This window comes from Rosa rugosa, chromosome 4, assembly GCF_958449725.1.
Source record: "Rosa rugosa chromosome 4, drRosRugo1.1, whole genome shotgun sequence".
NCBI classification, from domain to species: Eukaryota; Viridiplantae; Streptophyta; class Magnoliopsida; order Rosales; family Rosaceae; genus Rosa; species Rosa rugosa.
The window spans coordinates 42,964,954-43,035,591 of NC_084823.1; the positions used below are offsets into that span (position 1 = coordinate 42,964,954).

Genomic DNA, 70,638 nt, shown 5'->3' on the forward strand with positions numbered 1-70,638 from the left:
GTCTCCACCAGTTTGGGGTTAAATATTTTTCAGTCAATTTTGTAATGGTTTTTAATTAGTCGTATTTGTTAACTGAGGGTCATTGCATACGACATACTTGCGCCACAGATTGATTATCACAGTGAAAAGGGTCATTGCATACGACATACTTGCGCCACAGATTGATCAACACACCGAAACAGAAAAGTTATAAATACCAAGAAACCCATAGTAGATGCACATCAATAATCAATTTAAGTTAGCTTTGATATATACCTCGTACCACTTAAAGTTAATTTGCAACATATGGCCGAAACAACCATCAATTCTCAGTCAAAGAGGTAAGTATACACACACACATATATATATATATATGTTCATATATAAGCCGTATAGGGTAGTAATTTCATTGACAAAGATTGCTTTAAACCGTAAACATGCAGTTTCTTCACTCTAAGGCTGTATCATATGTGTCTTGTTGATCAAATTAATATCTGAAATGTTATATGGTTTCGTCCACGGTATATCACATTAATAAATTAAGTAAACTAATTAAATTCAGAGATAGACTAGTTTCATGCATTAATTAGTAGATTAATTTAGAACTACTCTATTACCCGACTATAAATTAGGACCGGAAATTCAGACATGCATGTCTGATTCTATGTGATGTTACAACGGTTCTGGTTCACAGCAACCTGACACATCTACAAACTTAAGCAGAGACAATTTCCTTAATTACTAAGTTAATTGTCTTGATTCTCACCGGCAACAAATACTTGTTCTCTTTTCGGTTTCAGAGTTTCTGTTGTCACGGGGGCCAACAAAGGGATTGGATTTGAGATATGCAGGCAATTAGCTTCTAATGGGGTCCAGGTAGTATTAACTGCACGGGATGTGAAGAGGGGGCAAGAAGCTGTCGAAAAGCTCAAGCTTTCTGGCTTGACTGATGTAATTTTTCATCAGCTAGATGTAACCGATGCAACTAGCATTGCTTCTTTAGCAGATTTCATCGAAATCCAGTTCGGGAAGCTTGACATATTGGTACTTTAATTCCTCTCCAAGTCTCTAGCTATCAGTATTGCTTGACTTTCGATCATTTCCTATGATATAATGTCAAAGGATCAAAAATATCCTCCACAAAGACAAGAAGTTATAAATTGACTTACTGGTTTTTATAGAGTTATACAGTCTAATACACTGTTCTAGAGTACATGCAGGTCAACAATGCAGGAGTTGGCGGATTCACAGTGATTGGAGAGAATGTAAAGAACTTAACTTTCGATTATGAACATGTAAGTTTATGTAATATAGAGAGAGACATTGAATATCCCGGAGAATTTAAATATATAAATAATATACCGGCGCATATATATATGTAACATCAATAACTAGTGGAGATTATATGATGAACAGATGTTTGGTTCAAAAGTTAGAGACCTGAATAAGTTTCTAGAGCAAACATACGAAAGTGCAGAGAAATGTCTGAAAACGAACTACTATGGAATCAAGCAAATGAGCAAAGCACTTATTCGACTTCTGCAAAAGTCTGATTCACCGAAAATGGTCAATGTCTCTTCCAACATAGGACGGTTAAAGGTACAAAACTGGATTCAGCTCCTTAATTAAGGCAATTATATTTGGGAAAATTCCTTTGATTGGAGAACAATTTTCTTTGGAATAATGCTACATGGACCACATTCTTGTATTGTATACACTATGTATCACATCACTAATACGTACAGATAATATTAAGCCATATTGGACGTGTATTGCATTAGTACTAATGTCGTCTACATGGTTTTCAAAAGTTCCAAACCCAAGGCGGCCTACGTACTTTTTATGTATTTAATTACTATAAGACAAGTATTAACTTGGTACACATTATTGTCTAGATGTTTACTGTTGGCTCTGTCCTTAGTGATGTAACACCGGAAGCGGTGCATGAATGTGATCAAAATTGACATATAATTTATAATTTTTTTTGTAACATTCACATGTTCGTATATGTTCCAGCTTCTTACGCATCAGAAAGCAAGGGATGAGCTAGGAGATGTCGAAGGCCTCACCGAAGAGAAAGTGGACAAGGTTGTCGAGGAATTTCTGACGGATGCGAAAGAGAATTTGGTCGAAACTAATGGCTGGCCTATAAACTTCTCTGCTTACAATGTGTCCAAGGCAGCCTTGAATGCTTACACCAGAGTTCTGGCAAAGAATCACCCCAATATTGCAATCAATGCAGTTGGTCCCGGCTACACTAGCACTGACTTGAACTTCAATCTTGGTGGCCACTCTGCTGAAGAAGGTGCAAAGGGTCCTGTTAAGCTGGCCTTGAGCCCTGAAGGTGGACCTTCTGGCCTCTATTTTGACCAGCTTGAAGTCTCATCCTTCTGAATGAAAACGTATATCCAAGTATCTATATGTTATATATAATAAAGATTAAAGAAGACACAGATAGTCTCTTTAAAATTGGGAAATTATATTGTTCTAAATACCAACATATGTCACTAGAATTATGCATTACTTCATATGCAGGAGTTTCTGGAGCACAGTCACTGCAGAATAAATCCATAGAACTTGTGTTGTAACATTTTAATATTTTATTTATTATTGAAATTAAATTTGGGTGAATTTATTTTGTGTTTAAATTCTGAATTTATTTGTGTGTTTAAATTCTGAATTTATTTTGAATTTTATTTTGTAACTCATGGTGTTTTATTTTGATTTATTTTGGGTTTTAATTTTTGTAACCTATGGCATTTGGTTACTACCCTATTAATTGTAGTAATTGTAGGGAGTGTCCTAAGAGCCTATAAATAGCACCATTTGTTGCATGCTAAAACACATAAAACTTTTACTCAACTATTCACCCATCAACCTTCTTTCCAAAATCCCCCAAAAGAGTATTCTTTGAATTTTTTGGCCAGAGAAAGGTGTTCTTTTGGTGGAGCTTTGGGTTCCTCCAATTTGTGCAGATTGGTGTGAGCCATACAACTTGTTGTTGGGCTGTTGTATTCTGGAGGGGACAAGTCAAGAGATTTCTGGTGCACCGGCATTGTTCCGCAGAGGGCTTGAATCTCCTTAAAGAGAGCGAGATACCCGCGCCTCAGCCTATTGTCAACGAGTTTCTCATATAGAAATTATAATTTTATTGTAATTTCACCAACAATTTTAAGGAGATTCAACGAAGATGGAGCGCACTCAAGAGAAACCGTTTGACAATATGGGAGATCTCAATTTGAGAAAGATGAGTATAACTATTCTTTTTTATCTCTTGACTTATTTCTCATATAATGTTTATGATTATAACGAACTACTCACTGTTATTCAAAGAAATATTGAGAAGTTTTGTAGATTAATATGGAGAGAGTTCCAAAAGTTCATGCATCACAAACAAAAGGAGATTTCCTTGGAGACGTTGACGACTCGCATCCGAGTTGAGGAGGAAGCAAGAGGTTAAGATGTTCTTATGTAAGATACAAACAATGACACCTCCAAGGTAAATTTAGTATCTTCCAATAATAATATGCCCAATGGTCATTTTCATAAAAATTCTCTTATGCAGCCAAAGAAGAAAAATATGAAAAAAGTTGGTAAGCCTCACCAACAGAATAAAGGCAAACCAAGCTATGTGAATAAGAACCAATATCCTCCTTCAGAAAATAAGCAACAATATACTTGTTGTTATGTTTGTGGCAAAAGTGGGCATATTGCTCGAAATTGCAATTATTGAAAACGTGACGCTGTTCCTCAAGCTCACGTCACTGAAGAACCATATGTGGCAATGATAACTGATGTAAATATGGTTCAAAGTGTTGAAGGATGGTGGGCAGATTGTGGTGCTAATAGGCACATCTGCTATGATAAAGATTGGTACAAAACATACACTCCTTTTAAGGAGCCCAAAACAGTTATGCTTGGAGATTCACATACTACTCATGTGCTTGGAACTGGTGAGGTGGAACTCAAATTTACTTCTGGTAGGGTGCTAACTTTGAAAGATGTGTTGCATACACCCTCCATGAGGAAAAATTTGATGTCTAGTTATCTTCTTAATAAGGCTGGTTTTAAACAAACTATGGAATCTGACCAATATGTGATCACCAAAAAAGGTGTATTTGTGGGCAAAGGTTATGCTTGTGATGGCATGTTCAAATTGAATGTTGAGAATAATAATAAAGCATCTACTTCAGTTTATATGCTCTCTTCTTTGAATTTTTGGCATGCACGTTTATGTCATATAAATAGTAGATATGTGGGAATCATGAGTAGCTTGGGTTTAATTCCTTCAGTGCAAAAAGATTTTGAAAAATGTGAGACTTGCAGTAAAGCAAAAATTACTAGAAGGCCTCACAAAAATGTTGAAAGGCATACTGAGCTAATGGAATTAATTCATACAGACTTGTGTGAATTTGAGGGAATTTTAACTCGTGGAGGTAACATGTATTTTATCACTTTTATTGATGATTGTTCTAAATATGCTTATGTATATTTGTTGAAAAATAAAAGTGATGCTTTTGCTAAATTTAAAGAGTTCCTCCTTGAGGTTGAAAATCAATTTGGTAGAAAAATTAAAAGGCTCCGAAGTGATAGAGGAAGAGAATATGATTCTTTTGAATTCAATTCTTTTGTTCAGTCTTTAGGAGTGATTCATGAAGTTACTCCACCTTATTCACCTGCATCTAATGGTGTGGCAGAAAGAAAAAATAGAACTTTGATTGAGTTAACAAATGCCATGTTGATTGATTCAGGTGCTCCCTCTAATCTTTGGGGAGAAGCAGTTTTAACTGCTTGTTATGTGTTGAATAGAGTGCCACATAAAAATATAAAAATTACACCTTTTGAGGTGTGGAAGGGGCACAAACCAAATTTGGGTTATCTTAGAGTTTGGGGTTGTCTAGCCTTTGTGAGGTTAACTGACCCTAAAAGACCAAAATTGGGTGCTAGAGCTACTACTTGTGTTTTTGTTGGATATGCTTTAAATAGTACAGCCTATAGATTTCTTGATGTTGAAAATCATGTTGTGATTGAATCTGGTGATGCAATTTTTCATGAAGAAAAATTTCATTTTAAATCAAAAAATAGTGGGGGTCAAGAATCTAGAGAAAATGTTTTTATCCAACCTAGTTCTTCTTCGATCTTCTAATTTACATATACAAGAAACTTATGACAATGAACCTAGAAGAAGTAAGAGAGCTAGAGTTGAAAAAGATTTTGGCCCTGACTATTATGTTTATAATATTGAGGAAAATCCTATTTCTTTACATGAAGCTTTATCATCACCAGATGCAATTTTCTGGAAAGAGGTTGTGAATGATGAAATGGAGTCTCTAATTTCTAATAATACTTGGAAATTAGTAGATTTACCAACAGGGTTTAAAACCATTGGGTGTAAATGGGTCATTAGGAAAAAGCTCAAACCGGATGGAAGTATAGATAAATATAAAGCTAGACTTGTTGCTAAAGGTTTTAAGCAAAAAGCTGATCTAGACTTTTTTGATACTTTTTCTCCGGTTACAAGGATTACATCCATTAGATTATTGATTGCTATTGCTGCAATTCATGATTTGATTATTCATCAAATGGATGTGAAAACAGTTTTTCTAAATGGTGATTTAGATGAAGAGATCTATATGGACCAACCAGAAGGTTTTATAGAACCTGGTCAAGAGCACAAGGTATGTAAGTTATCTAAATCCCTTTATGGTTTAAAGCAGGCTCCTAAACAGTGGCATGAAAAATTTGATTCCTGCATGATTGAAAATGGTTATAAATCAAATGAATGTGACAAGTGCATATATTATAAATCTTGGAAAAATTCACATGTTATTATTAGCCTCTATGTGGATGATCTGTTAATTTTTGGCTCAAATTTGCATGTAATTGATGAGACAAAAACTATGCTTAAGAGCAATTTTGATATGAAAGATCTTGGTGAGGCTAATGTTATTTTGGGCATGAAAATAACAAAAACATGTGATGATATTTTTCTTGATCAGTCACATTATATTGAGAAAATTTTGAAGAAATATGATTATGTTGGCCACAAGCATGTGTCTACTCCTTTTGATTCAAGTGTTCACTTATTTCCTGTTGAAAGTGAAAATGATGTGATTAATCAAAAGGAATATGCTAGCATAATTGGCAGTTTGCGCTATGCAACTGACTGCACTAGACCTGACATTGCATATGCAGTTGAAGTACTTAGTAGGTTCACAAGTAAACCAGGTAAAGAACATTGGCATGCAATTGAGCGTGTTATGAAATATTTGCTTGGTACTAAAAAATATGGATTATTTTATAAAAAATATCCTGCTGTACTTGAAGGCTTTTGTGATGCCGATTGGAACACTCTGTCAGGTGATTCTCTCTCTACCACTGGTTATATTTTTACATTAGGTGGATGTGTTATTTGTTGGAAATCAAAGAAGCAAACAATAATCTCTAATTCAACCATGGAAGCTGAACTTATTGCTCTAGCTTCAGCAAGTGAAGAAGCAAATTGGTTGAGAGATTTATTGCATGAAATTCCCTTGTGGGAAAAACCTATACCACCTATATTGATTCATTGTGATAGCACTGCAGCTATTGGTAGAGTAAATAACCGTTATTATAACGGTAAATCCAGACCTATAAGAAGAAAGCACAGTACTGTGAGATCATATTTAAGTGATGGAATTATTAATGTGAATTATGTTAAATCATGTGATAATCTTGCAGATCCTTTAACTAAGGGCTTGACAAGAGAAAATGTCTGGAGTACATCGAGGGGGATGGGATTGAAGCCCACATCGTCATGAGCCATATATGAGGACACCCAACCCGGTGATTAGAGATCCTAAAAACTGGGTTCAATGGGAAAAACGAATCATAAGGTGGCCGTAAGAAAAATGCACTATATTTTCTTACTCATCCCTATGATGTAAGTGCATTAATCTTGTAACGTATATGAAGGTTGAGTTTATTAAAACTCTTAATAAAATTTGTAGCTCATATGAGTGGGATGTCATAGTTACAAGAGCATCCTTGACGGATTTTACCTATATGAGTGAGAGAGTGGGGCCGCTCTCTATGAGAATTGGGCTTATTCTTGAAATACACTCATGAAAACCGGGATAAGCACAAGACTGTAACATGCTGGCTAATAAAGCTCATATTAACACCTGAATTATTATGTGTGAGCAGTAGTTCTTATTTTCCCTTAAGCAGTTGTAGTTCAAGTCTGAGACCACTATCAACTCTGGAGTAGGGATTGCTGTTTCACTAAGTGAAGGTTCAATGCAGAGCACACCTTCATGACGCATAATGGTTCGTCTTTGGCCGGTAACTTTGGTTTATATTTGTTTTTTAAATATTAAAATGAGTGGGGGAATGTTGTAACATTTTAATATTTTATTTATTATTGAAATTAAATTTGGGTGAATTTATTTTGTGTTTAAATTCTGAATTTATTTGTGTGTTTAAATTCTGAATTTATTTTGAATTTTATTTTGTAACTCATGGTGTTTTATTTTGATTTATTTTGGGTTTTAATTTTTGTAACCTATGGCATTTGGTTACTACCCTATTAATTGTAGTAATTGTAGGGAGTGTCCTAAGAGCCTATAAATAGCACCATTTGTTGCATGCTAAAACACATAAAACTTTTACTCAACTATTCACCCATCAACCTTCTTTCCAAAATCCCCCAAAAGAGTCTTCTTTGAATTTTTTGGCCAGAGAAAGGTGTTCTTTTGGTGGAGCTTTGGGTTCCTCCAATTTGTGCAGATTGGTGTGAGCCATACAACTTGTTGTTGGGCTGTTGTATTCTGGAGGGGACAAGTCAAGAGATTTCTGGTGCACCGGCATTGTTCCGCAGAGGGCTTGAATCTCCTTAAAGAGAGCGAGATACCCGCGCCTCAGCCTATTGTCAACGAGTTTCTCATATAGAAATTATAATTTTATTGTAATTTCACCAACAACTTGCACTATGATTTACATTCCTCAAGTTTTAGTGATATAAAACTGGAGCACTCAAAGACTAATGGAAGTGCAGAGAATTGTCTGAAAACGAACAGTATTGTGGAATGAAGCAAGTGTGGAAAGCACTTCTGCACCGATCTGATTCAATCTTCAAGAAGAGAGACTTTTCGAGAAACTAGACTTCTACATGAATCGCATTTGTTATCAAATTATTGGCGTCGGTTCTATCTTTTACCGGTCTAAAGTTTCTGGTCTTTGGTGCTGTATGTGTTCGAGCTACGTACTTTGAAATCATAAAGCAAAAGGAGCTGGGAGCTAGGATATCGATCACCTTTTGGCTTCTGAGGAAGTCTACTACCTTGTCGATCGGCTTATGTTTTCAGCCGAAGCGATAAGCGATCTTTGTTAGTTTTGTGGGGTCTTGAATATAAATAGAGAAATCCCACATTAGGAAAAAGATAAACAATTTACAATTTATAAGCTGGGCATTCCACCAAAATAGCATCGAGGCTTAATGGTAAAACCTCACACCTACAAAATCCATTGGGTTTGAGTTTGGGTGTATAAGTTGAGGATAATACTAATACTGGTGTTTGTTCCAACACGTGGTGTCTGAGTCATGTTAAGCTCGGATGCATCTTAGTCAAGGTGGTTCTAGTCTAACCTGGCTCTGATACCATGTGTTCGCAGTTCAGTACCAACATCACCGAGGGCCAAGGCTTTTTGCGTCCATGATTTTGTTAGCCTTAAAGGAATGGATGGATTTCAAAACTTTTTAATTGGTGCGGAATTAGTTTAACAATTAAACTACTAACTAAACATAAAATTCATTCCTTTAACCCATGATCTTGGCTTATTGTGATATGTATATAAACAAAGCATGCATAGTAAGGAAGAACAAAGAGGGAGTTTATGTTATCGAAAACAAGAAGAAGATCAACCTTCTCCTCACCTATAAAAGGTCCTCTCCTCTCTCCTCATTAATTACACATTTACTACTCATTTATTATTATGCTGTCTGTATACGTTGACTGACTTAGGCATCGGAGAAGTGAAGACCGCCCAACGCGGTCTCCCTCTGACGTCCCTGTCTCTCGTGTAACAGCTAGCGAAGATCATCAAGTTCTCTGAGTAGCGGTCCGCTTGCCGGACCAGCGTTAAACGAAGGTTTGGCTACCGCCGAACTTTGAGCATTAACACATATTGAGTTATCTTTCCGCTATGTCACTGCTATGTTAAAGCAAATGGAGTAGCTATTTGTGCACTCTTTGCTAGTTAGTGCTTTTTAGAATACATGTCTTATGTAGAGATTCCTGATATTATTTCAGGACATACTCTAGACGCTTATTGAAATCAAGGGTTTAGGCTTAATGTCCCCCCCCTTGTATTCGACAGTTTCATTAATCGAGGCTTGAAGGCAGCCGCACCAGCCCTTTATTCAAAAAAAAAAAAAAAGACTATCTGTGTCTTTTTTTTTTTTTTTTTGAAAGAAGGGCCTATATTTGTCTTTTTTAATCTTTATTATATGTAACATATAGATATATACTTGAACATACGTTTTCATTCATAAGGGTGAGACTTCAAGCTGGTCAAAATAGAGGCCAGAAGGTCCACCTTCAGGGCTCAAGGCCAGCTTAACAGGACCCTTTGCACCTTCTTCAACAGAGTGCCCGCCAACATTGAAGGTCATGTCAGTGCTAGTGTAGCCAGGAGTAACTGCATTGATTGTAATTTCGGGGTGATTCTTTGCCAGAACTCTTGTGTAAGCATTCATGGCTGCCTTGGACACCATGTAAGCAGAGAAGTTTATAGGCCAGGCATTAGCTTCGACCAAATTCTCTTTCGCATCCTTCAAAAACTCCTCAATAACCTTGTCCACTTTCTCTTTGGTGAGGCCTTCGACATCTCCTAGCTCATCCCTTGCTTTCTGATGCATAAGAAGCTGGAACACATACAAACATGTGAATATTACAAAAAACTTATTTAAGTTATATCTCAATTTGGATCACATTCATGTACCACTTCTTGTGTTACATCAGTACGGACAAAGCCAACTATAAAGATTGAAATGATAGTGCGTGTATATCAAACTAACACTTATTATATAGTAAATAACTGAAAAGTAGGCCGGAATAGGGTTTGGAATTTTTAAAAACCATGTAGACAACATGTTGGATCATAATTCATATACATATTTGTCCCCTAAAACATAGAAATTACTTGTTCTAAAGTCCAAATTTAATGTTGACTAATCCAATTTCATTATTTCCCTAATCTTGTACTTTTGCTTAACCTTTGTGTTTATTTATATATATTTATTATGTTTTCCTTATCATGCTAGAAAATGATGGAGAAAAATGGAAATGCACTAAAAATGTCAACTTTACACATTTTCCTACTCCGGCTAGGAGAAACCAAGCCAAGCAAGGAAGAAGGAGCGACCACCTGACCAAATGAACTTCAAATGAGCTGAAACCTTCCAGATCCATTCTAGACATCCTAAGAAACATTTCTTATGCAGAGTGCAAGAGCCAAATAGAAGTGAAAGGCCTTCAAAAAGTCAGCCCAATTTTATGCAGAAGCAAAACTGGAAAACTGGACCTGTAAGGAGTCCAGCAGCGATTTCGGCCCAATGGCATGGAAATAAATTCTGAAAATTTGACACAATGATCTACACTCATGGTGGATCATTTCATATGAAGAAGTCACGGGCAAAATCTGAAGTCTTAGTGGAGAATTAATTGAAGGAAAAATGAGTAGAATGTGACTCAAACCTAACAAATTCCATTAGTGTTTAAATATTCAAACCTAACAAATTCCATCAATGTTTAAATGCTCAAACCTAACCCATCATCATTTGTTTAAAGCCAAATAGTTTTGCTTGGTAGCCTATAAATAGAGGCTACAACAAAGAAGAAAATCACCAATTCCTTCATCCATTACATCTTCTTTCTCTCTTCATCTCCTTCACAAAACCTCCATCTCCACCTCCCAAAATCCAAACTCATACTATCCATACTACTCTATCTCCTCCATCACCACCACATTTCTTATCCTATACCTCCATTAACACCATCACTACTACATCATTTCTCCACTCTCTTTTCTATCATCATTTTCTCCATCTAGTCCACCTATTCACACAATACATAATACAAGCTTCACTATCTTTTATCATCAAATCTTCAAGAGCAAGAAGGAGAGGGAATCACCACCACCACCACCACCAACACCACCAAGACGTGAGCTTGGGGACCATCCGACACACCACTAAGCCAACTCTATCCCTTTTACTCTAGATTATATTTTGGTGTTTAATTTGATTATGAAGTTAGTATATGTAATTATGAGTGAGTAGTACTTTGTTGGGGCTAGGGTTGAAAGCCCTAGCCAATCTTGTATGAATTGATGTTTTAATTGACATTTGATGTTATTTATGATTTTCATCTTCATATGCTAATTCAAGAAGTGAATGCATTCATTCAAACTTAACTATTTTGAATGTGTTGTGTTTGTCATCTCATGAAAAAATGTTTAGGGAGTAGTTAACCTTGAACATTAATAGCATGATAGCATCCTCTATGTGCATGTGAAGGTTGTGAGTTAAAATCACCTAGATCTAGGATTGGTTTGCTTACATGATTATCTAAACTCAAAACTTTATGCATCTAGGAACAAGGAATTGAGACTTAACCGGTAATAGGATTTGTTATTAGGTAGTTAATTCTAGACTTATCCGGTTGGAATTGATACCATTAAATGAGTTTAAGCCTCCTGTATATACACTAAGGAAATTGTCACTTGTTCCCATTATATAGTACCTCCTGTACACACAGATGATGAAGCTACTGAAAATTTTCAACTCCTAAAACTCACCATGTAAAGTATACGAGTACACTTAACATTGCCTTATTACAATAGAAAAAAAAAAATCACTATTAGAAACTAAACAATTCCTGTCGTTAAAAGTGTGCACTTTATTCAACATAAAAATTAGGGGCGGGCAGAAACCGAACCGGAGGTCCAAAACTGGCCGAACCGGCACGGAAAACCGGCTCGGGGACCGAACCGGATGAAATAAGGGGGAAAAAATGACTTGACCGAACCGGATCGGATTTCTCCGGTTCGGGACCGGGTTCATTGAGTAAACCGGCCGAAAAAACCGAACCGGTCCGGATAATTAATATTATAACTTTTATTTAAATTATATTAGTTTTTATTTAAATTAATAATATTTTTAATGGTTGTCTAATTCTTATTGGCTGAAATCAGGTTACACATAGAACATGTTACACCTGATCCCTCTCCTTAGAAGAAAACCCTACACTCTCATTCTTCCTCTCGTCTCTTTCGGCCTCTCATATCTCTCTCTCTCTCTCTCTTTTTTTTTTTTTTTTTTTTTTTTTTTTTTTTTTCTGAAATGTCTCATCTCTCTCTTCTGGGCTTTGGAGTTTAAGGATCAAACACCACAACCAGTTCACCGCCACCATACCACCACCACCACACCAGCTTTCGAACCCCTCTTATCTTGTAGAAAAGCCAAAGGCCTTAACCACAAAGCTAAAGGGAAAGCCTCTCATCTCTCTCGACAACCACTCTCACACAGCCGCCGACCAACACCTTCGATATGCACAAAGCCGAGCCCGACTTTCAGCCTACCAGCGCCGCTTACCAACGCCTTCGATCCGCAGTTCTGCACAATGCCGAGCCCGACCTTCAGCCTTCGATTTGCAATTCTACACAACGCCGCCTACCAAGTACGACGACCAACGACAATGAGCGATGACGCCGACTTGAACCGAAATCGAACCGGGCCGACTTGAAATTCGGGTCACCCGAATTTTTCGGGCCAGTCCATTAACAATCAGTTTTCGGTCCTAAAAGTCTGCCCACCGAAGAATACGGGTCGGATGCGGTTTTGACCCAAAACCGATCCGACCCGACCCGACCCGCGCCCACCCCTAATAAAAATGGTACAAACTTACTAAAGGTGAGAGCCATGCAAATCAATTACAAAATAATAATAAAAAAAACCCGAATGGTGCTTGCACATTGTATCAATTATCAAAGTTCAATTAACACTGTCAAAGGAGAGAATATGTTAATCACTCAAGTGACTTGGGCTAATTTGGAGTGACCAAACCCATTAGATTAATTAACTGGCGAAGTTGTTTTCTCAAGGCAACGACATGCACTAGGAGATCAAGGCAGAGAAGTTTGATGAATATTCAAGTATTCAACACTATCAGTTGTACCAGCAGCAGATATAGCAGATTTGAGACAGACAGATTTGAGATCGAATTTTTAACTATTGCTCAATGACAAACCAGTCGGAAACAGACTAACAGAACGGCCTCAATAATAAAGATTAACATATTTTGACATGGGATTTATCGCCACTTTGTTTTAGCAGTCTGAATTAGCAGGCCTTCCTATTAAAACCTCCCACACTTCTGTTTCCATTCCCACTTAGCAACCTGTTAACCATGTCGCAACAAAACCCAATTTTCAGGACATCAAATCATCACGTCTGCAAAACAAATGCCGGCGAATGTGTGCTTTCAGAGACTTAAAGTTCACCACAATCTCTTAATATCTATATATATTATATAGGAGCTTGAAATGGTAAACTAAAACCAAGCGCTTGCACTATCCACTTCTTCTTAGTCACAAGATGGAGAACAAAATGTGTGTAGTGATGCAGATCATATACCTTCTTGGCTTTAGTTTCATGTTTTACTTGTCACTGGCAGTTGCTGATGAAAAAGTGGCAGCATTGGAGCCGCTAGCCAAGACAAAGAGCATGCAAACTTATATAGTTTGGGTGGAAAAGCCAGTCAGCGATTTGATTGCACAATCTGAACATGAAGATTTAGGGAGTTGGTACCAGACATTTTTGCCTCAAACCATTGCAAACTCAAACCAGCTCAAGAAGCCACGAATGGTTTATGCATACCACAATGTAGCAACTGGCTTCGCAGCAAAGCTGACAGCGGAGGAAGTTGAAGAGATGGAAAAGAAAGATGGGTTTATCTCCGCTCATCCAGAACGAAATCTGCAATTGCACACGACTCATAGTCCTAACTTCTTGGGGCTGCAGCAAGGAATGGGACTTGGTAAAGGGCCTAACTATGGTGAAGGTGTGATTATTGGAATTTTGGATAGTGGGATATTCCCAGACCATCCTTCATTTAGTGATGAAGGAGTACCACCTCCTCCAGCTAAATGGAAAGGCAAGTGTGATTTCGGCGGGACAGTCTGCAATAACAAGCTTATCGGTGCCAGAAGTTTTAATGGTGGAAAAACTACTGGAGGCCCTCCATTTGACAATGAAGGCCATGGAACTCACACGTCAAGCACAGCTGGAGGAAATTTTGTGAAAGGTGCCAGCGTGTTTGGAATGGCCAACGGCACAGCAACTGGCATGGCACCTCATGCTCACTTGGCGATGTACAAAGTATGCTCAGACGACCGTTGTTCTGAATCAGACATTATAGCTGCTATGGACACTGCTGTTGATGATGGCGTGGATGTGCTATCCCTTTCAATCGGTGGTGGCTCAGCTTATTTTTATGCTGATGGAATTGCAGTCGGCGCATTTGGAGCAATTCAGAAGGGAATCTTTGTCAGCTGTTCAGCTGGAAATGATGGCCCTGACTATATGACTTTATCCAATGAAGCTCCATGGATTCTCACGGTTGGAGCAAGCACCATTGACAGAAACATAAGAGCAACAGCAAAGCTTGGAAATGGGCAAGAATATGACGGGGAGTCAGTATTCCAGCCTAAAGATTTTAGTTCAAAACAGTTACCTCTTGTTTATGCAGGTGCACATAGCAATGATTCATCAGCTCTTTGCGATGTAGGGTCCCTTAAAAATGTTGAAGGGAAAGTAGTGGTGTGTGAGGTAGGTGGAGGAATTGGAAGAATTGCAAAAGGGGTAGAAGTGAAAAGAGCTGGTGGTGTTGCCATGATTCTTGTCAACCCAGACTTCGCTGGCTATACCACCATAGCAGACGCTCACGTGCTTCCGGCAACACATGTGAGTTACTCTGCAGGGGTGAGCATCAAAACCTATATAAATTCAACCTCAACTCCTACAGCGACAATCTTATTCAAAGGCACTGTCATCGGTGATCAGCTTGCTCCCAAGGTTGCTTTCTTTTCATCAAGAGGACCAAGCCTGGCAAGCCCTGCAATTTTGAAACCTGACATTATTGGTCCCGGTGTGAGCATCCTAGCTGCGTGGCCTTTTTCGGTGGATAAAGCCACAGAATCTAAGGCCACATTTGACATTATTTCAGGTACTTCAATGTCATGCCCTCACCTAAGTGGCATTGCAGCCTTGCTCAAGAGCTCACACCCTGACTGGTCACCTGCTGCCATTAAGTCTGCAATGATGACAACTGCTGAAGTAAACAACCTCGCTGGCTCGGCCATTCTTGATCAAACACTTCTTGCAGCAGACCTCTTTGCCATCGGCGCAGGCCATGTTAACCCTTCAAAAGCAAATGACCCTGGGCTCATCTACGACATACAACCAGAGGACTACATTCCTTACTTGTGTGGTTTGAATTACACAAGCAAACAGATAGCGGCAATCACCCAACAAAAAGTGTCGTGCTCTAAAGTAGGAGTCATACCAGAAGCACAGCTAAACTATCCCACATTTTGTATCTATATAGAGTCTGGTGGTGAGCCTCAGAATTACACAAGAACCTTGACCAATGTTGGCCCAGCTAATTCAACTTACAAATTGGCTCCCCTGAGACTACATAAAATGGACATCACTGTGCTACCTGAGGTGCTTACATTTACAGAGGTTAACCAGAAATTGACATACCGTGTGGTGTTTGCCGCACAAGACGGAGCTGGGAAAGATGGTATACCATTTTCTCAGGGATATTTGAGTTGGGTGTCTCATCAGCATTCTGTTAACAGCCAAATATCTGTGGTCTTTGACTATGAGTAAAACTTGGACATTGCTTGGCTTCTGAAGCACAAAGGTGAAGCGGCTCAGCCAAAAGCTAACATTGTATTTTATTCTATGTCAAGCAACTGAATCACCACAATTGGTTTCAATTTGGACTTCAATACAATAAACAGTATTAGTACTATCTTTACTTATTAAAGTGCAATTAAGACTAAAACAAGACAAATTCACCAACTATAGCAAAAGAAAGTGAGGCATTGGTAGGAAAACAACCAGGCAACTTTTCGATTGTGCATTGCATTTTTGAGTGCATCCATGAAATCAAACACAGATCACAACATAAACGAGAATCATGTGGAAAACTTACATGAATGATAATACATTACGTCACAATTTTATTTCTCAGGTGTGATGAAAAGTATTTAATCCTGTGGACACAATCTCAAAAGAAAATCTTCATATAACTACCCGCTCTGTAGCTACAAGCAGGAAAAGGCAAATAGAAAAAATTTCACACTACATAAAGCCAGAATGTAACCAATCAAATTCAAAACTATTATGGAGATTATCATCTAATAATTATTTCCCATAATATGATAGAGAGGAATGGACCAGAACTAGTTCTCTATTAAAAGTTCAGTGAAAATTTGAACTCCTAGTCCTAATAACTCTAAATAGTCAAATTACTCATGTAATTCACCACCTAAGAATAAGCCTAAACATCGACCAAAAAAAAAAAAAAGCATAAACATTCATAATACATTATTATTGAAAAGCATTAAAAGTATATTTAACCAAATTTCATTCAACATTACAAAATATACACACAACATCATCAACAACATGCCTTTAACCACAAAAGTACATAATTGATTATATGAAATACTTCTAGTATGTTTACCAATATCTTATTATTCTAACTATCGAACTGCCTGCTGGTTTTTGCTTCTCTCTGTTATCCAGGATGAAGGTTAGTTTTATCCTTTCTGGTTGGCGTAGATGAGTTTCACAGGCAAATATGCTTAAGCTTAACTTAAAGATCCTGCTCAACTAGTTTTTATATTGAGCCTAATCCTTTGCTTGGGTTGGCTCATTTCTTAGAGAACATTTTCTAGGCATTTCGCCTAGAAATAAAAATTGTATTGATACTAGGTATCAAAAACACTTGATTTTGAAAAGCATAAAAAAAGGGGAAAAAAAAGAAGAAAAAAAAAAGAAGGAAGCTGAACATGAATCAAGTCATAACTAGAATTTGGCAAACAACACATGTTGGATACTCATTTGGCATTGTCAAATTGGAATCATTAACCTCCAGGCAGAGGAAACAAGCAGCATGCAAACCTATATAGTTTGGGTAAAACAGCCCGACGGGAAATTATTTTCAAAATTTGAAGATGTAGAGAGTTGGTACCAGACATTTTCGCCAAAACCTCTTGCAGACTCAGACCGGCTGATAAAAACACAAATGATTAATGCATACCAACATGTGGCCAGTGCGTTAGCAGCAAAACTGAAACTGGAGGAAGTTAAAGAAATGGAGAAGAAAGATGGGTTCGTGTCCAGAGAGGATTCTTTCTGCCTTTGCACACAACTCATAGTCCTAACTTCTTGGGTTTGCAACAAGGATTGGGAACTTTGGAAATTGTGTAGCATTGGCGTTACCAAAGCCATTATGTTAAAAAAAAATGACAAAGATATTGTCCAAAAAAAGAAAAGAAAAGAAAAAAAACAGTTGTCCAAAAACAAATAAATGACATAGATACTTAACATGCAGAGAAGTGCAGTAAGTGCTCAAGGCAGAGAAGCTTGATGGCTAAAGGCAGAGAAGCTTGATGAATTTTCAACTTTGACATTATCAATATTCCTAGCAGCAGATAAGAGACAAACTCAAGATTCAAGAACAAATTTTCAAGTAACATTGTTTGGCATAAGGTCCATCGCTACTTTGTTATTACTGTCTGACCGGCAGGCCTTTCTTTCCAGACCTCCCACACTTCCATTCCGATTCCCTTCTAGCAACCTGTTCAACATGTTGCAACAAAAGCCAACTTTAATGACCACAAATCACCATCGTCTGCACAAGAAATGCCGGCAAATTAGAATCCACCACAATCTCTTACTATCTATATATAGGAGCTTGAAATGGTAAACTAACACCAAGCACCTTCACTTTCAACTTCTTTTTAGTCAAAAGATGGAGAACAAAAAGTGTATAGTGATGCAGATCATATACTTTCTTGGCTCTAGTTGCATGTTTTACTTGTCACTAGCAGTTGCCGTCGAAAATGTGGCAGTACTGGAACCACTAGCTGAGACAAATAGCATGCAAACTTATATAGTTTGGGTTGAAAAGCCACCCAGCAATTTCCTTGCACAATCTGATCATGAAGATTTAGAGAGTTGGTACCAGTCATTTCTGCCCCAAACAATTGCAAACTCAAACCAGCTTATGAAGCCACGAATGGTTTATGCATACCGCAATGTGGCCACTGGATTTGCAGCAAAGCTGACCGCAGAGGAAGTTGAAGAAATGGAGAAGAAAGATGGGTTTATCTCGGCTCATCCAGAACGGAATCTGCAATTGCACACAACTCATAGTCCTAACTTCTTGGGGCTGCAACAAGGATTGGGACTTTGGAAAGGGTCAAATTATGGTGAAGGAGTGATTATTGGACTTTTGGATACTGGGATATTCCCAGACCATCCTTCATTTAGTGATGAAGGAGTACCACCTCCTCCAGCTAAATGGAAAGGCAAGTGTGATTTCCGCGGGACAGTCTGCAATAACAAGCTTATCGGCGCCAGAAGTTTTGATGGTGGAAAGACTGCAGGAGGCCCTCCAATTGACGATGCAGGCCATGGAACTCACACTTCAAGCACAGCTGGAGGAAACTTTGTGAAAGGTGCTGGAGTGTTTGGAATGGCCACCGGCACAGCAACTGGCATGGCACCTCATGCTCACTTGGCAATGTACAAAGTCTGCTCTGAACAGGGTTGTTTTGACTCGGACATTCTAGCTGCTATGGACACTGCGGTTGATGATGGTGTGGATGTGCTATCGCTCTCACTTGGAGGTGGCTCAGCTTATTTTTATGCTGATGGAATTGCAGTCGGTGCATTTGGAGCAATTCAGAAGGGAATTTTTGTCAGCTGTTCGGCTGGAAATGAGGGACCTGACTACAATACTTTATCAAATGAGGCCCCATGGATTCTCACAGTTGGAGCAAGCACCATTGACAGAAGCATAAGAGCGACAGCAAAGCTTGGAAATGGGCAAGAATATGACGGGGAGTCAGTATTCCAGCCTAAAGATTTTAGTTCAAAACAGTTACCTCTTGTTTATGCAGGTGCACATAGCCATGATTCATCAGCTCTTTGCGATGTAGGGTCCCTTAAAAATGTTGAAGGGAAAGTAGTGGTGTGTGAGGTAGGTGGGGGAATTGGAAGAATTGCAAAAGGGGTAGAAGTGAAAAGAGCTGGTGGTGTTGCCATGATTCTTGTCAACCCAGACTTCGCTGGCTATACCACCATAGCAGACGCTCACGTGCTTCCTGCAACACATGTGAGTTACTCTGCAGGGGTGAGCATCAAAACCTATATAAACTCAACCTCAACTCCTACAGCAACAATCTTTTTCAAAGGCACTGTCATTGGTGATCAGCTTGCTCCGAAGGTCTCTTTCTTTTCATCGAGAGGACCAAGCCTCGCAAGTCCTGGCATTTTGAAACCTGACATTATTGGTCCCGGTGTGAGCATCCTAGCTGCATGGCCTTTTTCGGTGGACAATGCCACAGAATCTAAAGCCACATTTAACATTATTTCCGGTACTTCAATGTCATGCCCTCACCTAAGTGGCATTGTAGCCTTGCTCAAGAGCTCACACCCTGACTGGTCACCAGCTGCCATTAAGTCTGCCATCATGACAACTGCTGAAGTAAACAACCTCGCAGGCTCCGCCATAATGGATGAAACACTTTTTGCAGCAGACCTCTTTGCCATTGGTGCAGGTCATGTTAACCCTTCAAAAGCAAATGACCCTGGGCTCATCTACGACACGCAACCAGAGGAGTACATTCCTTACTTGTGTGGTTTAAACTACACAGACAAACAGATAGCTGTAATCACCCAAAAATCAGTGAAATGCTCTGAAGTAGGAGCCATACCAGAAGCACAGCTAAATTATCCCACATTTTCTCTCGTTATAGATCCTGCTGGGAAGCCTCAGAAGTACACAAGAACGGTGACGAATGTTGGCCCCGCTAAATCAACTTATGAATTAGCTGTTGTAAGTCCACATAAGATAGACATCAGTGTGCAACCTGAGGAGTTCACATTCACAGAGATTAACCAGACAATGACGTACCATGTGGTGTTTACCGCACAAAAAGGTGCTGCGAAGGATGGTATAACATTTTCTCAGGGATATCTGAGCTGGGTCTCTCGCCAGCATTCTGTTAGAAGCCAAATATCGGTGATCTTTGACACTTAGTGAAACGACAACTTGGACATTGCTTAGGTTGATGCAACAGGAGCACGAAGGTGATGCGGGTAACCCAAAAGCTAACATATATTTTTTATTCTCTTTGAAATAACTGAATCAGAATAATTGTTTTCAATTTGAAGTTCAATGCAATAAAGGTAATAATGATGTTTTATCTTTAGTTCTTTACTGGTTTTCAAAAAAGTGAAACTATTGCAAGACAAATTCACCAACTATAGCGAACGAAAGAAGGCATAGGGAAAAAAAAAACCAGACAATTTTTCGATTGTGCATTGCATATTGCATTTTTAGTGCATCCATGAAATCAAAGACTCAGCATATGATTTTTCTTGGTTGAGATCACAATATAAAAGAGAATCATGAGGACAACGTACATGAATGATTGAATTTCATCGTACTATAGTCACAACTTTAATCTCCAGTGTGATGAAAAGTATTTAATCCTGTGGACACAATCTCAAAAGAAAATCTTCATATAACTACCCGCTCTGTAGCTACAAGCAGGAAAAGGCAAATAGCAAAAATTCCACACTACATAAAGCCAGAATGTAACCAATCAAATTCAAAACTATTATGGGGATTATCATCTGATAATTATTTCTCATAATATGATTGAGGGGAATGGACCAGAACTAGTTCTCTATTAAAAGTTCAGAGAAAATTTTGAACTCCTAGTCCTAATAACTCTACGTAGTCAAGTTACTCATGTAATTCACCATCTAAGAATAAGCATAAACATGCATAATAAATTATTATAGAAAAACATTAAAAGTGCCTTTAACAACAAACGAACATAAGTGATTATATAAAATACTTCTGGTATGTTTACCAATATATATCTTAATATTCTATGTATTGAACTGCCTACTGGTTTTTGTTTCTGTCTGTTATCTAGGATGAAAGTTAATTAGTTTTATCCTTTATGGCTGGTGTAGATGAGCTTTACAGGCCAATATGCTTCAGCTTAACTTGAAGCTCCTGCTCAACTAGTTTTTATATTGAGCATAATCCTTTGCTTGGGCTGGCTCATTTCTTAGGGAACTTGAGTTTGAAAAGCCAAAAAAAGAAAAGAAAAGAAAAGAAAAGCTTAACATGAATCAAGTTCATAACCAGCAATTTGCCAAACTACAAATCCAGCTTGTCGGATATTCATTTTGGCATTGTCAATTGGTATCATTAAACTGCTGGCAGAGGAAACAAGCAGCATGCAAATCTATAGAATTTGGGTAAAACAGCCTGAACGGAAATTATTTTCAAAATCTGAAGATGTAGAGAGTTGGTACCGGACATTTTTGCCGAACCTCTTGCACACTTAAACCAGCTGAGAAAAACACAAATGATTAATGCATATCACATACCAACATGTGGCTAGTGCGTTTGCAGCAAAACTGACACCGGAGGAAGTTACAGAAATGGAGAAGAAAGATGGGTTTGTGTCCAAAAGGGATTCTTTGTTCCTTTGCACACAAAACAGTCCTAAACTTCTGGGGTTTGCAACAAGGATTGGGACCTTGGAAATTGTGTAGCATTGGAGTTACCAAAGCCATTAGATTAAAAAAAAAAGACAGAATATTGTCAAAAAAAGAAAAAAAAAACAGTTGTCCTAAAACAAATAAATGAGATAGATACTTAACATGCAGAGAAGTGCAGTAAGTGCTAAAGGCAGAGAAGCTTGATAAATATTCAACTTTGACATTATCAATATTCCCAGCAGCAGATAAGAGACAAACTCAAGATTCAAGAACAAATTTTCAAGTAACATAGTTTGGCATAGGGTCCATCGCTACTTTGTTCTTACTGTCTGATCAGCAAGCCTTTCTTTCCAAACCTCCCACATTTCCATTCCGATTCCCATTTAGCAACTTGTTCAACATGTTGCAACAAAAGCCAACTTTCATGACCTCGAATCACCATTGGCTGCACAAGAAATGCCGGTAAATGAGCTTTCAGATCCTTAAAGTCTTCCACAATCTCTTGCTATCTATATATAGGAGCTTGAATGGTAAAGTAACACCAACCAGGTTCACTTTCAACTTCTTCTTAGTCAAAAGATGGAGAACAAAAAGTGTGTAGTGATGCAGATCATATACCTTCTTGGCTTTAGTTGCATGTTTTACTTGTCACTAGCAGTTGCTGTCGAAAAAGTGGCAGTACTGGAACCACAAGCTGAGACAGATAGCATGCAAACTTTTATAGTTTTGGTTGAAAGGCCACCCAGCAATTTCAATGCACAATCTGATCATGAAGATTTGGAGAGTTGGTACCAGTCTTTTCTGCCCCAAACTATTGCAAACTCAAACCAGCTCGTGAAGCCACGAATGGTTTATGCATACCACAATGTGGCCACAGGATTTGCAGCAAAGCTGACTGGGGAGGAAGTTGAAGAAATGGAGAAGAAAGATGGGTTTATCTACGCTCATCCAGAACGGAATCTGCAATTGCACACAACTCATAGTCCTAACTTCTTGGGGCTGCAACAAGGATTAGGACTTTGGAAAGGGACTAATTATGGTGAAGGAATCATTATTGGAGTTTTGGATACTGGAATAACACCAGGTCATCCCTCATTCAGCGACGAAGGAGTGCTACCTCCTCCAGCTAAATGGAAAGGCAAGTGTGACTTCAATGGCACATTCTGCAACAACAAGCTTATTGGTGCCAGAAGTTTCCAGGGTGGGAACACTACCGGAGCTCCACCAGTTGACATTGCAGGCCATGGAACCCACACGTCGAGCACAGCTGGAGGAAATTTTGTGAAAGGCGCCAACGTGTTTGGAATGGCAAATGGAACAGCCTCTGGCATGGCACCTTATGCTCACTTGGCAATGTATCAAGTTTGTTCTGAACAGGGTTGTTCTGAAAGTGACATTCTAGCTGCTATTGACACTGCTATTGATGATGGCGTGGATGTGCTATCCCTCTCACTTGGTGGTGGCTCAGCTACTTTCTATTGGGATTTTATTGCAATCGGTGCATTTGCAGCAATTCAGAAGGGAATTTTTGTCAGCTGTTCGGCTGGAAATGCGGGGCCTGACTACTCTACTTCATCAAATGAGGCCCCATGGATTTTGACAGTTGGAGCAAGCTCCATTGACAGAAACATAAGAGCAACAGCACAGCTTGGAAATGGGCAAGAATATGACGGGGAATCAGTATTCCAGCCTAAAGATTTTAGTTCAAAACAGTTACCTCTTGTTTATGCAGGTGACCATAGCCATGATTCATCAGCTCTTTGCGATGTAGGGTCCCTTACAAATGTTGAAGGGAAAGTAGTGGTGTGTGAGCTAGGTGGTGGAATTGGAAGAATTGCAAAAGGGGTAGAAGTGAAAAGAGCTGGTGGTGTTGCCATGATTCTTGTCAACCCAGACTTCGCTGGCTATACCACCATAGCAGACGCTCACGTGCTTCCTGCAACACATGTGAGTTACTCTGCAGGGGTGAGCATCAAAACCTATATAAACTCAACCTCAACTCCTACAGCAACAATCTTTTTCAAAGGCACTGTCATTGGTGATCAGCTTGCTCCGAAGGTCTCTTTCTTTTCATCGAGAGGACCAAGCCTCGCAAGTCCTGGCATTTTGAAACCTGACATTATTGGTCCCGGTGTGAGCATCCTAGCTGCATGGCCTTTTTCGGTGGACAATGCCACAGAATCTAAAGCCACATTTAACATTATTTCCGGTACTTCAATGTCATGCCCTCACCTAAGTGGCATTGTAGCCTTGCTCAAGAGCTCACACCCTGACTGGTCACCAGCTGCCATTAAGTCTGCCATCATGACAACTGCTGAAGTAAACAACCTCGCAGGCTCCGCCATAATGGATGAAACACTTTTTGCAGCAGACCTCTTTGCCATTGGTGCAGGTCATGTTAACCCTTCAAAAGCAAATGACCCTGGGCTCATCTACGACACGCAACCAGATGACTACATTCCTTACATGTGTGGTTTGAACTACACAGACCAACAGATAGCAATAGTCACCCAAAAATCAGTGAAATGCTCTGAAGTAGGAGCCATACCAGAAGCACAGCTAAATTATCCCACATTTTCTCTCTTTATAGATCCTGCTGGGAAGCCTCAGAATTACACAAGAACAGTGACGAATGTTGGCCCCGCTAAATCAACTTATGAATTAGCTGTTGTAAGTCCACATAACATAGACGTCAGTGTGCAACCTGAGGAGCTCACATTCACAGAGGTTAACCAGACAATGACGTATCATGTGGTGTTTACCGCACAAAAAGGTGCTGCAAAGGATGGTATAAAATTTTCTCAGGGATATCTGAGCTGGGTCTCTCGCCAGCATTCTGTTAGAAGCCCAATATCTGTGATCTTTGACACTTAATCAAACGACAACTTGGACATTGCTGAGGTTGTGATGATCAGGAGCACGAAGGTGATGCGGCTCGCCCAAAAGCTAAGATCTGTTTTTTATTCTCTTTGAAGTAACTGAATCAGAATAATTGTTTTCAATTTGGAGTTCAATGCAATAAAAGGTAATGATGTTTTATCTTTAGTTCTTAACTGGTTTTCAAAAAGTGAAACTTAGAACTACAACAAGAGAAGTTCACTAAGTACAGCAAAAGAAAGAAGGCAGTGTTTCCAAGAACATGAGAATAGGTAGGAAAAGAGCAAACCAGGCAACTTATCGACTGTGTCTTGTGTGTAGCTTGTGAGTGCAGCATTAAGTTAAAGCCTCAGCATATGACTTTCTTTGTTAAGATCACAACAGAATGAGAACCGGTGGACATGGATTTGTAATCCTGTGGACAGAGTCTCACGAGAATAATCTTCAAATAATTACTGATACTGTTCGTTACTACCTGCAAAGACAGAAGCAAAAGGCAATGTTCAAGGTGAAGGGACCAGTACTGGTTCTCTATTAAAAGTTTAGTTAAACCTCTAAATCTAAGAAGCTCAAAACATTTATAATGAATTAGTATGAAGAAAGATTAGAAGTATATCCAAATAGCTTTTCTTGAATACAAAAGAACTCCTTCAAAGACATATCTATCAGCAACATAGATTTAACCTCAAAGAAGATAATTCATTGCATATGACTTCTCTATTAATCTACTATTTCTACAAATATCGATACCTGTTGATATTTCCATGTCCTCAGTATTCTATCAATTGAATGCTGCCTACTCAATACATGTTTTTTCTATCTCAGCCAAAAGTTTGTTTCTCGTTTTGGATTTTGCATTTGTTTGTTATCAAGTATAAAAATTATATTAATCTTTTGTGGCAGGTTTAGATGAGTTTTACAGGCCGATATACTAAAGCTGAAACTGAACATGCTTGACTTTAGCCAAACAATTTCTTTTGCATTTGGGTCATAAGTTAATTCAAAGGAGCAAAAAAGAGACCAAAATCAAACTCGTAGCTCTCGCCATTTAGCCAACCACAAGTCCAGATTGTTGGATGCTCATTTTGGCATTAACAGTTTGTACCAGCAAGTAGATATAGAGATAACAGCTTGAGTCAAGGATATGAGCAGCAGCCAAATTATAGCGACGGATTAATGTAGCTAGTTTTTGTCCAGAATGAAATTGAACAGGAACAATCATCAGCTCTATCTCTAACTTACTATTTGAACCGTACTTGAAATCAACAAAAGAACTAAATATAAACTAAATATCTTAGACATTGTTATTGAAAACATAGAAAGGTTTCTTTCTCTTCTATTGCTGAAAATGAGGTTGAAGTGATGAAATCAATGAATTTACGTTTTGCAAAATTCACACCCAAACATGTGAAAATCAAATTAGTAAAAACCCCAAAACAATATAATTCAAAAAGAGAGAAATAAACAAATCTCCTCCATTTTCTGAACAACAAATCCAAGGAAATGAAAAAAAGTTAAAGTGGAAAATAGAAAAATAATAGAATGACATAACTTTGGATTCATTTTGACATTATCAATATATACCAGCTGTATACACAGCACCAAATAAAAGCTGAAGTCAAGAATAAAATAAACCTTTTGAGACGATGTATATATAACAAGAAAGCCAAGAAAATCTAGGCAAATTAATGTAGCTAGTTTGACAGAAAGTGAATTGCATCTTTAATATAACTGTAAGAATCAGCCAGCATTACCAAATCATGTATGCTAATTCCAAATCTCCTGCACTAATTTTCAACTCTAATGCCAGCCACTATTTGGAAATCTTGTCATCCAAGTGACAACAAGCCAACCCTGCTAACCTTGCATCATCAACAGCAATGCAAGAAATTCTGGCCATTAATATTGTTGTTTCAAACCCCACATTAGTTCCAACTCCATCTACTGCAAATCTGCAACCCATTATGAAGTACTCAAATGGTAGACTAACACAAACAACTTTCATTTTTGAAGTTCTTAATCATCAGAAGATGGATAGCCAAAGGTTTGTAGCCCTGCAGATTATATATCTTGTTAGCTTGAGTTTTATCTTTTGTTTTATCACTAGCAGTTACTGATGAAGGCATAGGAGTGCTACAACGGCTTGAGTTCCATCTTTTGTTTTATCACTAGCTTGAGTTCCATCTTTTGTTTTATCACTAGCACCGGCTCAAGAGCTCACACCCTAACTGGTCGTCAGCTGCCATTAAGTCTGCAATCAAGACAAGCGCTGATGTACTAAACCTCGGAGGCAAGCCCATTGTTGATGAAAGACATGCTCCAGCAAACATCTTTGCCACTGGTGCAGGCCATGTCAAACCTTCAAAAGCAAATGACCCTGGGCTCATCTACGACCTAAACCCTGACGATTACATCCCCTACTTGTGCGGTTTGAATTATATAGATGACCAGATACTGATAATTACCCAAGAAACAGTGAAATGCTCTCAAGTTGTAGCCATACCAGCAACACAGCTAAACTACCCTTCATTTACTATAATAATACTCGACCCAACTCAGTCTCAAGATTACACAAGGACGGTGACGAATGTTGGTCCAGCTAATTCCACTTACAAGTTGGATCTTTTGGTACCAAAAACAATAGGCATGACTGTGAGTCCTTCAGTGCTCACATTCACAGAGGTCGGCCAGACTATCACATACCATGTCAAGTTTGTCCCACAAAATGGTATGGGGAAGGATGGACCATTCCATCAGGGATATCTGAGATGGGTTTCTGATAAGCATTCTGTTACTAGCCCCATAGATTGAATTTATCCAAATTATATTGAAACAAGTTATCGAAAGCTTGCAGAGAATTCAAGCTCACAATAAGTACTGCTCAGATTATATTTTTCAAAACTTTGAAGCCCTTTAAATCAGTAATGTCTCCATTTAGCCATTGTGACTATGAAATTTCACCATATCTCACATCCAGTTTCAATGTCATTGTAATCTGAAAAAGATACAAAATTTCATACTTGGTCTTTTTCATAAGTTCAGAGTCAAACTGAAAACGTTTCAAATGAGAAAGACAAACTAAATTCAAGACAACAATACAGCTACAGTCAGATGAATTCTGCATACTATGAGAACCACAACAGTAAAACTGGAAACAAGAGAAAGAAATTAACTTTCCTACAGTTTCAAGGCATCCAAGGAGAGTAAAAGGGAATTATCAGACTGAGAATATCGAAAAATAAAGTAAAAAAAGAAAGAACTTTAGGCATTACCCATCACTCTAATGGTTAAAGATGTAAGCTTTGGCCGCCAATCTCCTCCACTGTAGCCCTGTAGAGAAGCTTCTCTCAATTTGCTTCATATAGCAGAGCAGATAAAAAAAATAATAATAAAAAAGACACAATCTTACCGACAAGAACTCGTCGGTAAGATTTTACATAAAACAGTCGAAGCAAACTTCATCGGAAATCCGTCGCCAACAGTGTTCCCTATAAAAATAAATGACACGCTTTTAAAACTCATCAAAAGTCTCGTAAGTGTCTTCCAAAAATATAGTAAAAGGAGAGTAGGAGACCACAAACGTTCGGCGGCAACAGATAATAAATAAAAATGACATACTTGGACAAATTCATTGATAAAAGTCTCCCAAGAGAAATAAAAAGAGAAGCTAAGAAATAGAGACACCCGTTGAAGGTGTCAGTCATCGGCAAAAGCTTCTCATAAACAAAAACTAGGCACATTTCGGTGGAAGGTGTCAGTCATCGGCAAAAGCTTCTCATAAACAAAAACTAGGCACATTTCGGTGGATGTACAAATCATTCGTGGAATTAATGATTGTTTTAGTTTGTAATATTCTAACACAAGCTAATAGAAATTGGTCACTTATAATATAAATATAATTCATTTCAAAAAAAAAATATAAATATAAATTTTAATTCTAATTCTAATGGTTCGATAAGTTTCATCTCGGTATAATTTAGTTTTAACCAACGGATCAATTTTGTTTGATTCTGCTATTCCGTTTAAACTGCATTTGATTTGTTTTGATTCAGTGCGATTCGTCGATTGTTTGTTCCAAGCTGCCTACCCCTGCTAATAAAGGGGCGCGGTTCATACCAAGCTCGAATTTTTTCCTAAAGAATACGATCTCCCAAGTTTTACAAATCAAATCATTTTCCTAAAAATCTAGATATTTAATTGGAGTTTCAATTCTATCACGTTTTCGAGATCAAAGCAGCAAAACAAGAGTTGAACATAAATCAGACTGAGCTGATTTACAGTGCTAGGCTCCAGCAATATGGCTAAGAATAGAGTCACCTTGTTCACCTTGTTGAATATACATTTTGACATCATCACCATATAAAGCAAATATAGCACCAAACAAGAGCAGAAGTAATGAAGTTTACCTATTGCTCTATTAGGTTTTCTTCTCATTCTTTTCATTATTTAACAAATAATATCAGGTTTCAACAAAGAGTCAAGGACAAAAAGATAACAGTTGACCCTCTATAAACTATATAATACCAGAGGAGTAGCCTCCGATTCAAGACAAATGAATCATAGCTAGCTCTACATAAGGTGTATCGCCGCTTTGGTATAACTGTAAGGTTTAGCGAGCATTACTAAGTCTGTATATTAATTCCAAAACTAGCTCCTGCCATAATTTCAGACTCTTATGCCCAACCCTATTTGGCAACCTTGTTATCCAAGTCACAACCAGCCAACCTTCACAGCCTTGAATCACATCGGCACTACAAGAAAAGCCGGCGGTTAATCTTGTTGCTTCAAACCCTCACATTAGTTCCAGCTTCCAACAATCTTCTGCTAACTAATATAAATAGGTACTCGAAGAGGTCTTCTAACACAAACCAATTTCACTTCTGAAGTTCTTCATCATCAAAAAGATGGAGAACAAAAAGTTTGTAGCCCTGCAGATCATATATCTTCTTGGCTTGAGTCTCATATTTTGCCTATCACTAGCTATTACCGATGGAGGCATGGGAATACTAAACCCGAAAGCTGAATCCGAGGCAGAAGAGGAAAATAGTGGCATGCAAACTTACATTGTTTGGGTGAAAAAGCCGGTGAGGAGGCTATTTTCAGAATCTCATCATGAACATTTAGAGAGTTGGTACAAGTCATTTTTGCCCAAAAGTTTTGCAAACTCAAAGGAGGTGATGGACCATCGAATGGTTTACGCATACCACCATGTGGCTACTGGCTTTGCAGCAAAGCTTACAGCGGAGGAAGTAAAAGAAATGGAGACCAAGGATGGTTTTATATCAGCTCATCAAGATAGGATTCTCCCTCTGCACACTACCCACAGTCCGAACTTCTTGGGGTTGTACCAAGATTTGGGACTTTGGAAAGGGTCTAATTATGGTGAAGGAATCATTATTGGAGTTTTGGATACTGGAATAACACCAGGTCATCCCTCATTCAGCGATGAAGGAGTGGGACCTCCTCCGGCTAAATGGAAAGGCAAGTGTGATTTCAATGGCACATTCTGCAACAACAAGCTTATTGGTGCCAGAAGTTTCCAGGGTGGTAAAACTACCGGAGCTCCACCAGTTGACCTTGAAGGCCATGGAACCCACACGTCGAGCACAGCTGGAGGAAATTTTGTGAAAGGCGCCAACGTGTTTGGAATGGCAAAGGGAACAGCCTCTGGCATGGCACCTTATGCTCACTTGGCAATGTACCAAGTTTGTTCTGAACAGGGTTGTTCTGAAAGTGACATTGTAGCTGCTATGGACACTGCTGTTGCCGATGGAGTGGACGTGCTCTCCCTCTCACTTGGCGGTGGCTCAGCTCCTTTCTATGCAGACGGAATCGCAGTCGGTGCATTTGGAGCAATTCAGAAGGGAATTTTTGTTAGCTGCTCAGCTGGAAATGAGGGTCCTGTATATGGTTCTTTATCCAATGAAGCGCCATGGATTCTAACCGTCGGAGCAAGCACCATTGACAGAAGCATAAAGGCAACAGCAAAACTTGGAAATGGGCAGGAATATGATGGGGAATCGTTATTCCAGGATCAAAATTTTAGTTCAAATTTGTTACCTCTTGTTTATGCCGGTGCATATAGCAATGATTCAACAGCTCTGTGCGATGTAGGAACCCTTAATGGAGTTGAAGGGAAAGTGGTGCTGTGTGAAAGAGGTGGAGGAATTGGAAGAATTGCCAAAGGAGAAGAAGTCAAAAGAGCAGGTGGTGCTGCCATGATCCTCATGAACGAAGACATTGATGGCTATAGCACCTTAGCTGATGCTCATGTGCTTCCTGCAACACATGTGAGTTATGCTGCAGGTTTGAGCATCAAAGCCTACATAAACTCCACCTCAACACCTATGGCCACAATCTTGTTCAAAGGCACTGTCATCGGTGATCAAAATGCTCCCGCAGTCACTTCCTTTTCATCAAGAGGACCAAGCCTAGCGAGCACAGGAATTTTGAAACCTGACATCATTGGTCCCGGTGTTAGCATCATAGCTGCATGGCCTGTTTCGGTGGACAATGGCACAGAATCTACGGCAACATTTAACATGGTTTCAGGTACTTCAATGTCATGCCCTCACCTGAGTGGCATTGCAGCTTTGCTCAAGAGCTCACACCCCGACTGGTCACCGGCTGCCATCAAGTCTGCAATTGTGACAACCGCTGACATAGTAAACCTCGGAGGCAAACCTATTATTGATGAAACACTTGCTCCAGCAGACATCTTTGCCACTGGTGCAGGACATGTTAATCCTCCAAAAGCAGATGACCCCGGGCTAATCTATGACACAAAACCAGTGGATTACATTCCCTACCTGTGCGGTTTGAACTACACAGACGATCAGATACAGATAATCACCCAACAAACAGTGAAGTGCTCTGAAGTAGGAGTCATACCAGAAGCGCAGCTAAATTATCCTTCATTTTCTATTATATTCCAGGACTTGTCTCAGTCTCAAGATTACACAAGGACGGTGACAAATGTTGGACCAGCTAATTCAACTTACAACTTGGATCTTAAGTTACCAGGTAAAATCGGCATGAGTGTGAGTCCTTCACAGCTTAAGTTTACAGAAGTTGGCCAGACAATTACATACCGAGCAGAGTTTCTCCCGGAAGATGGGGCAGGGAAGGATGCACCATTTTATCAGGGATATTTGAGATGGTTCTCTGATCAGCATTCTGTTACTAGCCCCATATCTGTAATCTTCAACACCCAGCAGTGAGATCAGAGTTGAAGCCAGCAGAAGTTAATTACAAGATTTGATAGAATAATACAAAGAATGGAAGCTCAGAATAACTGCCATGCAAATGGTGTCATTGAAGTCCTGGAAGTTCATTTTTTGTGAGGTCAACCATCTCTTAGTGTTACGATCCTAATAATGTCATGTTCAACTGATATTTGCTTACGAGTTAATAGTAATTCAAATAAATTCTTCATGTCATTAAAGTAGGGTAAGGAAAGGTATGAGTTCTCTGTTTTGAAAGAAAAAAAAAAACAAAATGAAGCGTCTTTTTATATGATCTGTATTTGCGTATCTAATATGTGAATGCTTCGTGCATGAGCTCCTGTTGAGAACATATTTCAACCTACAAATTTTATTTGTTAGGAAAAGGGTTTATATCAGACTTAGAGGCTTCAACTGAACCAATTTGGTCATTCCTCAATACAAACACAGAAAACAAGACAAACAAGAGCGTTTTGCTAATAAATGTCCAAACCTGATCATCTTTGTCAGAATGACATTAACAAATTCAAGTCATTGCCATCGTCAATGAGCATTCCTGCAGTTCACTTATGCATTATCCAACTGGCCAGTCTCAAGAATGATATGTCGAAATCCCAAGCAGCTGCCGTGAACTCAATACCACAAACCTGCTTCAATACTATGCAGTATGCACCAGCATCAGCTTGGTCTGCCGTCGCCATTCACAGTAACTGTGCCAATTAAGTCTCTAATGCTTTCCCTTGTCTTCAGACCACCATCCACATTGACCTTCTGAAAGTTATAGGGGTATTTCGCAGAGCACAGTTCCAGGCCAATTTCCTCGAACAGTTGGTGGCTGCCAGCGGTGCTGCTGAAATAATACTTACTGCTTGGCTAAACACTGAACTCATCAAATGCCACACTTCCCTTGAGACAAATGTGTATATCAAGTAGAAGCATCATGCATCTTCCGATCAACTAGCATCAGTTCTGTGAAGCCAGCTCATTCAGAGACTATTGCAAATTTGAAACATATTTCGGAAGCTCACATATCTGAGCACTGTTGAATTCCCATGGGATTTACAAGTATACATCAAACGAACATATATAGGAGGAGAGTAGTTTCCTTCATCAAAAAGAAAAAGAAAAATACACTCACACACACACACACACATATTTAGGGAAACAGGGTTATTTACGAGGGATTTCAGTGAATGGGAAAGAGATTTTAGTACTAACGAGGAAATGGAAAGTTCAAGTCCATAAATTAATATGCAAAGTTCTTAACGTCTGCTATCTCATTTTCGACATCAACGGAGCAGAACAAGAGTGGAACACATATTTTGACATTATCAATTTATTCTAGCAAAGTATAAATACTGCCAAACACGAGAACATATAAGTTCAGCTATTGTCCACACATCATTTGTTATTCCTTTCATTATTGAATGATTCTTTCAGCTTTCTTCTACGAGGACAAAAATCCACCAGTTGACACCATACTACTTTCACATAAAGTGTATAGCTGCTTTGGTATAACTGTATGGTTTAGCAAGCATTACAAAGTCACTGTGTATTACTTCCAAAACTTGCTCCTGAATTATACTCCCATGCCCTACCCTATTTGGAACCTTGTTGTCCAAGTCACAACAAGGCAACCTTCACAACCTTAAATCATCATCGGCAGTACAAGAATTGCTGGCCATTAATATTGATACTTTAAACCCCACATTATTCTAACTTCATCTCCTGCTATCTAATATAAATAGATACTCAAAGGTCGACTAACACAAACCACCTTCACTTTTTGAAATTCTTCATCACCGAAAGATGGAGAACAAAAAGTTTGTAGCCCTGCAGATCATATATCTTCTTGGATGAAGTTTCATCCTTCTGTCACCAGCAGTTACTGATGAAGGCATGGGAGTGCCACATCTGAAAGCCGAAATTGAGGCACAAGAGGACACTAGTAGCATGCAAACTTACACTGTTTGGGTAAAAAAGCCTGCAAGGAAACTGTTTTCAGAATCTCATAACAATTTGGAGAATTGGTACCAGTCATTTTTGCCCAAATCTTTTGCAACCTCAAACCGGGTGATGAAGCAACGAATGGTTTATGCATACCACCATGTGGCGACTGGCTTTGCAGCAAAGCTGACAGCAGAGGAAGTAAAAGAAATGGTGACAAAAGATGGGTTTATGTCCGCTCATCTAGATAGGATTCTGCCTTTGCACACTACCCATAGTCTGAACTTCTTGGGGTTATACCAAGGATTGGGACTTTGGAAAGGGTCTAATTATGGTGAAGGTTGTTGTAGTATACATGAATCATATTGTAGTATATATGAGTCATAGTATAAATGTCTATATCATGTATAAATAGGCACTTGAGTGTATAGATAAGGTACTTGAGTGTATAATATAGGTATAGAGACTTGTGTGACAAGCTTTATGCCAAAGGGCAACAAGCATGGCAATTATCATCATCACAGCTACCATGATTGAGCTGCAGCTGTAAATCAAGTTGATACCAAGCTTGAGATTATCTTTGAGCTTTCACACTTGTAATGTATTCCTATAAATACCCTCTTGTATGAGATGAATAAACACACATGAATCTCCATTCTCTCTGCAATATTACTCTCTCTACATTCCTGTTAATTTACGTTTTTCCTCAAACACGTTATCAGCACGAAATTGCTCTAGAATTAGAATCGAAATTGACAAGAGTAGAGGAAGTTCATAATCCAATCAAAGTCATTTTTCCAAACCTACAAAAAACCTCCAAACCCTAGCAAATATCAAAGCCCCTGATTCAAGAAGCTCAGAACCGGCCTCAGAATCTTAAGAACCGGCCGGAAACTACCTGAACCGGCCACCGGAAAATTTGGAGTGCTGCCGGACCGCTGCCGAGACCTGCCGAGCAGCTGCGCAGAAGCTGCCGAGAAGCCCTGCCGAGTCCTGCCGAGATCTGCCGAGAAGCTGCCGAGCGAGTCCTGCCGAGAAGCTGCCGAGCGCATCTGCCGAGACCTGCCGAGCAGCTGCGCAGAAGCTGTCGACAGCACCTGCTGAGAGCTGCCGAAAGAATCTGCCGAGCTGCTGCCGAAGACCTGCCGAGCCCCTGCCTAGCAGCTGCGCAGCAGCTGCCGAGACACCTGCCGAGCTGCTGCCGAGCAGCTGTCGACACATCTGTCGACAGATCTGTCGGGCACTTTTCCGGCGACTTTCAGGACACTTTTCCGGCGACTTTCCGGACACTTTTCCGGCGACTTTCCGGACACTTTTCCGGCGACTTTCGGGACACTTTTCCGGCGACTTTCCGGACACTTTTCCGGTGACTTTTCGGACAGTTTTCTCGATTTTTTCCAGCGACTTTTAAGTCACCTCCGACAACCTTTTCCGGACAAATTTTCCGGCGACACTATTTCAAGGTATTTCTTATTAAAAGTTCCTGTTTTTTGAGTTTGTATTACTTTTCTCTTCTTTTCAGGGACTTGTAATCAAAAAGGCGGAATTATAGAAATTCACGCTAAACGAACTAAGAGCGTTCGTAATCTATGAACTAAGAGTGTTCATAATATTCGGACTAAGAGCGTCCGCAAGCATCGATTTTTGAACTAAAAGCGGAATCGTGGGGATTCACGCTAAACGAACTAAGAGCGTTCGTAATCAATGAACTAAGAGTGTTCATAATATTCGGACTAAGAGCGTCCGCAAACATCATTGTTTTGGTCTAATCCAAATATTCTTGGAAATTGATTTCTTAGTAGCATAGCTCGGAAATCTTATTATTTTAGTTTTCGTGGAAGTTTAAACTCCGAAACTAATATATCTTCTCTTCTTATTTTTCAGAATGTCGAATGAACCTAGACTCGACTTTTCAATACTTGACTCAACAGGCTCGGAATACCATGGCTGGGTAACCGACGTTGAGAACCATCTCACTGCGAGAGGGATATTACCCATAATCCAGGCACCTAACGAGGGTCTTGTGTTCCAACGAACACCCACAAAGCACGCACAAGCTATTATCTTGATGCGACGCCATATGGATAAAGCACTCAGATTGGAATACATGTCAATCAAAGATGCAAGAGACCTATGGGCAGCGCTAGAAGAGCGCTTTGGTAATATCCAAGATTCCCTCCTCCCTGACTTGAAGGTTCAGTGGAACAATATACGATTCTCAGACTTCAAGTCTGTTGCTGAATACAATTCAGAAGCTCTTCGCCTAAAGGCCATGCTGAAGTTCTGTGAAAAACCTCTCACAGAAGAAGAGCTAATTGAGAAAACTCTCTCCACCTTCCCCGTCCAAGCAATTATACTATCAAAGCAGCATCGCACTGAATTTAATGCTGGACGACTTACAAGGTTCAATGAGCTCATCAATATTTTGTCAGTAGCTGAGAAGCACGACAACATCCTTGTAAAGAATTATAATCCAAGGCCCATTGAAACCAAGAGCGTTCGTGAGGCGAATTATAATGCACCCAAAAGAGGGCGCAAGGAGCGGTACCCTAATAACAGGGGACATGAAGGACATATGGGTCCATATAACCGCCCCAATAAAGAAGGAAACCGCAACTTTAGAGCGGACACACGTGGTGGCAATTCCACACGTAGGAGAGGTGGATATGGCAACACCATGGGCCGTCGAGGTAGCACCATGGGCCGTGGAGGTCGCACCATGAGACATGGTGGTAACAACAACCCTCCTAGGCAATATCCACAACGTGCACAACCTGCACCTCAAATGGAGGGATATAACCACAATGACATGTGTCATCGATGTGGATCAATTGAGCATTGGTTCAAGCAATGCCATGCAAGTACCCAACTAGCTGCAAGCTACAAGGAGTATAGGCAATTGAGAGAGCAAGAAACCAATCTTGCTGAAGATGAAGATATAAATCTTGCTGAAGGTAAAGATATCAATCTTGCTGAAGATGAAGATGGTGAAGATATCACTCTCACCACTGAGGACTTCAAAGCTGCAGATAAAGAGCACGAGGATGCCGCAGACTTTGATTAGAATAGTCCTTTCTATTTTCCAAGAATGGCAAATGTGCCTTAGTCAAATGACAATTGTATTAAAACTTTTTCTCATGTGGCGCATCCAATGTAGTATGATGTCTAGGAAAGTAATTGAGATCGGGGTACTTAAGCGAGCCTCGCTCCACCAACATCTCTCTACTTTCCTGGTCATATTCATTGGAGTTACCAAACGGATTGAGTAACTACAATTTGTCTAAAGTTTGATTTTATTATGGAATAGACTTTGGAAAACTTTGATGTAATCATTGACTATTTTCCTTATTAATAAAGTGTCGCATTATTATTCAATGTCATGGACATGTGTTAAATTCCGAACTTTATATAAAGAGCCAATAGTTTTCATGTGGAAACACATTGTGAGAATGGACAAGAATTCCTTTGCATTACCTCTAATAACTACGGACATAAACGAGTATTAGAGAAACTTATGTGTCACTCTAGTGGGTTGTATGCAACCACTATTCGAGCCATTGAATCAAACCATGTCATAAGAGATGACTTATGGGATTCTGACACATATAGGCTTTGGCAAAAACGTTTGAGATATCCAGGTTGTGATATGATGCTCCGTATATTAAAGACTTCACACGGACATCCATTCTTCACAACGAAAAGAAGTACGAACCAAAGATTGGTCCAAAGAGTTACTTCTAAAAGATATCATTCGTTTTGCAAAGCTTGCTATTTTAGCAAAAATAGGATTGAGACCATCCTATGCAAAGGACACTAAAGAAAATATGCCATTCTTGCAAAGAATTCAAGGTGATATTTGTGGACCTATTCAACCAACTTGCGGACGTTTAAATATCTCATGATGTTGGTTGACACGCAAACACACTAATCACGTGTTGTGCCATTGTCCATCTATAAAAGCTGCTTATGCTATACTCATAGCACATATAATATGACAACGGGCTCACTTCCCAGATCATCCTATTTAGTCATTTGGATTTTGACTATGCTAGTGAGTATACATCGAAGATTTTCGATGGTTATTGCAAAGGGAGTGATGTTGGACATCACATTCCCATATACACACCTAAATGGTCTCATGGAAATAACTACGATGGTAGTTCAGACATTGGCAATGCGCACCAATCTCTTTATATCCGCTTAGGGTGATGCAATATCGCATACAACTATGCTAATTCCTCTATGACCTACCGCCACTCAATGTATCCCTGCATTACAGCTAGTGACTGGGTACAAATATTTTGTACTTACGCACATTCGAGTGAGTCATTTATGTGCCAATGTGAGCCATTTATGTGCCAATTGCGCCGCCACAGCGCCTATGGTAGGTCCTTAAAAACAAGTGAGCAACTTAGTTGGAATTGAGACTCCAACAATCGTCCACCACTTAATGCCCTTGAAAGGCGATCTCTTTCCCGTTTGATTTACGGATGTCACTTTGATGAGACAGTCTTCCCGTCGTTAGGGGGAGATAAGAACACGAATGTTCAGCAGGAACGACAGGAATTGTCGTGGTCTGTCCCCACTATGTCTCATCTCGATCCCTATTAAAGTGACGAGATCACACACATTTGCTGCAAAAATGCCTGCAAGGAAGGATGTCCCTACAAAAGGACGTAGCGCCACCCTACACAGAGGTAGGCAAGGCGCTAACGCCATAGAAAGTGGCACTCTTGCGTTACAGGCCATGGCCCCAGCTAGGATGCGTGGGAAGCCCGTGGATTCGAAGGATATTTTGGCATCCTTAGATCATCGACACTCAACATCCGTCTCATGAGTATCTTCTGGATTATGGTTATCGTTGGGGGACGCCTCAACGTCAGAACCTATTCCTGAGAATATAGAGCTTTATGAAAATTACACTAGTGTACATGAGACGTGGAATAGAAACTCCATCATAATTGATGATGTAGATGCGCATTTTGATGCGCATGAGTTTGTTGAGATTGATGATATCGAACCACGCTCCGTTGAAGCATGAATACCAACGTAGAGAAATTTAGCCTAAATGGAAAGATGCGATCCAGATTAAACGAAAAGGAAGGTCTTTGAGCCAGTGATGCCAACACCTCCTTACATAAAACCTATTGATTAATGGGTCTTCGTTAGAAAGCGTGTTGAGAAAACGAGATGGCAATCTCGCCTTATGGCGCAAGGCTTCTCACAAAACGCCCTGGAATTGACTACGATAAGACATATTCTCACGTAATGGATGACATTACATCCACTACCCTGTCAGTTTGGTAGTTTCCAAATAACTGAACATGCAGCTTATAAATGTGGTCACTACGTATCTCTATGGGGATCTAGATACGGAATATACATGAAAGTTCATAGTGAAACTTTATTTACCCAAATCAAGTGGCTCTAGACCACGGAGCGTGTTTGCAATAGAATTGAAACGCTCACTAAAGTGACTACTTGATTGGGAAGGGATATGCCCTTGCGTTTCCATAACAAGTTTCGGATTCTATCACGGTTTTCATGTTAAACATGATCTTCATTAGAAGCCCTTAAAGAGTTAAGGGAAACCGTTGAACACTTGAAATCCGAGTTTGAGATGAAGGATTTTTGGGGAAACACGATTAAGCCTCGGTTTTTGAACTTGAGCACCGTGTTGATAGATGCTTAGGCATTTTGACAAGGTCAAGCCTTCAAGCACCCCATGATCATTCGTAGTCTTGATCCTGAAAAGGATCCTCTTCGTCTGAATGGATGATCAGACGAAGATGTGCTAGAGAGGCTGAAGTGCCTTACTCAAGTACAATAAAGCGCATTATTGTACTTAGCTCAATGCACAAGACTGGACATCTCACTTTGCCATAAACTTGTTAGCTAAAGGTATAGCTCTGCGCCAACGCAATGCCATTAGATTGGTATAAAAAGATATCTTTCGATAACTTGAGATGTACGATCGATATGGGCTTATTCTATCCCTACAAAGAAATGATGGAATCAGACCCATCACACACCAGAAACGCCGCCAAATGCTGGCCTGCGTTTTCTATTCCTACCCCAAAACGACAGAAGTGTTTTGGAAAGTTTTGCTGATATTTGGTATCTGTTGACCCATACAAAGGCCTTCCCAGACTGGTAAAGTGTTCACCATGGGTAAGACCGCGATACCTTGAAGGTCTACAGAATAGACCTTAGTCGCTATATCCTCGAACAATGCAGAGATTATTGCTCTTCACGAAGTAGTTCGTGAATGTATATGGACTGGATCCATAGTTACGCATGTTCGAACAGTTGTGGTTTGAAGTCTACCACAGATGAGCCTACAAGCATTTAAGATAATGCTGCTTGTTTTGAAACAAATGAAGCAAGGCTGCATCAAAAGCGACAACATCAAGCATAAAATCAGCAACAACAGACTCTCCTAAAAGATCAAACAGAGGGGGAGATGTCTACATATATTGTCTCGAAACGTGAAGAGTGTGTTGTGCTCTTTTTTCCCTTTCGACCGAGGTTATTTTTGTCCCATAGGGTTTTTATTACTCGACAAGGTTTTTAATGAGGCAACGAGAGAAACACCACGTTTGGGAGACACAAGGAGGAGTATCTAAATCAGGGGGAGTATCCAGAAACATACTCCACACTCAACGCGCGTTGTGCTCTTTTTCTCCTTCGACCAAGGTTGTTTTTTCCCACAGGGTTTTATTACTTGGCAAGGTTTTTAACGAGGCAATTTCGAAGCGCACGGCCTAGACAATGCTATTAAACATGAAATATCCAAGGGGGAGTGTTGTAGTATACATGAATCATATTGTAGTATATATGAGTCATAGTATAAATGTCTATATCATGTATAAATAGGCACTTGAGTGTATAGATAAGGTACTTGAGTGTATAATATAGGTATAGAGACTTGTGTGACAAGCTTTATGCCAAAGGGCAACAAGCATGGCAATTATCATCATCACAGCTACCATGATTGAGCTGCAGCTGTAAATCAAGTTGATACCAAGCTTGAGATTATCTTTGAGCTTTCACACTTGTAATGTATTCCTATAAATACCCTCTTGTATGAGATGAATAAACACACATGAATCTCCATTCTCTCTGCAATATTACTCTCTCTACATTCCTGTTAATTTACGTTTTTCCTCAAACAAAGGTGTAATTATTGGAGTTTTGGACTCTGGGATGACACCATGTCATCCCTCATTCAGCGATGAAGGAGTGCCACCTCCTCCGGCTAAATGGAAAGGTAAGTGCGATTTCAACGGGACATTCTGCAATAACAAGCTTATTGGTGCCAGAAGTTTCTGAGGTGGACAAACTACTGGAGATCCACCAGTTGATGTTGATGGCCATGGTACCCACACATCCAACACAGCCGGAGGAAACTTTGTGAAAGGTGCCAACGTGTTTGGAATGGCAAGTGGAACAGCGTCTGGCATGGCACCTTATGCTTACTTGGCAATGTACCAAGTCTGTTATGATCACGATTGTTCTGAAAGTGACATTTTAGCTGCTATGGACACTGCTGTTGCCGATGGAGTGGACGTGCTCTCCCTCTCACTTGGTGGTGGCTCAGCTGCTTTCTATTATGATGGAATCGCAGTTGGTGCATTTGGAGCAATTCAGAAGGGAGTTTTTGTCAGTTGCTCAGCAGGAAATGAGGGTCTTGTTTATGGTTCATTGTCCATTGAAGCCCCATGGATTCTAACTGTCGGAGCAAGCACTATTGACAGAATCATAAGAGCAACAGCAAAACTTGGAAATGGGAAAGAATATGATGGGGAATCGTTATTCCAGGATAAAAAAATTTAGTTCAAATTTGTTACCTCTTGTTTATGCAGGTGCATATAGCAATGATTCAACAGCTCTGTGCAATGCAGGAACCCTTATTGTAGATGAAGGGAAAGTGGTGCTGTGTGAAAGAGGTGGAGAAATTGGAAGAATTGCCAGAGGTGAAGAAGTCAAAAGAGCAGGTGGTGCTGCCATGATCCTTATGAACGAAGAAACAAATGGCTATAGCACCTTAGCTGACGCTCATGTGCTTCCCGCAACCCATGTGAGTTAGCTGCAGGTGTGAGCATCAAAGCCTACATAAACAGTATAAACTCCACCTCAACACCTACAGCCACAATCTTGTTCAAAGGCACTGTCATCGGTGATCAAAATGCACCTGCAGTCACTTCCTTTTCATCAAGAGGACCAAGCATGGTGAGCCCAGGAATCTTGAAACCTGACATCATTGGTCCCGGTGTTAGCATCTTAGCTGCATGGCCTGTTTCGTGGACAATGGCACAGAATCTACAGCAACATTTAACATGGTTTCAGGTAACTCAATGTCATGCCCTCACCTGAGTGGCATTGCAGCTTTGCTCAAGAGCTCACACCCTGATTGGTCACCAGCTGCCATTAAGTCTGCAATTGTGACAACTGCTCAAGTACTAAACCTCGCAGTAGCCCATTGTTGATGAAACACTTGGTCCAGCTGACATCTTTGCCACTGGTGCAGGCCCTGTTAACCCTTCAAGAGCAGATGACCCCGGGCTAATCTACGACTTAGAACCAGTGGATTACATCCCCTATCTATGCTTTTTGAATTACAGTGACAATCAGATACAGATCATCACCCAACAAACAGTGAAATGCTCTCAAGTAGGAGCCATACCAAAAGCGCAGCTAAATTGTCCCTTCATTTTCTATTTTATTTGAGAACGTGACCAAGTCTTAAGCTTACACAAGGACGGTGACTAATGTTGGCCCAGCTAACTCAACTTACAGGTTAGAGGTTGGGGTACCAAGTAAAATCGCAATAGGCATTGATACTGAGGAGCTTACATTTACAGAGGTTGGACAGAAGATTACATACCAGGTGGCGTTTAACCCTCTACAAGGTGCAGGGAAGGATGCACTACTTGTTCAGGGATATCTGAGATGGATCTCTGATCAGCATTCTGTTACTAGCCCCATATCTGTGATCTTCAACACCCCGCAGTGACATTAAAATAGGGGACAGTGTAAATTATCGCAAGCTGTGATAGAATAATACAAAGAGTTGAAGCTCAAATAAGTGCTAAGCGAATGGTGTCACTGAAGTCCAGGAAGATTTGATTCTTGTGAGGTCAACCATGTTTTGCATGGTGTTTCAACAATAATCAATGTTGACAAAAGAAGTAAAGAAAGGAAGATTGTTTGGTGGGTTTTACCGGTTGAATTTCAGACTTTCTATCCTTCTGTTCATTTTTTTCAAATAGCTAGAGCTCTCTTTTGGTGAAGCCTTATTTTATTAATGGCATCCCTGTTTTGCGTGGTAATTAATGGCATAAGGATTTATATCAGAATTAAGGGCTTCAAATGAACAAATTTGATCATTCCTAAATCCAAACTCTTCAAACATACAAACAAGAGTGCTTTGCTAATAAATTGCAAACCTGATCCTCTTTGTCAGAATCGGCAATTTACAGTGAAGCAAATTGAAGTCTTTGCCATCTTCAGTGAGCACTCCTCAGGTTCACTCATGCACTTAAGAACATCCAACAGGCCAGCCCCAATCGAGGATAATATGTCGAAAGCCCATGTGAGCTTGTCATGAGCTCAGTACCATAAACCTGCCAATTAAGTCCTCTGATGCATTCCCTTATCTTCAGACCACCATCCACATTCACCTTGTAAAAAGCATGGGGGTCTTTCAGAGCAGACCTTCTCTGCCACATTTCGTCGAACAGTTGGTGGGCACCAGTTGGAATGCTGAAATTTTCAGTTAGTCATCCACCGAGGCTTGGCTAAAGACCCAACTAAACCCTAAACCCCTAGTACGTGTACGTTCCCATCAACAACCATGGGCTTCTTCCTCCGAGACTATTGGAAATCCGAACACATTCGGGAAGCTCAGTTTGGATTAATTAAATAATTCCCGCCAAACAGTCTTTTTTTTTTTTTTTTTTACCGTGACATGCAAGGTAAATGCGAAAATTCAAAGCAGATGAAGTGAAAAGTTCAAAGTACAAATAATGATGTGCAATGTTCTTTTAATGATAATCATTCTTTTTCGAGAAAAAAAAAAAATACATACTCTCTCAATAAGATTTGCTATTTTACAAAATCAAAAATAATTAACTGAAATAAAAATCAGAATAATATTAGGTGTATGATAAAAAATTAAAAAAAATTAGGTGAACCACATTTTTCTACAATTGAAGCACCTGTCAATGATGAAGTATTGGAGTAGATGTGCTTTCGATCTGCTTTGGCCTACGCCCCAGTGAGTTTCTCTTCAATAACTTAATTACTATAGGTGCATTTTCTTTGTTACATTATATCTAACACTTTGACTTATCCTAATCCCCAACTCATTTTCCCTCACAATAGGTACATTTGAAGCAGTTCAAAGAGACTCCTCTTTAGTTGTTCTGCCGGGAATTGGGGTCCGGCCACTAGCACAGTAGCAAATGGCTTCCCACTGTTGGAGCAAGCACCATTGACAGAAGCATCAGAGCAACAACAGTGTCGAGAAACAGAGAACTTGACGGTGAAGGACTTTCCCACTCCAGTGACTTCAGTAATTCTACACTGCTACCACTCATTTATGCTGGCATGAAATGAACTATGTACCTGAGGAACACTGAACAACCTGGATGTGAAAGGAAAGATAGTCTTGTGTCAAAAGTTTATTTCGAATGTAGGGAAGATGATATACCAAAGGAGAAGAAGTGAAAAAGAACGGGTCAAACCTACGTCTCGGGTAAAAAAGAAAATACGTATCCCACACGTGAAAGTTATTTACTCTTACTCTATTAAGGTTGTAATTTCAAATCTACGTCTCGGGTCAAAACCGAAACAAAAAATTATCAGGAGTTTGTCAATCAGTCATTTTGGTGTCCCTGAAAGACATTTATGGTAAAACCTTTACACAGGAGAGACTAGGCATATAATGCCCAACCCTACAGTAATGTGTGTGTTCAGTTCAACATTAGCTTAAGCCTGATGCAGAGTAGTGTATACAAACAACAGATGAGAGAAGCGAAACCAGTAAGTTGTCAAGAGGCGCCTTTTCTAATGTCTTAGATTATTGCTACTTGCTAGTTTGTGCCACAAAGAACCAAACAGAAAAGGACATTAAAATCTGAACAGAATAAAAATTACACAAATGGCTCACTTGAGTGACACCCATTTATCAATAATGCAGGACTAGATGCTTTGTTATAGGTTCCTTCCAAAAGAAAACCTTACAGATATGCTAAGACCTTCCCAGTGCACAACAAAAAATAGTGGACGAATCCTTGAACGGGTCGGACATGAAGTACTGGTGTATGACTAAACAAGCTCACATGTCGGACTGATATTAAGCCAAAATATATTTACAAAAACCAACCTGCACTGTATCCTTGCCGCTCTAAGAATAAGTAGAATCACTAAATAATATTCTTCAAGGGTCAAGCCATATTCAGGCTACAACAGCATAAAAATTCTCAGTAAGGCTCACCATAAAGCTCCAACAGATAGCTTGCTACACTCAAATGAAAATGATGGCCTATTCTCCGCTTCTTCCCCTATATATGATGCTTTCCCAACAGAAACACAGGCATCACAGCTCGTATCCATTTATACTTCATTCCAAGGGGTTTTGTTCACCATGGCTGTGATTCCATTTCTTTTTCTTGTTTTCATGCTTAGCTTCTCTCATGGGATTGCTCAGGAAACCGAGCTTTCTCCTGTCCCTACGAAAACGAGCAATTTACAGACATACATTGTCCATGTAATGCAACCAGAGGGTAAAGTTTTTGCCCAAACAGAAGACCTGGCGAGCTGGCACAAATCTTTTCTGCCATCTAAGACAGCAAGCTCTGATGAGCAAACACGCCTCCTTTACTCCTACAAAACTGTGATCAGTGGTTTTTCAGCAAGGCTAACTCAAGAGGAAGTGAAAGCGATGGAACAGATGGATGGTTTTGTGGCGGCACATCCTGAACGAGTGTTTCGTCGGAAAACCACACACACTCCCAGCTTCTTGGGGCTGAACCAACAAGCGGGAATTTGGAAAGACTCAAACTTTGGGAAGGGAGTGATCATTGGAGTACTGGATGGTGGAGTATTCCCCAGCCACCCTTCATTTAGTGGTGCAGGAATTCCACCTCCACCTGCTAAATGGAAAGGGAGGTGTGACTTCAATGTGTCAGAATGCAATAATAAATTAATTGGAGCACAGTCGTTCAATCTTGCAGCCATGGCATTGAAGGGAGCGAAAGCTGAACCGCCAACTGATGAAGACGGACATGGAACACACACAGCAAGCACAGCTGGTGGAGCGTTTGTGCAAAACGCTGAAGCGCTAGGAAATGCCAAAGGCACAGCAGTTGGGATGGCACCTTATGCTCACCTGGCAATATACAAAGTCTGTTTTGGAGAACCCTGTCCAGAAAGTGATATCCTAGCTGCCCTTGAAGCTGCTGTTCACGATGGTGTTGATGTGATCTCAATCTCCCTTGGAGAAGATCCAGTTCCATTTTTCCAGGACAGTACTGCAATTGGTTCATTTGCAGCAATGCAAAAGGGAATATTTGTTAGTTGTTCAGCTGGAAATTCTGGTCCATTTAACGGCACATTATCTAATGAAGCCCCTTGGATTCTCACAGTTGGAGCAAGCACCCTTGATAGACGCATTGTAGCCTCAGCCAAGCTTGGAAATGGATTAGTATTTGATGGTGAATCTCTCTTTCAGCCAAAAGATTTCCCTTCAACATTATTGCCTCTTGTTTATGCTGGAGTAAATGGCAAAGCAGAGTCTGCATTTTGCGCTGAAGGATCCTTAAGAAACATCAGTGTGAAAGGTAAGGTGGTTGTGTGTGAGAGAGGTGGGGGAATAGGAAGAATTGACAAGGGAGTGGAAGTGAAAAATGCAGGGGGTGCGGCCATGATTCTACTGAATGCGGAAACTGATGGATTCAGTACCTCAGCTGATGCTCATGTTCTTCCTGCAGCACATGTGACCCATGCAGCTGGACTGAAGATCAAAGCATACATAAATTCGACAGCAACACCAACAGCAACAATCTTATTCAAAGGAACTGTCATCGGAGACTCAACATCTCCAGCTGTTGCTTCCTTCTCTTCAAGAGGCCCCAGCCAGGCAAGTCCAGGAATTCTGAAACCAGACATAATTGGACCAGGTGTAAACATCCTTGCTGCATGGCCATTCCCTCTTGACAACAACACAAAATCAACATCCACTTTTAATATAATTTCCGGAACATCAATGTCATGTCCGCATCTCAGTGGAATTGCAGCTTTGCTCAAGAGCTCTCACCCATACTGGTCACCAGCTGCCATTAAATCTGCTATAATGACTTCTGCTGATCTTCTAAACTTGCAAGGCAAACAGATTTTTGATGAAACACTTCAGACTGCAGATATCTTAGCCACCGGTGCGGGCCATGTCAATCCATCAAAGGCGACCGACCCAGGACTGATATATGATATTCAACCTGATGATTATATTCCATATCTTTGTGGCTTGGGCTACAATGATACTGGAGTCAGTATCCTCGCGCACAGACCAATAAAGTGCTCAAAGGTATCAAGCATCCCTGAAGGAGAGCTGAACTACCCTTCATTTTCTGTCAAGATGGGACCATCTCAGACATTCACAAGAACTGTGACAAATGTTGGTGCCCCATATTCCACTTATTCGGTCAAGGTATATGCACCACTCGGAACCTATGTGACTATCAAACCCAGCACGCTTTACTTTACAGAGGTGAACCAGAAGGCGTCATATTCAGTGACATTCAGTCGTACTTCAGGAGGTAAAGCTGGTGCATTCACACAGGGATTTATAACATGGGCTTCTACTAAACACGTTGTCCGGAGTCCAGTTTCTGTTTTATTTCAGTGAGATGCATGTTGTATATTGGGCTTGCAGTGATTTGCAGTGTCATCAGACTTCATGGTGCTATGTGTGATTACTTTTGTATACCTACTCATTTCTTTACGTTTTCTATAATATATGGTTAATTTCTTAATGGAGACAACTCAGACTCTATGCAAAGAATATTAACCAAGAAACTAAAAACAAGGTACCAGACAGATGAAGGATGACTAAAAGAGATTAAAAAAAAAAAAAAAAAAAAACAAAGATGAATATGAAATATGATAAAAACAGGTTCCAGTAAGAAGAGACATAACACATATATCTCCCAAGACTAAAAGGCAAAGGGTAATTCAATAACACAACCCACTTTCTCACGTCTGACCTAAACTTTATGTCTAAACTTTTCAGTAACAAATATTACTGATAGAAATCTAATCACTTAAACTTATCCCTTCCCCTTTTTTGCACACAGTTAGTAAATAATAAAGAACCGTGGAGAAATTAATCCTTATGTGACAATGACAAATGTTCTAAATGTTGTCAAAGCTCCTTTGTTAATGTTGGCATGCCTACATAAAGTTTTAGGGTTGCTTTACCATTTTTAACACCACAGCATACACAGATCCAGATGCCCTCATGACACAAAATATCAGTAGTATTGATCATCTCAATCAGTAAAAAGGTAATTGGAAAGAAATTTTTCCATTGCAAGAAAAGCTTCATCAGTTGCCATATAAGCATCTTTAATTGCATTGTACCTGAAATTCGATAGCTGCATAGTAACACGGACAAACTGAATTGCATGACAACGGCATTAACCAAAACCAGGAGGCACATCAGGGTCCTCATCGCTACCATCACATTCCTGCTTGCGCTCCGTGTCTGTAGAAACGCCAGGAGCCACTACGCGATCAACACCCTCGGTATCCATCTTATCCTGTAACATTTCCCGGTGCTCTTCTGTCACAGCTCCTTTTTCAGGAGGCGGAAGTTGTGCCTCATGGTTATTGTCATCCTGATGATTGTCGGACACAGCTCCACCGGCAGCAGCAGCGACTAATCCATTATCACTAGACTCGAGTTGAACTTGAACAACATGAGTGGAGGAGTGACCCTCTGCATTCCCTTGTGGATTAGCCAATTTATTGTAAACAGACTGAACAGTTTCGCTTATTTCACTCTGCATTGCATCACTTGATCTGATTATCCCCCACAACCCATCCGATATCTGGCTCATCACTTTGCCCCTAGCAATTCGAAACACGAAAAAAACAAAATCGGCTCCTAGACTGATGATTCTGAGTTCGAAATTGATAAATAAACAGATAGAGTCATGAGTAAACAATTACATGATTGAGAATGAGAGATAATTTAAGGACTTACCCAACCTCCTGGTAAATGTCATCAGAGAGTTGCCTGGGTTTCATGTTCTCGGCACCCGGGCGATTAAGCGCTTGTGATTGCTTCACAATTGAAATAATATTTTCGCGTAATTCCTCCTGCAAATTAATAGTCTTTTTGATCTAGAGCAATGCAATACTAAATTCCAAAACTGCTTTTTTGCTTGGTTCGCGATTCAGAAAGAAATAGGAAAGAGAGAGAGGGGTTACTGACGTTGTTTTTGAGCTTTTGAATGATCTTGCGGCGGAGCCTGTCGAAGTCGCCATCGTCCTTTAGCTTCGCTATCACCTCTTCTTTGCTTACCTTGGGATTCTGGGAGCACTCCATCGGATTTTCGCTTTTGCTTTTGCTTTTGCAACTCCAACGACTTTTCTACTCCAATTTCTTTCTCTTTTTTTTGGTTTTTTTTGGTTTTGGGTGTTCTAAATAGCCCTCTGCTTTCTTTTTTTTGGTTTTAGTACAATGGGATGGTATTTATTTATTTTTCAAAAAAAACATCGGTGACGTTCATTTAAGTCTTTAAGAAAGTTGTTATCTAAATAAATTCACTCTTTTAAGTTTTGGGAGATTCTAGTTGGATCTCCAAATTTGCTATTTAGACCTCCTCTACTAAGGGCTAGTTTGGGATTGCTGTGACTTTTAAAAAAAAAACTGCTGCTGCTGTGTTGTGAGAATAATCAATTGTGAATTAAAACAGTTTCATGTTTGGTAAATAATATTTTTAAAAGTGTTGTCTTGACAACTGCAGAGTGTGTTTTGATCCACAGCTGCTTCTAAAAGCAACCATTAGACTGCTTCTAAAATCTGCTGCCAGTGACCTATAACTTTCAATTAAAGCTGCTTTTTATTTATTTACCAAACACAATAAAATCTAAAATTTTGAACAAAAGCTGATTTTTTTAAAAGCAAAGCAATCCCAAACGGAGTCTTAGTACACCTCTAATATCACTTTTTAGAATACTTGAAAAGCTAAGTAGACCTCCTTATTTTTACCAAAATATCCTTGAACATGAGATAGAATAATCTATTACTTTACTTTTAATCTCTGTCTTCAACCACGAGAAGAATAATGAATCAAAATCACATGATATTGCTCTCCTATGACTATGTCCCTCATCCACCAAAATTAATCAGAGGGTTGGTTCTCAATCTTAATATGTTGCTGGAATCCCTTTCGATTCGCTAAAAGAAAGATTTCAATGGTTTTGGGTTGGGAAATCGAGGACGGCGAGGCGGCCCCCAAGGAGAGCCCTTGTGGTGAAGACGGCATCACTCAAAACCTAACGGAAACAGAAAAGAAACTCTACCTGTAGGTTATGTGCATGAGCCCTAGAAACCAGATCTATAGATGTTTGCAAATAATTATTTAATACAAGAACCACAATATCCTTCCAAGGTCCAATGCCTACCACATAATCCTTAATGAAGCTAAGGTAGCTGTCTGAAGTAATTTTCCCAATACAACTACACATCGTCAATTTGATGAAAGTTAGCAAAGAATTGCAAAAATTACAATGATACATTTTAAGGTTTATAAAGAGTTCATCCTTGTTAAACACATTAGGAAGAACACGAACCTGATTAGTGTCTTGAGCAGGAATTGTAATGTCGTCAATCAAAAAGATCTTGGGTTTTGAATTTGAATGTTATTTCATAGTTTTAACGTTAAAGAAGATGGGCAACTATGATTTCATGAAAGAGACTTTAATTGGAAAGAATAACAATTTGAAAATTTCTACAAATGTATCATCTCGAATCCAAGCAGGAGAGATTGAAGGGAGACTGTACATTGAAAATGAAAATGAAAAGAAAAACTGAAGAGAATTGTTGTGGAGGTAAGAATAGATTTTTTTTTTTTTTTTCTCTCTATCTTTTTGTCCTTATTTGTCTTTTCATATGAGTTGACAAAGTCAAAGAAGAACTTAAATCCAAATAGCAGATTTGGAGGTCCAACTAGAATAAGCTCGATGAGAAAAGCCCCTCATGATATAATGAAAATTTACAATCTCGTTCTTTCTTGTGGTCAATCGCGCTAACAGATTTAGATTCAATGATAAAAAAATTAAATTTAATGATGTAAAATAATAAACAATTTTTTTTTTTGAGAAATAAATAATAAAGCAGTTGAAAAGCTGAAATACTAATTATTTTCTATCATTGGATTTAGATCCAACAACATTTGAATACATGGGTATATAAATTAGGAATAGGTGTACGGAGTACTCAACGCGCTTGCACGCGCCCTAAAGGCAGAGTTCGATCTGTGCATTCACGCTCGTTCGGCGGCGCACGATGTCTGGGCGAGCCACCGGCTTTGCAGACGTTTCGTGGCCTGCTGCCGGACGGGTGATTTCATCAATGGGCTCGGGGCAGTTTTCTTGGAGTGTTGGTGCTTGAAGTTTGGCAGGAGCGGCTTTAACGGCGGCAAGTCTGGTACTGCATCTCTGAAGCACGGTGGTAGGGCTTATCTAATTGTAGGAAGGTCAATGGCGAATTGGGAGGGACTAGATGTCGATCTGTTTCATTTCCAAGCAGCGACTCTGGCGTCGGGTGAGATCCGTCGATCTGGCTTTTGGGTGAACTCAAACATGGTTGTGTTTGGTTTTTGCCTGGGTCTCATGGGTGGTCGGAGTGGCTTCATCGGCGGCATCTAGGATTGGAATGACGTGGGCATGGTGGCGCCGTAAGGGCATTGCTGTGGTGTGGTCGTGGCTGGTGCCATCGTTCAAGGAGATGGAGACTTGGGCCGAGTTTGGGCCATTTTTTGCTAGAGTTTTGAGTGAGACTCTCCTTTGGGCTGCAACCAATTGGGCCTGAGTGAATTGGGTTTGGTAGAGTCTAGGCCTACCTTATGGTAGTACCTTAGTTTACTTTCAATAATTCCCTAGTTTTTTAGGGAAAGCTATGCACTTTTGTGCACCTATGTCTTTCTATAAGCTTGCTATTTACTATGTCTTTTCATAGTTCATAGGCTTGCTTTACAATAAGTGAGCATGGATGTTCGTTAATGAGTGGTACTAGATATATATACCACGTTTTCTTATTTGCCCTCTGTATTCAAGGCAGTGGAAATGTATGTAATGTACTGCTCTAGCTTGAGACTGTAATGAGAAATCGTTGATTTTATTAAAAAAAAAAACAACATTTGAATACAATTGGTTAACGAAAATGCCATGTCATCATGATAAAATAACAAAACAGAAATTAAAAAATAATAGACGCAGCCCAATAACTAAAGCCCAAGCCTTGCACCACTGGCAAGCCTGTAGACCGACCAACCACCACCGCGACGCAGTTGGATCGGAAAGTGTCACTGCTCTACATTGATTGTCAATAGACTCAAAACCCTCCAAGCAGGCCCGGCCTTAGTGTTGGGCAGGCTTGGCGATAGCCCAGGGCCACATATCAAATGGGGCACCAAAGCCCAATGTATGCTAGTATAAATATGTGTGTTTCTGTGCTAATGAGCCTAAGGACAAAAAAAAAAAAAAAATGGGACCAAGAAAAACAGAAATTAAAAAGTCAAGAAACATAATTGATTTAATTATAATTAAAGATAGGAGAGAGATTCTAGATATTTTTCTCTTTCTTTGCAACGTCTTTCTCTCTTCTTCCATAAAATGAGAAGGCACTCTCTTTTCTTAACTTTTCCCTCCACATCTCTCAATCATTCTTCTCTCATAAGGTCATCGAATCATTGCCTCATTTGATTTTTTCTTCCCTATTGTTTTCTCTTCTGACTTTTTTTTCTTCCCCTTTTTGTTGCAATTTCCAGAAATTAGTGTTTTTGAAATAATAATAATAATAATAATAATAATAATAATAATAATAAGAGGTATGAGAAAGAGATTACAATATGTTTTTCTTTTTTCTAATGTGATTGGTTATCCCTCAATACTATTGCACGTTTTGTCTATAATTTTGTTGAGTTTTGCAGTAGAGTTTGACAGTTTCATTGAAACATATTTTGTTTTCATTAGTTTGATTTCCACTAAAAAAAAAATTTCACTTTTCTTGTTGTGCAACTGTGTTAATTCTCAATAAATTTATAGACATGGATTTTTATAGAACCAAATTGGACTTTTGATAATTTAGAAACAAGGACTTTTTACGACACTTATTTGAGTTTACCAATAAGAATATAGGAGACCTATAGACAATTCTCGTCAGGGGCCTAGAAAGATTCAGGACTGGCCCTGCACATGTTCATTACAGAGATGATCTATACACTGGTACCTAAAAACTGAACGGTCGAGATGTGGATGTGCGACCGAAAAGTGACCCAAAACTCGAACTTCACACGTTAATTTTCAAAGCGGAGTTCCGCTCTGGATAGGATCTGTATATATATAGGGTGCTAAATATTACAATCAGTATAGATTCTTACTAAAAAGGAACGTTTAACTCATATACTAACATTTTTGAGGAATCAGACTCTTAATTCTGCAGGACAATGAAAAAAGGAAGACACAGTATGAACGGGTATTGGGTTTGCTTAGCATAGCTGGTTAATTGTCATTAGCTAGGGTTAATTGTCAGGATAAGAAAGATAAGGCCAAGTCAAAATGTGGCAATTAATGTCATCCACAATATTAATATATAGTCTAGCATGCCCATTCAGAATACAGTCATTCCCACCGGAGGGAGATCCGGGACCCGGGATAGAGACCAGTAGCGAATCGGTTCTATGGCATCTGAATATGTTTCCCCCACAAATAGTAATTAAAAACTGATCGAGGAACCTTAATTAAGGAATGAATCAGATCAAAATGATAACGTCAACAGAAAATAATTAATAGTGTCAATTCCCCTCCGATAAGAAACTATCACCAAACCCCCAGCTAGCCTTTTTCTTTGTTTGGGATCAATCTGCATATACCCTTAATTTTCAACCCTAATATTCCTGTTTTTGCTTGCTTTAGTGCCTATATCCTCTATCATTTTCTTAAGTGCATATACGGTACCCTTAAGAAGCTGCTTGCAATACAACTTCAAAACTTCAGTGCCATGCCTATAAAAGTCAACTTACTATGAGTTCGATAATTGGCAATTTTAATTGATTCCATATGTGTTACACTGTTACTTGTTGTTCTCTTTTCTTCATTCTTTTTTTTTTTTTGGAAAAAGAACCCCAAACCCTAAAATTTATGCCCCTAAACTCCCAATTTCTTTGCTACTTTCTCTATAATTACGTTTGGAGTTTAGCGTTTTAGGGTTTAGAGTTTAGGTGGTTAGGGGTTACGGTTAAGGGTTAAAGGATTAGAGTTAGGGTTTTAGGTTACAAATGTCAGTTTTTTTGTTTTTTACATGTTAAGGATTTTTCAACAACAAAAAAAATTATTGATTTTAGCTGGATATGGTATATTAAGTTGGATATTAATTCTAATCTATTTAGAGTAATTAGATGAATCAAAGCGTTGAGAGTACGCAGTAGACTTCACATCACAGCTATATTTTAGTAATGAAGGAAACAACCAAAAACGACTCGAGTGTCCATCAGAATCTCATTATGTGGTCATTGTTTCTCAATTTCTTAGCTTTCAAAAGAGAGAAAGCAACATTTCTTACGGCAACCCAATTACAGAGACCCAAAATACCTACTCCAAAACGGAATGTCTCCGGCAAACAACTCACGCCACAGGTCCATCACCCACATCCCACTCCACTAAAGACCAAACTTTTCACAGAGGAAATCAATAAAGACAAATACAAACATACAATATAATGAAATCAGATAATGCAAGAGATCTTCTAAGAAATGAGTCAGAAAATGAAAGAGGAACTTCTAAGAAATGAGGGAGAGAGATGCTACAATACAAGAGTCAAAAGGGGAGGATGACCCAATGCCTGCCTTCGACTCCATCACAGTCGGAAAGGCCCATTTCGCACAATAACAACTTCACTGCTACATAGAGACTTCGAAATCCGGCGACTCCATCAGTGTTTTCCCAAACCAAAGACACTGTTTCACCGAGATCGCGCGACCACCTTTTGAAGTTAAAACTCTGTTCACCCGGCCAAAGGTGGCGGATCCACTATCACTATTCAAACTGGAGATCTACGGTGTTGATTCGTCCTAGTTTTATTTTGTGGCTCACTTGAAAACCCACTTGCCGCCGTGTATACTCGTGCGTCCCCAGCTTCCAAAGACCCCAACTTTGGAGTCCAAAAGACCAACACTTTTCCAGCACCAACACGACCCACCGGATCGTCGTCATCAATGACGGACCCGGCGCTCTCTGAGGTCATTTTTGGAGCCCCCTTTCTCACCACGAACCCCGGCGACAAACCCACCGAATCGTCAGTAGTACTTGTAGTGGCCGGCCCAGCCTTCTTCGACATGAACGCCGGCGAACAACCCATCCCCGGCCCTCTTCCTTAGCAATGGGGAACCCGGCGCAATCTGAGTCCGAGGTGCTTTTCATCACCGCATATTCCAACTTGAACACCGGCCAACGACCCACCCGACCCTGGGGCTCCCAGTGGCCGACTCTGAGGTATTTTCCTTTTTCTTTTTCCTTTTATCTTTTTATTTCAGCCCCTTTCTTTGACTTCTTGGCTAAGAAGGCAACGCGATGGATGCTCCACAAAATATTAATTACTGCAGAAAAATGTGTCGTCTTTTCTTTTTCCTTTTATGCGAAATTGTACAAGTAATTTATGCCTTTTTCCTCGAATATCATTCTATTGAGAATAAACCTTTCCCTTTGAGAATAGTTGCTATTTATGAACCCATGTCTGAACCATACGAGACATAATGCAGCGTGGGCTTAACCGTAATGCCGAACCTCGCAACTACTAAAAGTATATCATATACTAAGCAGCCTACCATACTCGATCAGTGGCCGTGAGATTCCGAATTGTTTTTTTTTATTATTATTATTTTGTTTTTTGTTTTTTTTAAGAATTCCTAATGGACTGTACGTACTCGAGCATTGGTTATTCATCAAATACGTACTGTACGTCTGTACCTAATAGCATGAAGGAGAATCATTCTATTTTAAAGATATTGCTTACTACCTAAAAAGTCTCTTGCTCTAATTGGAATTTGAGGCTGTATTTTTTTTTTTGTTAGAGAAAAGTTTGGAGAGATTGAGAAAGGTTATCCTACACCTTCGCATTATGGCAGACTTACAACCTCATTCTGAAGAACTAACGTGTGACACATACTTGTCACCACAGCCTCCAGGTATAGATTTTCTCATATATTTCCAGGTATAGATTTTCTCATATTTTTTTTAATCGCACTAAATACAAAATGAATGATAGATCATATTCACAGTAAACTATTTCCTTATGTTTTGGAGTATATATAGGGGTAAATTATGATTAATATTCTAGAGGTTGAAGATAAAGTAGACATATCATTGTGATTTTTGCTATAACTCGTATTGCCGGTGACAGACTTTACAAGATGGACAATTTTCCATCTTTTTTTTTTTGAAATTGACAATTTTCCATTTTATATTAACAGAGAAGGCCTAACTAATTAATCTTATAATTGACCGACACGTGTTCCTGCCCAAGATGAAGTCCTAATACTATCAATCTTAACAGTAAATGGTGCTATAATGAACTTCATGCATAGGGTCCGGTAACTATATATTGAACCTAGCTAATTAGAATCAGTATAGATTCTTCCTAATATATAGGGTATTGAACCTAAAAGAAGGTTGAACTCATGCTAACATTTTTGAGGAAAAAGACTCTTGTCATACGAAACTCAAAATAATTAGTAAACAAATTCAATTTAGTAATGAAGTTGACCATTCCGATTGAAAAAAAAAAAAAAAAAAATCTGGTAATAATTTAAGCAGAGTAGCTAGAATGTATCGTCTCTTGTGGAAGTGCGGTACCGATACATTATGGCACACTACACAACAATGAACAATATATCGACCATGTATATTGTTAAATTTTCGAAACAAAAGATCTTGTATATTGCATGCTCCAACGATATATCAAACTTGTACATTGCGCACTTGGACAATACTCTACTGCTATGACTTGATTATCGACTCACCTAGTCACCTACCTTATTTCTTTCATTTTCCATAAAGGTGAGTCTTAATTCTCCAGGATAATGAAGAAGGGAAGACACAGTTGGAATGGGTATTGGGTTGATTAGTGAGTAATTGGCTTGAAGGATAAGCGGGATCGAGTCAAACTGTGACGATTTCATACAGAAATAGTCAGGCATTCCGGTTTCAGACAGGGATAGAGACTATTAGCCAATCAGTTCTCTTGCATTCGAATGTGTTTACGGTTTACCCCACTAATAGTAAGTAATTAAGGGATCTGATCTGGATCAAATCAAAACGATAATGCCATCGATTGAAAATAATGCATAATCCCATCCTAATAGATTCCGTTACCAAACCCCTATCCTTTTTATCGATTTGGATCATAAGGCTCAATTTGCAAAAAAAACCCTTAATTTTGAACCCTAATATTTTTTTTTTTTGGTAACTATCATTTTTATTTGTTTGGATATAGGGGTCAATCTGCAAACCCTTAATTTTCAACCTTAATATTCCTTTTTTGCTTGCTTCGATCGCATGTATACATCCTCCTTTCTTTTCTTCATGCTATGCAAATGCTTTCATTGTATGCCAGTACAACTTTAGTGCCATGCACTGATAACTAACTATGAGTTCATTAATTGGTAATTTCATTGATTCCAACTGCGTCATCTTTCGATTCTACTCTTTTCTTTTCTTATTGTGGAAAAAAGAGAATTGCATCCTAATTGGAATGTTTACAACATATATAAATGCATTCGATGACCTAATTAAGGTGTATCCACTACCCGACCTCAAAATCCAGAAAACTTGTTGATGAGAGTCGTCACTCTTTCACATCACAGCTATATTTTAGTAATAAGACTAATAACTAACTACGACTTGAGTGTCCTATCAGAATCTCATTATACTGTGATTACTGTCCCTGTTTCTCAGCAAAAAGCAATATTTCCGACGCCCAAGACCCAAAACGGAAAGTCTCCAGTAAACAACTCAGGCCACTAAAGTCGACCACGTACTCGACCCAACCTTTCATTGTTTTACAGCCGATCCACGCAAACACAACCTCCATCACCGGTAGTCGAGACCCACATCCCTCTCCACTAAAGACCAAGTCTTTCACAGAGGAAATTAAAGACAAATACAAACATGCAATATACTAAGAAGAAGTATTATATCTCAGAAATTATTATCAAAGAAACTTCTACAACCCAGTCCTTGACTCCATCACAGTCGGAAAAACCCATTTCGCACAATCCTCCCCTCGACTCCATCACCGTTTGAAAAACCCATTTCGCACATTAACAACTTTCACTGTTACATAGAGACTTCGAAATCCGGCGACTCCATCAGTGTTGGAAAACCCATTTCCCAAACCAAAAACACCTTCACAGAGATCGACCACCTTCGAAACTCCGGTCACCCGGCCAAAGCTGGCGGACCGGACCCACTGTTGAAAGAGTGGGACCCATTCTAGATTATAAAATTATCACTATTCAAAAATGGACACGCACCTTTTCATTTGCGATAGTTCTGTTTCGTGGCTCATTTGACAACCCCACTTGCCCACGGTGTACTATATCTTCCTTCCTGCCAGCCTCCTCAGTTTACCACTTTCCTTCAACACCGGCCAATGACGATCCCAGCGCCCTCTGAGGTACCTTCCGGAGCCTCCTTTCCCAACACGAACCCCGGCGAGCAACCCACCGAATCGTCACTAGTACCTGTACTGGCCGGCCGAGCCTCCTCCTACATAAACGCCGGCGAACAACCCAGCCGATCACTCCCGGTGGCGTACTCAGCTGCTGCCTCGGCCCTATCGGAGGTACCTCTTTTTTATCTCTAGTTAACTACTCCTATCTTTGACTATTTGTGTAAGAAGGCAATGACGGTCTTGGATTCTCTGCAAGAAAACAGAGTGTTTTTCTTTTGGTCTGAAACTAGGTGATCAGGAGAAGAGCATGCCACATAATTTTTATGAAATCGGATTGACTGAAAATGAAACTGTGTTAAGGCCAACTTCCAGTCTTCCACACAGACCTAACAGGTCTCTCCTTATATATTCATCGATTTCTCCTCCTTCTCTTTCTTCTTCTCTGTGAAACGAGATCCATACGACCTTAACCCTTACTCCGTTGTGCTGCCACTTTGGTTGATCCATTTTCTTTCAGGAACACACCCTGTGTAACCAAAGGGCCGAAGCCAAATCGGCGATGCTCAAAGAAACTAAACCGGTGATGCAATCATGGTCCTAAATCTGAGATACTAGCAGTAAAATAAATTGGGGATGTTAATTAAATTGAACTGATAGTTGGAAGAGTGTTCAAGCTTTAGACTTTATTCCTTTGAACTTGTTGGAAAAAATCCTGCATAGGAACAATGCCTTGATAAACCATGGACCCATAATGGAAGTAGCTTTCATAACCAGATGAAAAAATCCATCATAAACTAGATCGATTTCGTTTCTCCTTGGCGCACAGAGAGAGAGAGAGAGAGAGAGAGAGAGAGAGAGAGAGAGAGAGAGAGAGATGGATCTGCATATTACACAATCCAGATCTTAATATGATGTACGTTCTTTAGCAGAGAATCCAAGTCCATATAAATATTATATTACTACAGAAAATGTGACATCCTTTTTTGATATGAAAATTGTAAATGCCGTTGATATTTACTACTTTTTTCCTCGAATAGCTCTGTTGGCTGGTTAGTTTTTTTCCCTCCATTGTAGCAAAGAAAAAATAAATTTTTTCCTGTGGTTGCTATATCTTAATTAACCGATGTCTGAGCTATATGAGACACAATGCAGCGTGGGCTTAACCCCAATGCCAAACCTCTTAACTACTACAAGAATCAGATATATGTCCGTGGACTACCATACTCGATGACTGATGGTGAGATTTCAAATGTTGTTTTGTGCTATTGTTTTAGAATTTCAAATGTGCTTGGGCTAACTCTGTGTGTCATGATGCAGCACAACTCGAAGCAAGCTTCCGAGCTAGATTTGGTGCAGGTGTGGTGAACGTGAAAGTTTGGCTCACTATGCAGTGTGGCCATGTCACTTTTGGATCGCGTCGCATGGTGGAAGAGGCGGTGGCGCTAGGTGAATGGCAAGGGATCAGAATTGAAAGGCATAGACCTCAGTTCCCAAAAACACTGTTACGGGCACTGCGAGTGAGTCCTGAGGATCCCAATTCGCAGCTTTACGTGGCCCAAGTGGAGACTGAGCTGGAGAGCTTGAGAAAGCTTTATGTCGAGCGGCAGCAAAGCATTCTGGCAGAGAGGCTCCGCTTGACCCTATCGACTTCTTACTCCTTGTTCTAGTTTCGTTCATGTCAAGTTTAGCAGTACTTATTGGTTATACTTTGCTGGATAATACACTATTAGTTTACCTAATAATGGAAGGTGGGGGTGGACTCTCTAGTTACTTATGGTTTGTATTTATGGTTTGTATAATGCTGACTCTTGTACTTTGAATCCTAGTTTCTGGAGTGTTATGGCCACGAGATATTCATACGTGGGATAATCTGTTTTGATTCCATGCATGCATGATAGGCTTTTGATGATAATGAAGGTAGAAGAAGATCTAACCAGAACTAAGAAAGAAACAAAAACGGAGAAGAAGAAAACTAACTATACCAATGTTGCCTGAAACGCGGAACGTTGCGGTACACTAGTCTTTATGGTACACGGTACGTTAGGATATATTAGTTAAAGTTTTAATTAAAATGAATTACAAGTGATAAATTATTTTTACGTAACTGCTCGTTATACTATGAAAACATCATTAATTAGAATGGGTAAAGAGGTAAAATTATAAATAACAGAAAATAATCATTATTTCTTTTTTATTTTGATAAAAAAATAGTTATTATAATGAGATTCTCTTCCGGAAAAGGAAGAGGATAAATCATGGGTTTAGGGATATAGATTACACAGCCGATAATCCTAATCTCAAAAAAAAAAAAGAAAAAAAAAAAGACGATAAGTCTGCTTGAAAAGTAGGCACAAACCCAGAATCACACAGATACAGATTATCTTCTTTGAAATCTTTCCCAGCAAATCTAAGATTATGTTTTCATATCCAGTTAATTCTCATCAGATCTGATACAAGAATCTAGATCGCAAAGATGGAGGAACATGAGGATTGAAGATCACCAGACGGGTAAACATCAAATCCAGACTCGATTGAATCATATGCGAGGTATGATGGAGAACCGATAAGGGATCGCTAAACCCAGCGATCTGGGTCTCGGACGCACCGCGATTGGGATCGCCCGACACCAACCCGGGTAAACATCAAAGAAGTGACTGCTCCGCCCAATCACAAAACCCGATTCTTTTGTGTGTTTCTCCTTTCTGTCATTGGCAGGAAGGAATCCAAGAGTTCTGGGCTGAAAACCCTATTTGATTAAGGCCGACAATCCACAGTTGCTATGGGTGATTGGTGATGAATCTGTATTTCATGCTCTGTTTTTTGGTTTTTGTACAATGGGATGGTATTTATTTATTTTTAAAAAGAAACATCGGTGACGTTCATTAAGAAAGTTGTTATTAAGTAAATTCACTTTTTTTTTTTTTGAAATTAAGTAAATTCACTTTTTTAAGTAATTAAGCTCGGTGAGAAAAGCCCCTTATGGAATAATAAAAATATACAATCTCGTTCTTTCTTATGATCAATCGGGCTCAATTACGCGCCGTTAGATTTAGATTTAATGATAAAAAATAATAAAACAGTTCAAAAGTTGAAATACTCATCATTTTTTATCACTGGATCTAAATCCAACAACCTTTGAAAGTTTGAATACAATTAATTAGGAAAAATGCCATGTCATCATGACAAAATAGAAATTAGAAAGTAATAGACGCAGCCCAATAACTAAAGCCCAAGCCTTGCACCACTGGCAAGTCTGTAGACCGACCGACCACGACGACGCAGTTGGATAGGAAAGTCTCACTGCTCTACATTGATTATTGTCAATAGACTGGAAACCCTCCAAGGTGATGAAGAGGACATGAAAGACACGAATTCTACATTCATCTTCAATTTTTTCATCCAAAAGTAATGATAGAGATCGAGTGCAGTACGTTGACGCATCATCAAATACGTACTGTACTCAATTGCATGAAGGAGAATCATTCTATTTTAAAGATATTGCTCACTACCTAGGAAAGGTCGTTCCTGCTTTAGTTGGAGTTTTCTATGATTGCAATTTTGGTCATCACCAAGTTGCTTGTATTTTTAGTCGCACTAAATACAAAGTATGGAATGAATATTCAGGGTAAAGTCAGTAAACTACTGCTTTGTGTTTTGAAGTATAGTGGTAGGTAGGTGCTAAAATCATGGCTAAGATTCTAGAGGTTAAGGATAAAGATAAAGAAAACATATCTCACTGTGATTGTTGCTATTACTCGTATTGCTGCTAACAGACTTTTAAAGAAATTTCTATTTTACACTAATAGAGAAGAGGCCTAATTAATTGACCGGCACATGTCCCTGCTCAAGATGAAGACCTAATATGACATCAATCCTAACGGCAAATGGTGTTGCAATGAACATGTGCTGTAACTCTTAAGCCTAATTACAATCAGTTTAGATTCTTCCTAATATATAGGGTGCTGAATATTACAAGGGTCTTTCTAAATGTACCCAGCAAATATCTAAAGTATACCCAGCAAACTTTTTATACTAACAAATTTCCCGATAATACCCTTATTTCAAATCCAGCAAAACTTCATCAAGATGAAGATTAACAAACCCAACAAACTCTTCTGTTCTAAAACGAAGAAGACTAATCCTATATCTACATTCCAAATGCTGATATGTTACTTTTCGAGCTGGGCAATTCAAGTTTTGATTGGAGAATGAGGGCAATACTGCAAGGAATATTTTGGAGGAAATCATATGGCACGAGGATACGAAAGTTGCAAGGGTATACTATGCCTTAATCTTCCATACCTACCTCTTCATTTCAGCATCAATTCCATCTCTCCCCAATCTATTCATCTCCCTCATCCTCTTCACCACCACAGACAACCCAGTACCCATCACATCCTTGTAAGCTTACCCCAATCCTCCATTTCCCAAAATCTCCGTCGCGGCCTTCATCAAATCTGGCAACCCAAACGTGCCTCCCTAATCATTCACCATCAACAACTCATTCACTACATTCTTCCCCCTCTGCGAACCCTTTTTTGGAATCCCAAGTTTCTTGCTCCATGTTTTCCTTCCCAAGAACACTAAAATGTTCCTCCCTCCGTTGTCTCTTTTGTCTAATATTTGCAACTTTTTACTTGTTTTTTGGTGTTAAAATTGGAGGTTTTGAGGTTTTTGAAAGACCCAATTGGAGATAGCCGAGTAATTATATCAACTCTAATGTGTTGTTGAGTTTTTGTGCTTATGGTATTGGTGATTTGACTGCTGGGTTTGTAATTCTTCATCTTTGGTGGGTTTAATTAAACATATGGGTATTATTGGAAAATTGCTGGGTGTAAAAAATTTATTGGGTATACTTAGATATTTACTGGGTACATTTAGAAAGACCCTATTACAATCAGTATAGATGCTTACTGAACGTTTAACTCATATACTAACATTTTTGAGGAATAAGACTCTTAATTCTGCAGGACAATGAAGTAAGGAAGACACAGTATGAACGGGTATTGGGTTTGATTAGCTTTTTTTTTTTTTTTCGATGACAGGGTTTCATTAGCTTAGTTGGTTTCATTAGCTAGGGTTAATTGTCAGGATAAGAAAGATAAGGCCAAGTCAAAATGTGACAATTAATGTCATCCAGAATAGTCTAGCATGCCCATGCATTCAGAATACATGCAGTCATTCCCACCGGAGGGAGATACGAGACCCGGGATAGAGACCGGTAGCGAATCGGTTCTATGGCATCTGAATATGTTTCCCCCACAAATAGTAATTAAAAACTGAGGAATCTTAATTAAGGAATGAATCAGATCAAAATGATAACGTCGATCACATCCCAAGATCTGTCAACAGAAAATAATTAATAGTGCCATTTCCCCTCCAATAAGAAACTATCACCAAACGTCCAAACCCCTAGCTAGCCTTTTTCTTTTTTTTGGGATCAATCCGCATATACCCTTAATTTTCAACCCTAATATTCCCGTGTTTGCTTAGTTTAGTGCCTATATATCCTCCATCATTTTCTTAAGTGCATATACGGTACCCTTAAGAAGCTGCTTGCAATACAACTTCAAAACTTCAGTGCCATGCCTATAAAAGTGAACTAACTATGAGTTCAATATATAATTGGCAATTTTAATTGATTCCAAATGTGTTACTTGTTATTCTCTTTTCTTCTTTCTTTTTTTTTTTTTGGAAAAAGAACCCCAAACCCTAAAACTTATGCCCCTAAACTCCCAATATCTTTGCTACTTTCTCTATGATTACGTTTGAAGTTTAGCGTTTTAGGGTTTAGAGTTTAGGTAGTTAGGGGTTAGGGTTAAAGGATTAGAGTTAGGGTTCTAGGTTTCGTATTATGTCAGTTTTTTTGTTTTTTACATATTACGGATTTTTCTTTTTCTTTTTATCAACATGTTAAGGATTTTTCAACAACAAAAAAAAAATACATTTTATTGATTTTAGCTGGATATGGTATATTAAGTTGGATATTAATTCTGATCTATTTAGAGTAATTAGATGAATCAAAGAGTTGAGAAAGCAACAACTTCACATCACAGCTATATTTTAGTAATGAAGGAAAACAACCAACAACGACTCGAGTGTCCATCAGAATCTCATTTTGTGGTCATTGTTTCTCAATTTCTTAGCTTTCAAAAGAGAGAAAGCAACATTTCCTACGGCAACCCAATTACAGAGACCCAAAATACCTACTCCAAAACGGAATGTCTCCGGCAAACAACTCACGCCACAGGTCCATCATCGGCAGTTGAAACCCACATCCCATGCCACTCCACTAAAGACCAAACTTTTCACAGAGGAAATCAATAAAGACAAATACAAACATACAATATACTGAAATCAGAAAATGCAAGAGATCTTCTAAGAAATGAGTCAGAAAATGAAAGAGAACTTCTAAGAAATGAGGGAGAGAGATGCTACAATACAAGAGTCAAAAGGGGAGGGTGACCCAATGCCTGCCCTCGACTCCATCACAGTCGGAAAAACCGATTCCCCTCGAACTCCATCACAGTCGGAAAGGGCCCATTTCGCACAACAACAACAACTTCACTGTTACATAGAGACTTGGAAATCCGGCGACTCCATCAGTGTTTTCCCAAACCAAAGACACTGTTTCACCCGGCCAAAGGTTGGCGGACCCACTGTTGAACAGTGGGGGCCATTATAGATTACAGATATATTATCACTATTCTAACTGGAGATCTGGACGGTGCTGATTCGTCCTAGTTTCATTTCGTGGCTCGCTTGAAAACCACTTGCCGCCGTGTATATATATATTCCTGCGTCCCCATCTTCCAAAGACACCGACTTTTGAGTCCAAAACTTTTCGAGCACCAACACAACCCACCGGATCGTCTTCATCAATGACGGACCCGGCGCTCTCTGAGGTCATTTTTGGAGCCCCCTTTCTCAACACGAACCCGGCGACCAACCCACCGAATCGTCAGTAGTACTTGTAGTGGCCGGCCCAGCCTTCTTCGACATGAACGCCGGCGAACAACCCATACCCTCTTCCTTAGCAATGGCGAACCCGGAGCAATCTGAGTCCGAGGTGCTTTTCATCACCGTATACTCCAACTTGAACACCGGCCAACGACCTACCCGACCGTGGGGTCTCCCAGTGGCCGACTCTGAGGTATTTTTCTTTTTTCTTTTATCCTTTTATTTCAGCTCCTTTCTTTGACTTCTCAATTGGCTAAGAAGGCAACGCGATGGATGCTCACAAAATATTAATTACTGTAGAAAAATGTGTCGTCTTTTCTTTTTTCTTTTATGCGAAATTGTACAAGTAATTTATGCCTTTTTCCTCGAATATCATTCCATTGAGAATAAACCTTTCCCGTTGAGAATAGTTGCTTCATGAGTTAAACCTAGCTAATTACCGTCAGTATTGATTCTTCCTAATATATAGGGTATTGAACCTAAAAGAACGTTCAACTCATGCTAACATTTTTTTAGGAAAAAGACTCTTGTCATATGAAACTCAAAATAATTAGTAAAAAAATTCAATTTAGTAATGAAGTTCACCATTCTGATGGAAGAAGAAAAAAAAAAATAGTAATAATTTGAGCAGAGTTGCTACTTGCTAGAATGTATCACCTCTTGCGGAAATGCGGTACCGATACATTATGGCGCACTACAACAATATATCGACCATGTATATTGTTTTGAGTTTGTCAAGGGGAACCCAAAGGTTTCCTAGGCCCAAGATAAACTCATTCGGCGCGTGTGAAATGTTTCAACTGTGCATTGCAGCACAGTGCCTGGCCACTTTGACAGCTTTGGGGTTCGAATCTTGATTGGGGACCATGTATATTGTTGAATTTTCGAAACATATTGCATGCTCCAACGATATATCAACCTTGTACATTGCGCGCTTGGACAATACTCTACTGCTATGACTTGATTATCGACTCACCTACCATATTTATTTCATTTTCCATAAAGGTGAGTCTTAATTCTCCAGGACAATGAAGAAGGAAAGACACAGTTGGAATGGGTATTGGGTTGATTAGTAAGTTGGCTTGAAGGATAAGCGGGATCGAGTCAAACTGTGACGATGTCATACAGAAATAGTCAGGCATTCCGGTTTCAGACAGGGATAGAGACTATTAGCCAATCAGTTCGCTTGCATTCGAATGTGTTCACCCCACTAGTAGTAATTAAGGGATCTGATCTGGATCTACTGAAAATAATGCCAAACCCATCCTAATAGGTTCTATTACCAAACCCCTATCCTTTTTATTGGTTTGGGAAGGCTCAATTTGCAAAAAAACCCTTAATTTTGAACCCTAATATTCTTTTTGGTAACTATCATTTTTATTTGTTTGGGTATAGGGCTCAATCTGCAAACCCTTAATTTTTCAACCTTAATATTCCTTTTTTGCTTGCTTCGATGGCATATATATCCTCCTTTCTTTTCTTCATGCTATGCAAATGCTTTCGTTATATGCCAGTACAACTTTAGTGCCATGCCTATAGAAGTAAGCTGATAACCAACGATGAGTTCATTAATTAGTAATTTCATTGAATATTCCAACCGTACTGTGTTATTTTTCGATTCTACTCTTTTCTTTTCTTATTTTGGAAAAAAGAGAATTGCATCCCAATTGGAAGGTTTACAACATATATAAGTACATCGGATGACCTAACCAAGATGTATCCACTACGGCACTACCCGGCCAACCTCAAAATCCAGAAAACTTGTTGATGAGAGTCTTCACTCTTCACATCGCAGCTATATTTTAGTAACAAGACTAATAACCAACTACGACTTGAGTGTCCTATCAGAATCTCATCATACGGTCCCTGTTTCTCAGCAGAAAGCAAACTTTCCGACGCCCAAGACCCAAAACGGAAAGTCTCCGGTAAACAACTCACGCCACTAAAGTCGACCCAACCTTTCGTTGTTTCACCAGCCGATCCATGCAAACACAACCTCCATCACCGGTAGTCGAGACCCACATCCCACTCCACTAAAGACCAAGTCTTTGACAGAGGAAATCACAAAAGACAAATACAAACATGGGATATACTAAGAAGAAGTATTCTGTGATTTCTGTCCCAATTGCTTAATATTATGCAATTTTTCTTTCTCAAACAAATAAGACTCAAGGGTCGAAGAGGGAGGGTGACCCAATGCCTGCCCTCGCCTCTATCCCCGTCAGTGGGGAAAAACCCAGACTCCATCACATTCGGCAAAAACCCATTTCGCACAATCCTCCCCTCGACTCCATAACAGTCTGTAAAACCCATTTGTCACAATAACAACTTTCACTGTTACATAGAGACTTCGAAATCCGGGGACTCCATCAGTATTGGAAAACCCCTTTCCCAAAACAAGGCACGGTTATACAGAGATCGACTACCTTCGAAAACATGTACACCCGGCCAAAGGTGGCGGAAACACTGTTGAACCAGTGGGGACCCATACTAGATTATTGAAATATATTATATCACTATTAAAAAATGGACACCTGTACGGTGTTCATTTGTGGTAGTTCTGTTTCGTGGCTTAATTGACAACCCATTTGCCCCAGGGCCTGCCTTCTCAGTATACAACAACGGCGGACCCCGGCGCTCTCTGAGGTGCCTTCCTCCCGGCGAGCAACCCACCGAATAGTCCGTAGTACTTGTAGTGGCCTGCCGAGCCTTCTTCGACATGAACGCCGGCGAACAACCTAGCCGATCGTGGTCACTCCCGGCCTCGGCAGTATCGGAGGTACCCCTTTTTATTCTTTATTCAACTACTCGTATCTTTGACTACTTGTGTAAGAAGGAAATCATGATCTTGGATTCTCTGCTAGAGAACACAATGCTAGGATGGTTCATAATGTTTCTGAGCTGGAGGGCTACCTCCCCCGTCCAGATACCCTCTGTTCAAAAAAAGAAAACGGAATTCTAGGATCATGAGAAGAGCAGGTCAAGTCATTTTAATGAAATCGGATTGACTGAAAATGAAACTGCATGTTGTTAAGCCCAGCTTCCAGTCTTCCATACAGAGTCACAGACCCAGTAGGTCTCTCCTTATTCATCCATGCATCTCTCCTTCCTTCTCTGTGAAATGAGATCCATACGGCCTTAACCCTTATTCCGTTGTGCTGCCGCTTTTGTTAATCCATTTTCTTTCAGAAAAACACCGGCCCTGTGTAGCCAAAGGGCCGGAGCCAAAGCGGCGATGCTCAAAGAAACTAAACCGATGATGCAATCATGGTCCTAAATCTTAGATACTAGCAGTAAAATAAATTGGATGTTAATTAAATTGAACTGATAGTTGGAAGAGTGCCCCAGAATCGGTTGGACCTAATCTGTTCAAGCTTTAGATTTTATTCCTAAAATGATGCATATATAGGAACAATGCCTTGATAAACCATGGACCCATAATGGAGGTAGCTTCATAACCAGATGAAAATCCATCATGAACTAGATCGATTTCGTTTCTCCTTGGTAAAGAGAGAGAGACGACGACGACGACAAAAAGAAGAGAGATGGATCTGCATATTACACAATGCAGATCTTAGTATGATGTTTTCTAGCAGAGAATCCAAGTCCACATAAACATTAAATTACTGCAGAAAATTGACATCCTTCTTTGATATGAAAATTGTAAATGCCGTTGATATTTACTTCCTTTTTCCTCGAATAGCTCTGTTGGCTAGTTAGTGTTTTCCTCCATTCTACCAAGAAAAAATGAACTTTTTCCTGTGGTTGCTATTTCTTAATTGACCGATGTCTGAGCTATAATGCAGCGTGGGCTTAACCCCAATGCCAGACCTCTTAACTACTACAAGAATCAGATATATGTCCGAGGACTACCATACTCGATGACTGATGGTGAGATTCCAAATGTTGTTTTGTGTTTTTGTTTTAGAATTCCAAATGTTCGATCGTGTTTGCTTAGGGTAACTCTGTGCATGTTATGATGCAGCACAACTCGAAGCAATCTTCCGCGCTAGATTTGGTGCAGGTGTAGTGAACGTGAAAGTTTGGCTCAATAAGTACGGGATCACTATACAGTGTGGCCATGTCACTTTTGGATCGCGTAGCTTGGTGGAAGAGGCGGTGGCGCTGGGCGACTGGCAAGGGATCAGAATCGAAAGGCATAGACCTCAGTTCCCGAAAACACTGTTACGAGCATTGCGAGTGAGTTCTGAGGATCCCAATTCGCAGCTTTATGTGGCCCAAGCGAAGACTGAGCTGGACAGTTGGAGAAAGATTTATGTCGAGTGGCAGCAAAGCATGCTGGCAGAGAGGCTCCGCTTGACCCTATCGACTTCTTACTCCTTGTTCTAGTTTCGTTCTGGTCAAGTTTAATTAGCAGTACGTACTTACTGGGTACGTAACTACGTATACTTTGCTGGATAATACGTACTCTATTAGTTTACTTAATAATGGAAGCTGGCCGGGGATGGACTCTAGTTACTTTATTCAAAGTTTGTATAATATGCTGACTCTTATACAGTACTTTGGATCCTAATTTCTGGAGTGTCATGGCTGCCAGAAATTCAGACGTGAAATAATCTGCTCTAATGCCATGCATGATAAGTTTTTGATAATAATGAAAGTACGTAGATGAAGATCTAACAAGAACTAAGCAACGAAAACGGAGAAGATGCTTAACACTAATTTATACTGACTCGATCTGTGCTAATTAACCATCAGCTGTGACTATCTTTCATCCTCTAATTGCAGATGACTGACACGTGTCTCATCCACAGGTTTCAGAATATTCTTCTTGTAACTGAATCTTTTAATCCATAAATCCC

General features: G+C 39.5%; 9 protein-coding genes and 1 pseudogene across 11 annotated transcripts; 8 read left to right on the forward strand and 2 right to left on the reverse strand.

Annotated features, from left to right (window-relative positions):
- The first annotated feature begins 230 nt into the window (after window positions 1–230).
- On the forward strand, window positions 231–2,490 carry LOC133741887 (salutaridine reductase-like). Its single transcript, XM_062169599.1, has 5 exons — window positions 231–320; window positions 780–1,023; window positions 1,200–1,274; window positions 1,396–1,578; window positions 1,996–2,490. Exons 1-5 carry the CDS (start codon window positions 286–288, stop codon window positions 2,371–2,373), a joined length of 915 nt encoding a protein of 304 aa, XP_062025583.1. The 5' UTR covers window positions 231–285; the 3' UTR covers window positions 2,374–2,490.
- Window positions 2,491–9,505: 7,015 nt separating this feature from the next.
- LOC133744857 ((-)-isopiperitenone reductase-like) lies at window positions 9,506–11,008 on the reverse strand. Its single transcript, XM_062172886.1, has 2 exons — window positions 11,003–11,008; window positions 9,506–9,883 (listed from the first exon to the last, which is right to left on the reverse strand). Exons 1-2 carry the CDS (start codon window positions 11,006–11,008, stop codon window positions 9,506–9,508), a joined length of 384 nt encoding a protein of 127 aa, XP_062028870.1.
- A 2,349-nt stretch (window positions 11,009–13,357) lies between these two features.
- LOC133746042 (subtilisin-like protease) lies at window positions 13,358–16,162 on the forward strand. Its single transcript, XM_062174198.1, has one exon. It carries the CDS (start codon window positions 13,616–13,618, stop codon window positions 15,911–15,913), a length of 2,298 nt encoding a protein of 765 aa, XP_062030182.1. The 5' UTR covers window positions 13,358–13,615; the 3' UTR covers window positions 15,914–16,162.
- Window positions 16,163–16,776: 614 nt separating this feature from the next.
- Window positions 16,777–20,675, forward strand: LOC133745687 (subtilisin-like protease). Its single transcript, XM_062173797.1, has one exon. The coding sequence runs from the start codon at window positions 18,069–18,071 to the stop codon at window positions 20,361–20,363; it is 2,295 nt and encodes a 764-aa protein (XP_062029781.1). The 5' UTR covers window positions 16,777–18,068; the 3' UTR covers window positions 20,364–20,675.
- A 1,632-nt stretch (window positions 20,676–22,307) lies between these two features.
- LOC133745686 (subtilisin-like protease) lies at window positions 22,308–24,892 on the forward strand. The gene has a single exon (XM_062173796.1). It carries the CDS (start codon window positions 22,427–22,429, stop codon window positions 24,719–24,721), a length of 2,295 nt encoding a protein of 764 aa, XP_062029780.1. The 5' UTR covers window positions 22,308–22,426; the 3' UTR covers window positions 24,722–24,892.
- A 4,664-nt stretch (window positions 24,893–29,556) lies between these two features.
- LOC133707534 (subtilisin-like protease) lies at window positions 29,557–32,242 on the forward strand. Its single transcript, XM_062133183.1, has one exon. The coding sequence runs from the start codon at window positions 29,629–29,631 to the stop codon at window positions 31,942–31,944; it is 2,316 nt and encodes a 771-aa protein (XP_061989167.1). The 5' UTR covers window positions 29,557–29,628; the 3' UTR covers window positions 31,945–32,242.
- Window positions 32,243–33,900: 1,658 nt separating this feature from the next.
- LOC133706541 (subtilisin-like protease 3) lies at window positions 33,901–43,309 on the forward strand (annotated as a pseudogene).
- Window positions 43,310–43,980: 671 nt separating this feature from the next.
- LOC133743887 (uncharacterized) lies at window positions 43,981–49,584 on the reverse strand. Of its 3 annotated transcripts, none has more exons than XR_009863295.1 (4): window positions 49,394–49,584; window positions 49,163–49,278; window positions 48,538–49,026; window positions 43,981–44,533 (listed from the first exon to the last, which is right to left on the reverse strand). XR_009863295.1 is itself a non-coding variant. In XM_062171956.1 (3 exons), the coding sequence occupies exons 1-3, from the start codon at window positions 49,505–49,507 to the stop codon at window positions 48,594–48,596; spliced, it is 663 nt and encodes a 220-aa protein (XP_062027940.1). In that variant the 5' UTR covers window positions 49,508–49,584; the 3' UTR covers window positions 48,463–48,593. The 3 variants fall into 3 exon arrangements, 1 of the variants encoding a protein (XP_062027940.1); XR_009863294.1 differs by having other exon boundaries at window positions 43,983–44,542; XM_062171956.1 differs by lacking the exon at window positions 43,981–44,533 and having other exon boundaries at window positions 48,463–49,026.
- Window positions 44,569–48,327, forward strand: LOC133743886 (subtilisin-like protease 4). The gene has a single exon (XM_062171955.1). It carries the CDS (start codon window positions 45,545–45,547, stop codon window positions 47,801–47,803), a length of 2,259 nt encoding a protein of 752 aa, XP_062027939.1. The 5' UTR covers window positions 44,569–45,544; the 3' UTR covers window positions 47,804–48,327.
- An 18,869-nt stretch (window positions 49,585–68,453) lies between the features above and the next one.
- Window positions 68,454–70,272, forward strand: LOC133742648 (uncharacterized). Its single transcript, XM_062170335.1, has 3 exons — window positions 68,454–68,594; window positions 69,622–69,706; window positions 69,801–70,272. Exons 1-3 carry the CDS (start codon window positions 68,535–68,537, stop codon window positions 70,163–70,165), a joined length of 510 nt encoding a protein of 169 aa, XP_062026319.1. The 5' UTR covers window positions 68,454–68,534; the 3' UTR covers window positions 70,166–70,272.
- Window positions 70,273–70,638: the final 366 nt, after the last annotated feature.

Bases quoted from the DNA above. Each gene is read 5' to 3' on its own strand.
- LOC133745686 (XM_062173796.1), top strand. From the start codon at position 22,427: ATGGAGAACAAAAAGTGTGTAGTGATGCAGATCATATACCTTCTTGGC.
- LOC133743887 (XM_062171956.1), bottom strand. From the start codon at position 49,507: ATGGAGTGCTCCCAGAATCCCAAGGTAAGCAAAGAAGAGGTGATAGCG. The intron at 49,279-49,393 runs GTCAGTAACCCC...ATTAATTTGCAG, and splicing joins TTCAAAAGCTCAAAAACAAC to GAGGAATTACGCGAAAATAT. The intron at 49,027-49,162 runs GTAAGTCCTTAA...TCGAATTGCTAG, and splicing joins GACATTTACCAGGAGGTTGG to GGGCAAAGTGATGAGCCAGA.
- LOC133746042 (XM_062174198.1), top strand. From the start codon at position 13,616: ATGGAGAACAAAATGTGTGTAGTGATGCAGATCATATACCTTCTTGGC.
- LOC133745687 (XM_062173797.1), top strand. From the start codon at position 18,069: ATGGAGAACAAAAAGTGTATAGTGATGCAGATCATATACTTTCTTGGC.
- LOC133742648 (XM_062170335.1), top strand. From the start codon at position 68,535: ATGAACGCCGGCGAACAACCTAGCCGATCGTGGTCACTCCCGGCCTCG. The intron at 68,595-69,621 runs GTACCCCTTTTT...GCTATAATGCAG, and splicing joins CGGCCTCGGCAGTATCGGAG to CGTGGGCTTAACCCCAATGC. The intron at 69,707-69,800 runs GTGAGATTCCAA...GTTATGATGCAG, and splicing joins ACCATACTCGATGACTGATG to CACAACTCGAAGCAATCTTC.
- LOC133741887 (XM_062169599.1), top strand. From the start codon at position 286: ATGGCCGAAACAACCATCAATTCTCAGTCAAAGAG. The intron at 1,024-1,199 runs GTACTTTAATTC...GAGTACATGCAG, and splicing joins TCGGGAAGCTTGACATATTG to GTCAACAATGCAGGAGTTGG. The intron at 1,275-1,395 runs GTAAGTTTATGT...TATGATGAACAG, and splicing joins TAACTTTCGATTATGAACAT to ATGTTTGGTTCAAAAGTTAG.
- LOC133743886 (XM_062171955.1), top strand. From the start codon at position 45,545: ATGGCTGTGATTCCATTTCTTTTTCTTGTTTTCATGCTTAGCTTCTCT.
- LOC133707534 (XM_062133183.1), top strand. From the start codon at position 29,629: ATGGAGAACAAAAAGTTTGTAGCCCTGCAGATCATATATCTTCTTGGC.